This window comes from Thalassophryne amazonica, chromosome 23, assembly GCF_902500255.1.
Source record: "Thalassophryne amazonica chromosome 23, fThaAma1.1, whole genome shotgun sequence".
In the NCBI taxonomy this organism is placed as follows: Eukaryota; Metazoa; Chordata; class Actinopteri; order Batrachoidiformes; family Batrachoididae; genus Thalassophryne; species Thalassophryne amazonica.
Window position 1 is genome coordinate 31,557,617 of NC_047125.1, and position 62,207 is coordinate 31,619,823.

At 41.0% G+C, this 62,207-nt stretch overlaps 1 protein-coding gene across 2 annotated transcripts; it reads left to right on the forward strand.

Moving 5' to 3' along the window:
• The first annotated feature begins 27,638 nt into the window (after positions 1-27,638).
• On the forward strand, positions 27,639-55,416 carry casq1b (calsequestrin 1b). 2 transcript variants are annotated; one of them, XM_034164866.1, is made up of 12 exons: positions 27,639-28,018; positions 41,581-41,613; positions 44,382-44,475; positions 45,607-45,707; positions 45,856-45,967; positions 46,059-46,132; positions 51,252-51,382; positions 51,511-51,556; positions 51,810-51,864; positions 52,050-52,150; positions 53,559-53,633; positions 55,180-55,416. In XM_034164866.1, the coding sequence occupies exons 1-12, from the start codon at positions 27,782-27,784 to the stop codon at positions 55,399-55,401; spliced, it is 1,281 nt and encodes a 426-aa protein (XP_034020757.1). In that variant the 5' UTR covers positions 27,639-27,781; the 3' UTR covers positions 55,402-55,416. The 2 variants fall into 2 exon arrangements, with proteins under 2 accessions (XP_034020757.1, XP_034020758.1); XM_034164867.1 differs by lacking the exon at positions 41,581-41,613 and having other exon boundaries at positions 27,640-28,018.
• Positions 55,417-62,207: the final 6,791 nt, after the last annotated feature.

Consider the following 62,207-nt stretch of genomic DNA (forward strand, 5'->3'; position numbering starts at 1 on the left):
CACGACAAAGTCAGCAAACTTCCGTAACTCCAGAGAATTACATACATAAGCCTCTTGAGTTCCGTTTCTGTGCAAATCTATCCAGTGAGCCCTTTTAGAACTTTTGCTGGAGAGGGAAGAATTGGACTACACTCTGTCCACCTTTTGCGTCCCCCTGTGCCCGGTCTAATCCAGTGTAATGTGGCGGTATACGACCATGGCTGATTGCTTGAAACGCGATGCAAGTCACACATCTGTAACAATGCAAGAATTACAATTTACTTTTGTTTGTGTCTCTGTTGCTTTACAAGAAAATCATCTCCTGATCATATCAGGCTGGAAGCAGCTGAGATGTTGTGAAGGCGTTTGTAGCGTAGGCTGCCGAATTAATCAAATGTAAGAGGTTCCGGGAGTTTGCATAATATTGGCTGGGACAAAATTAGACCTTGGAGCACTTTCTGCTTTCATCAAAAACCGAACACGGTGATGATACTTTTAAACCGGCCTCGCTGACAAAGGAGAGATGTTATTTCAAAGAAGGAACTGAGCAGGCCAGAGGATATTTGTTTTCACAAAGAACAATGTTAATTTATCTCCGTAATGCAGAGCGAACGCTCGGTGCTGCAAAGAAACAAGCAGACGTGGGACCAGGTAGAAGCTGCAGTAGACGAGGCTCGTGGGCTGCGTGCTGCCTTTAATTTCTCCACAGATTCTGTGAATAAATGTTACATAAAAGCGTCTCTGAAAATGCATCGGTGCAGGTTAGGTACACGCGTCAACAGAAGGTTACATAAACAGCTCGCACTGAGCAAGCTGGAAGTCCGCGCATGTAACCCAGTGCACGATCCGCTAGGGAAGGAGACGGAAGCAGCGAGTCCATGAAGTCCACCAAAAAGCTGCTTTTTGTGAAGTCTATCGGGGCAACATTTTGTCTTGTTTGTGTTTAATTTGACAAAAAATAAAAAAACAAAAAAAAACAAAACCGAATCAGCAGCAAACACAACGCATCTCATTGCAGCACCTGTTGCGCGCCGCATACTTTCCACCCACGCCACAAGTGTGTTCTTCACAGATGCTCAGAGCTCCATCACCATCCAAAGATGAAGACTTGTAAACACACCAGAACCCCCCCACAGCGCCACACAAGTACTCGTCTGCCACGCAGCAACAACAAAACCTGCTCCTTCGATTGAACACAAACTCCCATGTTAGATTTCAGGATTCAGTTTTACGTTCACAGAGACGTACATCTTGGAACAAGTAAATAAAGTAAATTTAATCTACCACTGGGTCTGAATCCAAGATTGATTGTTTTTACTTATTGTGTAATATCATCAAATTGGTTTTTGCGTTAATTGTTTGGTGAAACTGTGCCCCCTGGTGGTCAGTGGGTAATTCTCTGGTAACGGAATTACAGAGACAACAAAATCTGGCTTCATTTTCGCTCTGCCCCAGTACAATTCAAGACCGCGGCGGCCGTATGATCTCTGTGTTAAAATGTCAAAGCAAGCATTTCAGTGGGTTCTGGAACAATGATTATAAAAAAAAACAAAAACAACTCACAAACCGCAACATCTGCTCTTGATCTGTTTGACACAAATTCATTTTCTGTGCTTCAGTCACACAATAGTATTTGGTTCTTTGTGACTTTGACATTTGATCAATTTGCCAAAGATTAAACCACTATAACCTTCTGCCACATTTCAGTTTATTTCATTTATATAGCGCCAAATCACAACAAAGGTGCTTCACACAAGTAAGGTCTAACCTTACCAACCCCTAGAACATGCACACAGGCAACAGTGGGAAGAAAAAACTCCCTCTGATGATTTGAGGAAGAAACCTCAAGCAGACCAGACTCAAAGGGGCGACCCTCTGCTTGGGCCATGCTACCAACGCACTTGACAATACAAATATACAGGAAATTCTGGGAGTCCATGTTGGTGTCCAGGATGGGAGGCTTGCAGAAGAAGACACCCGCTCCCACTTCTTTATTAAATCCATATTAGCTCCTTGAGTTTGACCTTTCAGGGTCACCCAGTGTCAAAGAAAGTGTTTGGTATATGAATGTATATAATAACAGTGTATGTAACAGTAACCAAAGGTGGATCTTAAATCAGTTCCTTGGAATGATCATTACGTCCGCAAAGAACATCATAAAATCATCGCCGTTTATTTCTTTGTCTGTCTGTTCGCAGGATTACATCAAAACTACTGCACGGATTTTGACAAAATTTTCAACACAGATATATATTAGGCCATGGAAGCCTCCATTAAATTTTGGAGGTGATCTGGATTCGGATCAGGATCCTGGATCAAGGATTACTTCAAAACTCCTTCACAGATTCTCACCAAATTTGCATCACAGATACATATTAGGGCAGGGAAGACTCCACTAAGTTTTGGCGGTGATCCAGATCCGGATTCTGGATCAAGATTTCCCTTTATATAGGCTTTGAAGGATTACATCAAAACTACTCCATGGATTCTCACCAAATTTGCACCACAGATAGATATTAGGGCATGGAAGACTCTACTGACTTTTGGAGGTGATCTGGATCTGGATGTCAGAAATCTGTTTGCTCTTGTTCTAAATGTGACTGTCCTAAAAGCAATCAACCAAATTTTGACCATTGTCCTCAACCTTCAGTTATGCCACCAGGGTTGATGTAAATGGGATCAAAACAGTTAAAGTCATTTTGTTTGCACACATTGATGGACACACGGGATGGAAAACTGTTATCCTGCATGCACGTGCATGTGCAGATGTAAAAATGTCAAACAGCACTTCCACGGACATGCACCCCCCACCCCCCCACCCCCAAAAGAAAACCCTATTCCAATTTTAAAAACGCATCAGACAAACTCTGCAGAGCAGCCGGTGGCTGCAGCCCGAGTCTGAGGAATATGGAATAAATTGGCATGTAAAAGGAGATAAAGTGCACACAAACTGCATGCCGTGTCACCGTCAGGTAATCAGTGACATCATGCTGCTACTTCATCTGGTGTGACGCGCACTTCCTCTTCCAATGATTATGCAAACAGATTTTGATGGACAACACTGAGTCATGTAAAAACATAGAAATGAAACCATGCAGATTCACACTCTGAAGGCTGGTGGCCAGATTTCAGAACATAAGCTCTCTGGAATTATTGGTGTTGCAGCGAGAAACATGTAACAAGAAATGAAGAAATCTGCATTAAATTCTTTACTGTACAAATGTATGTGTTTATATTAAAACTCTTGAATAATGCAATGTGGTGATTGGTTTGAAGCACACATTCTTTAAAAAATAAAAAGCCAATTTTTTATAAACTGTAAAAGAGAGATTCCGGTTTATGTGTGCGAACACATCCATCAGGAACAATAAGCAAATCCTGATATTTCATCACAGTCTGTTTATTCCGCACATCTCATTTCTTAAAAATATATGGTTTGCGCAATACAAATTCTGCTAAATTCCCCAAATTCTTCATTCATCAGCGCAACTGAGAAGCCTGGAATGACTCAACTGAGACCAGGAGTCATGTGACGCAAGTTCCACTAATTTTGACAAGAAAGACACACGAGCAAGAACGAAAGTAGACCAGAAAAATAAAATACTAGTATATTTATAGCCTGTGGCATCAGCACATTTTTCCCAAATATTTATAACTCATGTGGTCACTTGGAAAAAATTCCATCTTTTTAAAATTTTTTGTAAAGTAACAATAAAAGAAATACAATTTATGTTTTGATTTCAGATATTATAATTGTGTTATATTACACAAGAGACATTTTTGCGTGTTTTTTTTTTTGTTTTTTTTTTGTTCTTTGCGGTGCAGGACTTGCAGGTGGAGTGAAAAATGTGAAGTAAGTTATACGTCACATCAAGCCAGGTTAAAATAACATCTGGATCATCGCTTACATTACATACAGTTTACTTTGAATACAAACTGGTGCACTTGAAGTAATTTTCATATAATCCACACCTTCCTTGGAGGTTGGGATGTAGCTGGAAATGCTGACTTCCCCTTTAAGGCTTCCTGTCCACACAGAGCACAGCTTCATGTTAACACAATGTTTGTTCCTGTCGACATTTTTAAATCAGTGGGGGAGGTAAACTTGGCCCTGGGAGTTGATTTCACTCTCGGCTCAGTCCTCTTCTCGGTTTCACTTCATACGACCTCAGAAATAGACTGAAACATCCAAAGACAGCGTTCTAAGTACTTCTACCTGAAGTACTGGTTATTAACATTCTTACATCAGTTACAACTCATCATGATGCTATTTCAGGTGTTAACGACAGTTAACCTGACAGTTAACCTGAACAGTTCTAAACCGTTCAGGTTAACTTTTAAAATCAGGAGGCGTGGCTGAAACGTCCAAACTACCTCGATTGAGTCAAAGCAAAGAAGCAGCGGTTCTACAGCGCCCTTTACGGTCTGTAAAGACAGCGGCCACTCTGCAGTCCAAACCCTTTAATCACTCTTTCAGTGACTCAACAAAGGGGAAGATGACACATAAATAAATGAACAGCGAACTTACAAGGCTTGCTTCAGATTAAACCTTCTCTTCACCACCACACCATGAATAAACAGTACCCCCGTCCATCAGTTCCCCTAGCGAAGCACAAGGTTCATGCCTAAGCTTTTTCAGTGAATGAATAAATAGCTATCGATTCCACCCCCTCCAGATTCTGAACATGATAACTCAAAAACTATAAATGTTGTCATCTTATAAATCTCCAAATTAAAAGGGCATTTGATGATAATAACCTGATGAAACTTTGATGAACTTTGACACACCAGATCAATCAAAAAAACAAGTTTGTTTTGCTTATGTAACATATCATATACCTGTCTGCCACCTGATGGGCATGGCTGGGATTAGTAAAGGGAATAATATTATACCATATACTAGGTCTTATAATGGTAATCTTTGTCCTTGGACAAGACTCTTGAACTGCATTGTTCCAGTTCACCCAGCTGTATATGGGATCCAGGTTTGGCTGGGGAAGGAACCTACAGTGGACTGGGATCAAAGCCAGGGGGAGATGTCAACCAGCATCTGCTTCACACTACACAATCTGGGAATAAACCCTGGATCCAATGAGCGTATATAGGATTTACTTCATCTTCTGCTATATGCCTGTCTGCCACCTGCTGGACATTTCTGGGATTACCGCAGGGAAAGATATCACACACTTGATGGAAATTAGGAGCAGGCGTGTTTGAAGTCACATGTAGCTTTAAGCGATCTTGTCTGTCATTTTCTTTCATTTCCAAAGCCTTCGTCTGGTGGTCACCCAGGCCACTGCTGCTTATAGGATTAAAATATTCTTGAAATTCTTGTATGTCTGTATGAAAGTCCACTTCTTGACTGAAAAAATGCATTTCCTAATTAGTTTGCATTGAACAGACGTGAGACAAGCCGGCGGCATTGGAGGAAAGTGTAAGCAAGCAGCCGTATCACAGATTACAGGCAGTGATGTAACAGGGCGAATATGACACTGACCCCACTGTAAGGCCGAGCTTCCACACGGCGAAAGTAAGCAAACGCTCAGCGGGGGAGGATTTTGGGCGGGGGGGTGTTTGTATGGGAAACAAAAGGGAGGGATACACAGTGATGGATCTGTTCCTTCAGTGTGACAGGGGGCCAGAGAGCGAGCTGCTCACGACGGTTCTCACCGTATCTGAGCCCTTAATTTGAGCCTGCGGCTGTGATGGGGTTTTAATTACCCACAATGCAGTGAGGACTTTACCTTAACGATCTGTCAAGCAGCAGTAACGGATGCTGTGCCGTCAGTGTTATTGACTACGGACAGATTGAGGTTAATCCAGACCTGGGATGGGGAACTGTGTGGACTGAAGGGTCAGCAGGTGGTTTTACTGATCAGTTCCTCCACACACTTAAAAGCCTGCACACGGCACGTAGAGAATCGTTACTACAATCTGTGTGTGGAACAGACGTTGTGGCCCAAGAATAAATGTTTGTCTCCCATTCAGAATTCCACAACCAAAGGCCAAGTTGTAATTACAGTCCCTGACAACTGGCACCACAGCATTTCTCTTTATTTGCCAAAACTCATCGGAACATGTGGTCTAGCATTTTCAACCAAGACGGGTTTTTTCCCATGTCTAATACCGCACCCCCCCACCCCACCACCAACCCCAACCTCCACTATGGACAGGCAGCATGAACTCTCTCTGTGGGTTGCAGCAGAATAGTTTTTGTTGGGAACTGGAAGACGTAGTCTAAAGCGAATAGTGCATGTGCATCTGGGGCGTGTCCAACCACATTTACATGATGCATAAACAGAGTGCAGGGTAGGATGTACGGTGCAAAGGGCTCGGCAGACTCAGAAGTGAGAGGTTTTTTGGTGAGGACCAGCAGTTGTCTACCAGAACTCCCTGAGGAGAAGCATGTGAGCTCCTTGTTCTCATCCTCCTCAGGCCTTGATGCACCAGGATTCGGTGGTCAGACCCATCTTGTTGTTGTCAAACAACTAAGTGGTAAGAAAGAAAACTACCTTAAAAATATGGTATAAATCAAAGTTGTGAAAGTAGAAGGCTGTAGTCTTATATTGGTATTTACTTTTATTTCCTTGTCAATTTTTCTTTTTGTTCACTTTCTGGGGTGTATGTTGAGCTATTGGGCATCTATGTGTATACAAGCAGAGCGAACGCCTGTCATGAACCCACTAATGACAGGCACATCTGAATATTGCGCTGTGTAAGTAGCAGAAAAACTCTGGACTTGGCTTTATACCGCATTTTTGCCAGTTTATGGTTAATAACACACAAAAGCAATGCAAGAATTTAAGATCAATGCATCCATGGGTGCACAAATGAGAGCAGTTGTACTTTCTGTACCTACACGACATCGGTACTTGACATGGGTACTTGGCTTGAAAATGACAACTGTGTCAGTTGGAAAATAGCAATGACATTGTGCTGCGCTGTGCGCTACTTTGCGCTGGGTGTAAGATAAACAAGCATTAGTAGATATAATACTTTTATTTGCTTGCAGACAAGTTCACACGCACCATTTTTATGCTAGCTAGCGAAATTACCCGTCTTCACAAGCCATTAGATTAAGCAGCATAGTCGAGTTAGCGCTCCAGCTAGGCCCTACCTACTTATAGTTTAGCAAGATGTGGCAAAACAAGAATTTATAAAATTTGGTTGATATAACACAGGTAGCTCAGTCACATAGCGGGTGCCCTTTTGGATGCTGTTTGCCTCAAAGTTCAACTTGATGTGAGCTACTCGCCTGGAATACACAAGTAAAACTAGTGGCTTCTTGGAAAATGTATGGTAATTTATACTAAATTTAAATTTGTACCAAATTTTCACATCCAGAATGTTCCTCTGCCTGTGACTCTACTTTTAGCTTTCTCCATAAACATGAAATTCTTTACTGGGAAACATGAAGAGATGTTCTGAATGAAATTAAAAAAAGGGGTGGGGGGTGAAATGTCGAGATATCCCGTGTATTTGTCTCCTGCTCTGTCTCTCAACCTCCCAACATTTTGGTCTTGTGTTTCATTTCCTCATTCCAGTGGTTCCAGGAGTGAGTCAACAGTTTGTAGTTATTGGTTCCAGATTGCAGTGAAAAAATGAAACCACATTTGAAACAACTTTTTTTTTTAATTGTTCATGTTACATAATGACGTTAATTCTGTTCTGTTATTATTCTCTATCAAAGAGCCAAAACCTCTCAAAACAGTCCTGGTATCCTTTTGTTTTGGTGGTTTCAAGTTCCAGCAGTTTAGCACTGATCTTCCTGAAAACTGTGTTTGACTCGGCGCCTGCAAACACTTGACCACAAACATTCCCCTGGTAGCGGCAACACTGGCGGTGGCGGCGACGGAGGGGACAACGGACACCATTAACAACCAGAAGTGAACTCAAGAGAGGAAGCAAATTTCTGCAGCGCTGCTCAATTTGTTCTCCATCCGAGGAGGAGGGGAAAAAAAATCAATATACATCAGAGAGGAAGAAGAGTGTGCGCCTCCCAAAAAGCTGAGTCAAAGCACAGACACACAGAGACGATGCGTTTGGAACGCTGCCTTGCGGAGATCGGGCCGATCCCGTCACGTGCTGTGACGTGCCAGGATGTGGTGCAAAGCTCTTCCAATAAATACCATCAGCATGTAATAAAAAAGTAATTGCTGCCTGATCTGTACCTCCGCCAAGAAGGTTTGTGGGGGTTTTTGTTGCCTCTTCCGCTAAACCAACAGAGGAGGGCGGAGCCTAGGTATTTCTCATACAGTAGATGAAGTTTGACATTTTTTGAAGTGATGGCCACAGGTTCAAGGAGAGTTTACTACATTCAGATGGACTTGTTCCCCCAAACATGAGCCCACTTGTGTGTCCGTCCAGCCTGAGGTAGATCATAACCGCAGCTCATTCAGTTTCCTTGGTACACTATGCGGTAAGATATATCGAAGATATTAAGACCTATACAGGCCCCAGGGTCCACCGGGTTAGCCCACTTAGTCCCTCTGGACAGGATGCCAGTCCAGCTTTGGTTATTTCCACAGCCAAGGTCGGTACCCATTCATAGCTGGATAGACGGTCTTGCCACAAAGTAGCACAAGCAAGTCTAAGTATCCTTATTTACTGAGCTACCTTCTCTCCATGTATACCCCTCCATGTTTGGTATGGTAGCACCAAACCCTGGCCGAATGTGAGGGAACAATTTGTGTAGGTGACACATCTGTGGTTTTTAATGGCCGTAACACTGAATATTTCAGCAACATCTCAGCAAACATTTTGGTTGATTTCCCGTTAATTTAGTACATTATATTCATACCAATCACAGAAGTGATTTGCATCATAACGCAAACATTTTGAAAATGGGCACACAGCCAATGTACGGCCATAAATTGATCAAATGTAAACATTTACTGCCCCCTACTGGCTGTATGAAGACCATGACAATTAGCCGCCCTTACTGGTCCATCTTATAGTTTAAGCACATGACAAAGTTTTAAGACATCACAATAAAAACAACTCGAAATATGGAGATAAAAATTCAATGACAAATGACCTGAAATGTATTTTCACTGATTCTGGGCATTATTGTTGTGATCAAGCTATTATTTTATATCAGAAAATGTTAATAAATGACAGTTACCTTGTTTTCTTCAACCAGCACCCCCAAAGCAGAGAAAAATATATTTTGAAATAAATAACTTAAACACTGACCTCATTATCAAAGTAGTTTATTTTCTTGAGGAGGGAGGAGTCGGCCCCACCCTGACTGACGCCGGCGAGACGTTTATTCATAAAAGAGGCGCTCAGACGTCCTGACACCGTCGCAAGTGGTTTGTTCTCCTTCCTTCCTCTCTCGTAGTCGCTTAGAGGTGAAATTTGTGTATGTGCAAGAAATTAATCATAGATTTCATGTAATTTTTCTGCATATTTAGAACAGCTGGGAACTTTTAAAGATCATCATATTGTGCAAAACCAGTACGTTAAATGTAAGAATTCATATAAAAAACTTGCTTTGTTTTTATGACCATTCATGCGGAAATCAATCACACTATTATAGAATTAATTTATGCTGAAAACTCCTCGTTTTGGAGTTTATACCTAGACTCCTGGTACCCCAGTGAGACACGCCCACTGAGAGTGGGATAGCTCTCTGAAGGGAAGTGGGCGTGGCCAGCAGCTCATTTCTTTTTAAAACAACAGGTAGAAAATAAGTTTGTCAGAGATGTGACATTTTGGCAACAAATTTTAATATCAGTTTGTTATATAGGCCAGTTTTAAAAAATGTGCATAATATGACCATTTTAACTGGGATATGTGGATATTTGTAAATTTTACCAGATGTTCCTGTCAGAATCCAAACTAGCTAAACTACTATAAAAGTACAATAACAATAATTAATAATAATGATGGTTGGAGTATTTATTGAATTTCTGTTGGAAATAAAGAAAAGGAACACTGGATAAAAATGCCCTGAGCGCCACTAAATACAACCCAATTAGTTTAATCAGTGGTGAGTTAAAAGCCCCCTGAGAGTGGGAAATATAACCGCTCACCACTTAACAGTCGTGTTAATGACAGAGTCCTGTCAGGTCAGTAAGCTCTTGTATATGTTGTAATATAGCAATCATTTTTATATGTGTGCCCTGAAATGCATTTTTTAAAAATGTCCAGAAATGCGTATTTTGGCACACGTTTTTTGGTTTTTACCACTGTAATTTAGATGCCTTGAATATGTGTCGAAAAAGTTATTTTATATTACTGTAGACTGTCTTATTTTTTTTTACATGTTAGTGTCTGGTTGTGAACGCCCCGTTTTATTGTGGTTTTGACGTCGAACTAACAGTGAAAGTGCGTTTTATCGACTGGCAAAGTGGTCTCTCCGTCGTGTGAAGAAATGCGAAGAGCAGCCTCCATATTTATGAATGACCGTGTCCGTGAACTACACATCTTAAAGAAATATGACGGTTCGAAGCGTTCTGCGCTGGGGGTGCACAATAAATGATTACCAATAACTAAATAATAATAAATAGTTTAACTCACCCGCGGCAAGATGAGTCAGCTGGAGGCGGAGAGAGAGAGAGAGAGATGATGTGTGAAGATGATCTCTGGATGTCCCACCAAACAGCTCTGTGGAGGTTCGGTTCGATGGTTCGGTCTAAAAGAGCAGATACAGATGAAAGTCCACTAATTCGAGTTCGGCTCGGGTCACTTTTGCAGCCTGATGTCGATCAGTGATGGATCTGGGTCAGATTCATCAGCGTGGGAAACGTGACACGCGTGGGATGAAGCGCTGGCGACGATCGATAAGAAAGCAAAGAGTCGTGAGTTGTGTCGGGATAAGCCGGTGGTGGAAACGCCTTTTCCTCCCCCCCCCCCCCCCTCTCTCTCTCTCTCTCTCTCTCTCTCTCTCTCTCTCTCTCTCTCTCTCTCAGCACGCTGTGTCTGAGTCCTCCAGGGATCGTCTGTTGGACAGATGGGTCACTCTATCAGTGGCTCAAAAATAAACAAATCACGGATATCGACAAATAAATGATCGAAAAGCTCCAGATCCACAAAACGTGCACGCACACAGTTCACTTTTATCATTCAAGACCAAATTATAGCAGAATATAGCATCATGCACATTATACTGCTGACATTTCAACCATTTTTAAATACATATCTTTCTGCATATTGCAGGAAGGTTCTGGAATTGAACCCAGACATTAATCCTGCTACTGCACGACTTCCAAAAGGGTTCAAAGCCACTACATGCCTACAACAGTATTGTTTAAATTACATTGCCAGGCTTTAAGAGCATTTTAGAGAAACTGAACCCCTGACCCTTATTATATCAACCCAGTTATAGGAAACTACTGTGTTATGAATATAACACTGTGGGGTTTTCCCCTTTTGAAATACATCTGAAAAATGGAGTCATCTTATATTTAGGGCCCTGTCCCACTGGCGTTTAGGAGGATTTGCGGATGGAATGCGCACAAAAGTGGCCCACATCCGCCAAACAACCGCAATAACCGTGTAGCATTCCTGTATGAGTCGGCCGCCATCCGAACACGTCAGTGATCATCCGCAGAGGCACGCATGTACACAGCCAGGATTTTGGAGCGGCTCAAAAATCCTGCTGCGGATGAGATCCGCATCACTGCCTGAACACATACTGAAGACATACGCAGGACATACACAACCAACGTGCCGCATATCCCCTGTCATCCGCTGATATCCGCAACTGACGGGTTGGCGCGGCTTGGCGGCGGACCGGGACAGCGTGCAAAACAGATATGACGCGTGCCCAGCACGGCCACATCACGGTCGCAAATGGTATGTCGCGCATGCAGACAGAGTGGACACGGATGAAGCGAGTGCATCACAGCCGCTGTGCCCCTCATGGGGGCGCCTCCGCTGTCACCTTCGCTTCTGTTCCCTGTTATATCCACTTTTCCTCCTCATGTATTCGCTGATCCACCCCGGGACATTTGTCATTTCCACCCACCTTTGTTGCGGACGCTCAGCTTTTGTCTCCTCATTTCATGCACAAATCCTCCTAAACGCCAGTGGGACAGGGCCCTTAGGGTCTGGACATTTACATGTTAATACATGCACAAAAATAGGTGTCGCCAAATACCCATGAAATGAGTGTGTCCCAGGACTGAAGCAAGCCAATAGTTTAACTGTCTTACACTGCCAGGTGGCACAGCATAGCTCAAATATCGGATACATTTAAAAGCAACTAAGGAGAAGGCTGCAAGCTTTGAACTTATGATGACAAATGCAGCAGAGTCATCAAACAACTCTCAAGCAGCCAATAAATAATGTGTGGCATAGTGTAATGTTAGACGATAGACTTAAAAATCCAGATAAAATGTAAAAAATTAATCAAAGGAAACATGTTTTATTTGAAAGATATTAAAAGCTGCTTTCCACAATGTGCTTTTATTGGCATTAATTTATTATTTTTTTCATACAAAAAAATTTGATCTTTAGTAAGTCTTTTTCCAAAAATATATATTCTTGTACTTAGAACAATACAGTAATTTACAAGGTTGCTAGGTAACCAGGGTATCATCTTAGAGGCTCATTCGTACCTAGTTTCAGGAGTGCAAAATCTCTCACTACACATCTTTCATGATTTCTCAGAGTCATCAGAAAAATGTAGAGTAGGTTTTGTCAGATGAATTGTCTTGCATAAAAGGTCTTCTGTCACACTTAGCACACCATCTTTATTACATTTCTCTTATTTCAGACACGTGTCGTGACGAAGCTTCATCGGATGACCGATGGCTTGCTCACATCAAAGCTAAGGTGGACAATACCACTGAAAACTGGTAAGTTAGAAAAGTGTAACACAAAATGTGACCATAAGGTACTGGTTTGAATCCAGCTGGATTAAGAGTTTTAACCAAAGGTGATCTCAGGTCAACTTGCAAAGTTTGATAAGAGAGTGAAACTTTGATGTTTAGTTTGTTGATGTCCAAGGCTCTTGGTGCATTAATGTCAACTCCTGGGTTGGAGTGTGGGTATGACTTCAACAAAAAATGGAACAAAAGGATCAAACTGAAGAACTGTCCAGTGTGGTTCTACAGTGCTCAAATGGTGGTTCATATGTTTATTTCCTGTTGCTCTTTTCTGAAATTTGATGAGACAGAGGAACAAAGTGGGAGCTCTTTCCATCCTGACCGTCTCAGTTTGTGCTGATTGTGAGACTGAAACACACACACACATACACACACATTTTTCACAGCTGATGTCACTACACTGCCCTGATCCTCAAATCTGTCTTCCTGTTTTTTTCTGTTTATCACAACCAAACAACCCCAAATCTACAGTTTAGAACATTTCACAGCCAACACTGATTTAAGCCTCTTGATCTGTGAAATGAAGTAAAAATAAATAAGTAAAATTAGTTGATCATTTAAAATGTTGCCTTAAACTTTTCAAGTCATGAAATGCTGAGCAAATGCATTTGGTTTATTTTGATATTTTACAACAACATCTGGAGTAGAGCTCTGTCAAAGGTTCTCAGACATCCAAGATGGAGATACCGGATCTAGACGTTAGGCTTCATGTTGGTTTGCAACCATTTCTTCAGTAAAAACTGAAGAAGACCACGTCCTGTAGAATAAATCTCAAGATAACTGAAATAAAAATGACATTTTAAGTTGGAGCTACAGTACATAGAGGTCCAGTGGACTAGACCAAAAATCTTTAGTTTAATTCACTAATAGTCCTTTCATAGGCCCAGAGGCCTGTTGGTGCTGGTCCTTATCTCTGTATTTCATAATGTGAAGTGGATTAGAGTCTACGACCCCCCTGCACAGGACACCAGTTCATCACAGGTTGCTTCTCCAGCCAAGGCCAGTTCCCATTTGCAACCGGTTGGACTGGGATGATGCAGTTGAAGTGTCTTGTCCAAGGACACAAATAGGTGGTGTGTTTGAGGAAGCAAACCCAGATGGGGGTATCCTGGATTTGATATGGGTAGCCCAATGCCCAGTATGGGTAGCCCAATGCCTACTGAGCTCTGCTCTGTACCAGCAGTAAGGAGAGACCTACTAGACTTCATGTGCTCCTAGGTCCAGTGTCTGTCCCCGGATATCTCCACCACCTGGATGGTATGCCAGTCCATCGCATGTTTCTCTCCTGGACGGTGATTCATCAAGAGTTCTGTTAACTCAAGCTGAGATTTCATGTCTTCTTTTTAAAATATCTTTCGCTGTGCTATTCTGCTATGAAGCTGTGTCTCTAACCACAGCCACTGAAGTTTGTAATAACTTCAGAGTTGTTATCGGTGTCTTGGTGGCTTCTCTCACTCATCTCCTTTATCTACTGTTATAATAAGTGCCATCATGGTCATCGTACTTCTTGCATTCCAGTACTGTTTTGGAGATATGCCTGAGGATTTAACTTGGAAGATGATGGTGACTGTAGCTCAGACGGTGGAGGGGGTCATCCTTGGAGGCAAAGGCTGGCAGTTTGATCCCTTAATCCTCAGTGTTGTGTCTACGTGTCTTTCAGCAACACCAAATTACTCCAGGTGAGAATTCCTGATGAAAACCAGGGGTAGTTAGTGTCCGCTGCACCACCTGTATGAACCCTGTCAGGTTTGGAGCTCAGCGCTGCTGTGCCGTGGACAATCTCCCATCACTGCACAGATCACCTCCCTTTGGAAGGTCCAAGTCTTTAAGGTCCTGGTGCTTCCTGTCTTACTGCGTGGTTGCTAACTAGTAACCTAAGATGACACTGAGATGTTTGTAATACCAGGTTCCCTTAGTAGATCCTTGGATACTGCTGGTATCTCTTTATGTTAAACAAAAAGCTACATCTGTGCAAACTCTGACGTGATCCTGACCTCTGATTTTCACCAAGGATGAACATTTCGGAAGGTTTTTTTTTGTAGCGAGCCACTCTGGGCTGCATTTTGTCATCTGGAGATTTTCTGAATGCCATTATGTGTCTCCTGACCTTACATCTTTAAAATTATGACTTGATCCCATGTCTGGAATAAATGTGCCACTTTGTTGTCTTGTCTGTAACTCGTGTTGAGGCTGATCTTCACATCTTTAAACATGAATTAGCCTTTTGTTGGTTTTCACCCCAAAGCCACGGAAAGAGAAGTTCAAGGCCAGTTTTTTTTTTAATGGTAGTGAAGTTGGGGGATTTTTATGTCGTGATTACTTTTTGACCATTTTATGCCCAGTTAATCTACTCTCATTTTGTCAACAAACAGTTCTCGTTTTGTCCTATTGAAAAAAAATCCCATATATTTTAATGGATTGGATATTGACCCCAACGCAGAGAACCACAGCGAAAGGCAAATACAAAGAGGGGTATTGTCCAAAAAAGTGCAAAGCAAAAACAGGTCGCTCCAACAGGTCTCTAACTTATAGCAGCAGACAAACAGGCTTAGTCAAAAACTTTTCAATTGGTCAGGGACATGGGAGATCAGTCCAAATAGCCAACAGTCTTTCTGAGGGAGGTCGCACAGGGTTATTAAAAAACACGCAAAGATCTGAATCAAAGTGCTTATCGGGACAGAAACTCAGGCACAAATCAGCCATCCTAAATGGCAGCAAATGCCTGTAACAAGAAGTCAAACAATACTAAGAAGGACGCTAGAAAGCAGGCCGAACCTAATACAGTTTGTCGACAAGAAACTGCTTTAAATGCAGGTAAATACGCAAGTAAACAACCAAAGCCGGAAGTGCGGAAATACATGAAGCTGTAAGGACCAACAGAAACAGGAAGTTAAGCTACATGAAACAAACTTTCACCAAATCTCAAAGTAAATACGCCAGAGAATATTTCCGACAGGGAAGAATTAGTCAGAGTACGTGGAGAATAACAACTGGAGCAGAATAAGTAGGAGAAAACAGCCAGGGACAGACTAAACAGCATGGAGATCGAAGCAAAACACCAAAATGTGACCCATGACATTTTGTCTACTTTCTAAATTTGTCTTATTCCTTTTCTGGGCAATTTGACTTTATTTCCCCAACTTTAATCTCGTAACACTAAGCCTAAAAGTAGACAGAAAGGGAATAGACCAAATAAGAATGATCTAATGTAAAATCCTGCCTTCCGCGGCATAAAACGCTCCAAAAACAAACCAATATAGTTTACAATAAGTTGTATTTTAAGAAGACACAGTTACAAATACATTCCATTCATGTTGTTGTTGTTGTTGTTGTTAAATTAGCTGCATAAGAACTACTATAGTTTGTAACAGTACGAGCCTAACTCATGCTCTATAACTGTTGTTAATCCTGTTGTATTGGCCCGTAAAGCTTTTATCTTCTGCCTCACACAGACTCCTTTTGGGGCTGAGGCACCAGTTATTGATAGTCATTGTCCACATGCTGCTGGGGATTTTAGTGAGGATGAAAAAAGAAAGGACAGAGTTCCTTTTTAATGATTTTATTTTGTTTGTTTGGGGCCAAAGGCCCCCTAGATGTGTTATTTTCAGGCTATGGGATACGATTCGGATTAGTGTGGCAGCTGCTGCCACCAGGACTTGTTCTTTCTGATCAACTCAAGAACATTGGCTTTTATTTTATTAACCTCAGGTCATTGTCATCCAAGTCACAGCTAAATCACAATCTGGTGAGCATGAGCTTGACGTGATGGGTTTATGTAAGATGTGTCGTAGATGAAGTGAGATGTGTACTTGTCATGAAATGAGGTCTCTCTGGATTTGCTAATAATGTTGGAGTTGCAAGGCCAGGCTGAGGGTGAGCTCTGATTTATTGGCATTGTTGTACTTCCAAACCTAGGTATAATTTCATTTCTGTTGAGTCTTTGGTCCTATGTTCTTCTCACGTAACCCCCCCCCCCCCCCCCCCCCCCAGAGGCTTCATCTTCACTGTAACAAACTCACTTCTTCTTGGCTCATGGTGTTGCACTTTGGACAACACACTGAATTTTTAAAGGAATTTGGTGAACTTATTTTGGAGCTGCTTGTTCATGTGGAAAAGATTTTGATTGTTGGTGAGTTGTGGCAGTTTGGATTTGATTTTTGGTTTTGGGCATTGACATTGACATCGCAAGGATTTACTTGCAAATAACGATAATTGGCTCATAACCCGATTTCGATTACCAAGGCCACTGTTACAGGAGTTGTGCACAGAACTGCGGCTGGCCCATAGCGCAATACAGTGAGGAGCCAGGGGTTGTCTGTGCCGACACAGGTGCTGACCACGCTGGGGTTCCTGGCAACAAGGGCATTCCAGCGGAAATTGGCTGATTAGTCAGGAGTGTGCCAGTCAACCTTGAGTCCAGCCATGCCAGCTGTGTGGGACGCAGTCATCTGAATGTCATCCAGGTACATCACATTCCAACATTAAAACACAATTTGCAGTGAGAGCCAGTTTCCCTAATGTAATTAGAGCTATTGACTGCACACATATTGCTATGAAGGTGCCATAACATAATGAATTTATTTTTGTTTGTAGGAAATTCCACCAATATTCAAATTATATGTGATGCGTAAATGCATTGGGTTGGGTTGGGAACAGGCTAGAGGATGGCATGGTGTGTGACGGGTGGCTGCTTGGTGAGGAAGCAGTTTATTCATGTAACTGCTCTGAATGAAAACCAGCACGGGCATGTTTTGGAATGTGTATATTCAAATATGTTTTTTGTTATTTGTTGACCTTTGATCGTGATCTTTAATCCTTTTATTCACTCATCTTTCATCCTTATCACAGACCCTTGATCCTAATCTTTGATCCTGATTGCGGACCTGTGATTTTGATCTTGACCTCTCCAGTCATTCATGTTTGACCCTGATCAGTGACCTTTGATCCTGATCACCAAGCTTTGATACTAACCTTTTATCTTGGTCACTCATCTTTGATCCTGATTGATGTTCTTACATTTTCATTGTTTTCTGTACATCTCAAGATGAAAGATCAGGTTTATTTTATCTATACTGGCGAACTTTGATCATGATCTTTTTGACCATGGAAGCAGGATCACTAATCGTTAGCATTAATCAATGGCTCAGCTTTTTACTTGAATTTCTATCAGTGTTGTAAAGTGATTGTTCCACTGTTTTACTGAGAGGGCAATGGAGAACTCCAGCACTGCTGCCTGGAAGCAGTTTCCTGTACGTCACAATGGTACACCCTGTGGAATAAAAAAAAAAAAAATTGAAAATATCTTTCGACTTGCTTGAGTGTTGAACTCGATGTTGGTTCATCTTCAATTATTGTAAAATAACAAAAAAAAGTTCCTTTTTGTACTAGGTAAATTTATGTGATGATGCAGGTGAGCAGACCTGTTTGTCTGAAATCAGAGCCAGAGCTTCTTTTTTTATTTAACACCCCAAACAATGTTGTACCTTTCAATTAAGTACATAATTGCTGGTCAAATTAACACTTCAAAATCAGTCAGAACTTGCATCATTATCAACCATCTGTTTCTGCAGGTGACAATGACTCTGCTGTAAGGAGCAGTGTGGTGGTTTCTCTCCCCTCAATGTGTGAATGCAACAGAAAAGTGCAGAATTTGAATGATGGCATTCAGACACAGCTTCTCTGAACCTGCGACTGAATGCCAGGTTCAGAGAAGTGAAGTTCCTGTACTCAAACTGGGTGAAGTTCCTGTCCTCAAATATGATGCCAAACAGAAGCTGTTGGCTTCACAATCTGCACTCTTGGTTTGCTTTTACTTCCCAAAACTGCCATGACCTTTGACCGCGATGTCACACAGGAGAGGTTTCTGTGTTTTCAGCTTAGTGGCGATAAAAAATAAATAAATAAATGCACTTATCTTAAGTGAAGATAAAAATGGTGCCTGTTTTCTGGGTTGAAAGGTGCTTCTGTTATTAAAGAGGCCGAAGCTGCTGACTGGCCTTTAAATATCTGCCGTCCTCTCTCTGTTTTGACAGCCTCCTCTCACCGCGCACGGTTTGCAGATTCCGACAGCTCGCACATACAGAGACGGCACGTAAACCCGTCCTACACACGCCAACTGTTCAGTCTGAAGCCTGATCAGTCAGGCTGTCAGGTTTTCTGTTACTAAGCAACAGCTCATCCTTCAGTCATCAGCCAGCTGTCAAAGAGTCTTTTCTTATTGACACTTCCTGACGGAGAATAAAGCTAATCACATTACTGGCACCGGAACGCAGGCTAGCGTCCGCACTGGAGTCAGACACGAACTGCTCCAGCCCCAGATGCCTTCAAACGTTAACCAAACGCCGGCAGAATGCACAAAAGGCCTAAAAAATGCTCCTGATTAGGTGCACCCTTTATTTACGTTTCACTGCGCTCATGTTTTATTCATTGACTTGCCAAATATTCCCAATGAATGCGGCCGTCTTTCCCTGTGGGCCCGTGTGGGCGATGTGAGATGAGGGATTCTCACCAGTGCATTCTGGGAGACAAAAATGAGGTAGTAGAAAACAAAATGTGCACCCTGAAGCAGTCAGCAATGTTGACTCCACAAAACCAGTCATGAGTAACAGCAAAAATGCACATTTATTTCTTGATTATATTTGTTATTTCTTGTTATGATGTACAAAAATGCTTAATTACTAAAGACGAGTTAGTGTGGTGGGCCACAAAGGAACTCTCTTTGTTTTTCAATTTTGTAATTGCATTTTTAAAATGATCATAAAAATATCTGATTTTTTTTTTTTTTTATGTAATCAGAAGTAATAAAACAAAGCCATGGGGTTTAAATGCTGTTTTATTCTTAATTAATCTGACATAATTAAATATATTTTACATTTGGAAATACTTCATCTTCTCGCGTGTTGATTAAAATTGTGACTAAAGGTTTTGGGTGGGCTCCAATATGAATAAGGTAATTATTTCAGCCTGAGTTTTCCGTTTAATGAGATGGGCACAAATGGTTTGTGTCCTGGAGGTTTGAGCGGCAGGCTTGTGACCAGAACATCCTCAGTTTGATTCCCCGCCAGGCGGGCAGCTCAATAAGGTGCTCTTTAGCAGGGGTCTTCATCCCCAAGTTCCTCCCAGTGGGCAGCTGAGTGACCTGCATGGCAGCGTGCTCACGCTGATGTGTGACTGGGTGAATGTGAGGCATCATTGCAAAGTGCTTTGGGTGCATCAGATGAATTTTATTAAAAAGGTGGAGGTTCAAGGAAGAAGCAATTACATTTCTAGTCAGGTGTAGAACCACGTTTGCGAACATGTGTTTTTGCTGAAACAGTGCCCCTGCTGGCACCTGAGTGTAGACACCTGTGCCAAAAATAATGTGACAGTTGTTTGTATCACTCATGAGTGCAGTGTTGTAGCAGGGTTGTAAAATTGCTGAGTTTCAGCAGTTTTTGAGTCACGATGTGCGACAGCTTATGGCTGCGCCAAATTTTTTTAACTTTATCAAAAATTTGCAATAACCATGAAGCTACTGCAGCTTCATTGCGTTTGGCTACAGTTTGTACACTCCAAATAACTGCAGGCTGTTTGCAGACTTGAAACTCAAACCATATTTGGTGCTCCTTTTTTTTTGCTTTCATTCATGGCACTTTAACTTTTAATGTGCTGGAGCTTCAAGTCTTCTGTCAAGTATCTAAACTGAAAGATGAACAAAGTAAAAAAAAAAACAAAAACTACAGCACTGCGCTCATAGAGTGCAAACCCCCACTAACACTAGTTTCCAATTCCACAAAAAGTTACCTTGGATAAAATTAGATGTGAACAAATGTCAGGTGTATGTATTTAGTTCATACACAGTTTCTGATTTTTTTTTTTTTCCAGATAATTTTCGCAGAACAGGTTATAAAATTGCAGTTTGTACTTTAATTCACAACCATAATGAACCTCAACAGCTGTCGAGTCTGAACTGAAGGAGGGAAACCTTCAATTCGCAGATTCAGCTGACAAAGTTTCTTTTGGAAATTTCGAGGCCTTCACTTCCTCTGTCATATACGTAAAGTCATAAACAGTAATATTTTCAGCCCTCAGCTTCCAGCCCACCAGCAGAGAGGAGCGCCAGTCTGCACAGTGTGCTTTTATTTTTACATTTGAATGTTTTGTTTGTTTTTTTTTAAAGCATCTCCTGTCATTTGCACGTCTCTGTTCTTGTTAAGTTCTCAAAACTTTTGCACACATTGGCTCGTGTGTGTGAGTCTCGGCACTTTCGGGGAGATGCTTAGCAACGCTTCCACCAGCATACGGACCGTGGGTGTGGGACAGAGAGGCACCGGGTCCAGACAGACCGGGCCCAGTGGGAGGTGTTTGTGTGGAGCTCCAGCTCGATTCGGACTTGGCAGCAAACTTTCCCCGTTTGATAAACTTCAAATCTAACACACCCTCATTTAAAGCTTTTAAATCTGCTTTTGAACCCAAACGCTTTATGTGATCTCTTTCTTTCACATTGCAAGACAGGAAGCTTTTAACCAACAACAGAGCCTTATGATGGCACAAAGTCTTATAGTTGTCCTCCTGCTTATCAGACTGTTGGCTGTTACTGGATAGTTAATTAGTTAGTGAGGTTTGGATCAGTGCCGTGTTGCTTTGATATTGAGGCAGATCCACTTTTTAGTTTGTTTTTTGATGTAGGATCGTGGTTACTTCCTGTAACTGAAAGAAGAGGGCAGAGGTCATGTGACTGTGATTACATTGTGTGTTAACAGTGTAACAGCCCGTGTTTACCCTTCAAGCCGTTCGTGCTTCGTGTACTCGTCTTCTGGAGCTTCTCTGAGCCCGATCATCTGTTTGCTCCTCGCATTTTTTGTCCTTTCTCTCTTGGCGTGTCCGTGTCCTCTCTGTCTCTCACTTTGTCTCTCTGTGTGTATGGTGGAGCTTCAGTGTCTCATTAGCACCACAAAATACACGCGTCACATTCTCACCTTCTGCCATAGTGACGGGAGTGACACACACAACGTGTACACCTTCCGTCAGCTTGCAAGAACACGCTGCAGGTCGCGGCACTCGAACCCGCATGAACAAATAGTATGTTCAAAGAATGTCTCATCACAGCAACCTGACATCACTCAAAGTTCCTTTCCTCAATAATAATGTTCTCTAAAAAAGTATGGCCTGCACATTTTCTAAGATAAAAAAATACTAATAAAGACGATATTTTAATATTTGTGGAAACATGCTGGGGATATATCTGCTCATTTATGGTTGATGAGTGGAATTTAATCGCTTTGCTGATCTTCAAGTTCATCAAATCCTAAGACATCTGCATATCTTGTTGTTTGTTACAATCTCTCATCTGTTAAAACAAGCTGTTTGAACAAACCTCCCAGTTACCATAGCAACAACACAGACACCCCAGTGGCACCAAGCCATAAGGGCGCTGTTATTACTCATCATGGGTTTGTTTAAAAATGAACAAGCCCTTTTGTACCAGGCAAAAAAAAAAAAACTCATTAAGCCAGTAATATGAGATACTTTACCAAAATTTTAACTTTTAAGGCAAAAAATACAAAATTGTGACTTAAATTCAAATAAAAGAGAATAAACATAAAATATTTCAATTTCACTGTCATAATTACAAAATATTAAACCAAATCGCGAACCTTTTAATCCTAAATGATAAAAAAGGGCCAAATTTCTAATGTTATAAATCATAATTAGTAGATCCCAAGTCAAAATATTGGTTTTCTAAATCAAACATGGTGATAAAAAAAGATACAATTTAGACTTTTAATGTGAAGTTAACTAGTCAATATGGTTTTGAAATAACACACAATAAGATACTAAGTCAAACGGTCAACATCTGAAGCCAAAGAAAAATGAAAAGGTCAGAGTTTTCACCTTTTAAAGTCATAATTAGGAGCTTCTATTAAAAAGTGTTGGTTTTCTAAATCAAACTTGGTAATTTAAAAACATAGAGTTCAGACTGAATGTGAAATAAACAAATCAATAAAGTCTGGAGATAAGAGTTTCAATGTTTTAAGTCAAATGTGTGATTTAAAAAAGGATGAATCTTAATCCTTCTAAGTGAAAATTAGGTTTAAGTAATTTGTGACATTTAAAGGCAAATATAATGTTTTTGTTCTGACATTCTAGGTAATAAATCATTTTCACAGAAAATTACAAAATTGTCAGAAATTTGTTGTTCCTTCTATAATTTCCTTCTCCCAGAAATTGGCTGTTAGCACAACTGCCGGTAGAGGGTGCTGTTTACCACAGAGGGGCAGTAGTTAGGCCCTTGCAGATGATCAAGAAAGACAATATGAGGATTTTTTTTTTCTTTCAGACAAATAAGTCTGTATTGGTTTAACCTGCAGTCTCAAACTGGTGGCCCGGGGGCTGATGAGACAATAAACCAGATAGAAAATTGTCTCCAATTTTTTTTTCTGTTGTACTCTTTCTTTAACATTGCCATATTTTTATTTTATTTTATCTTTAACATTCCTGCATTATGACATCATAAAGCAAACTATGATATACAAAGTTTCTTGAATCCAGATACTTTAAACAGGGTCATATTATATGCCTTCAGAGCAACAAAACATTGACCACCAGGTGTCTTTAAAAACACCTTAGAAAAGGTGTTTGGTGCAAAAAATTATAACCGGTTTCTCTTTGTTGTTTTAATTCAGAAAGAAGCTGGTGCTTGCCACGCCCTGTGTTTCTTTAGAGGGTGCGTATCCTCGTCCTTCACACTCACAGACAATATGAATGTGTTGCACAAGTGTAGTCTGGCTCAGTGGGTGTGTCTCACTGATCATATTGGGGCTCAGATTGGGGGTTCCGTGACATATCTCACAGAAATCTAAATTAAACCTTCCAAACCCAAATTTTGTGCATAGCACAAAAAGTTTCTTCTGCATGCAAAATCAAACAATTTTGCAACTTTAAGCATATTTAAAATAAAACCCATCGTTGGTTTAAGCCATCTTCAATCTGAAAGCAGTGTATCATCTGCATACAAACATTAAAACCAGTCAAAATTAATTTGTCTCAAATAAAACAAATTTCAGATAGTGGCAAAGATCCCACACGGGCTCAGCAGCACGCACCCGGTGCCACGCTGGCAGGGAGAGCAGGGCGGTCATATTACACAGTGATAATAATAGCCACGCTCTCATCTTTCTCATTGAAAATTAATAGCTGACACGATCTCGCACCGTCTCTGTGCCACTGCTCTTCTTCCCTCTTGACATTTCTCTCTCTCATTTTCATATTTCCATCTCTTTTCTTCACTCACATTTACACGAGGTGTTTCAGATCAGACATAGAAGCAGCTGCAGTGTCACACACATGATCCATTCTGCAGGAAGTTCACGATACACACACAATGTAAATGATGAATCGTCATCATTTATTGATAAGAAGACAGAGATTACGGCACACTGAAAATAACGTCCTATTAGCAGCTTTGCTCCTGCATAGTGTGCAGCGGAGTTTTTGTCTCTTACAAGATTGTCTGTCTGTCTGGCTGTCTGGCTGGCTGGCTGGCTGTCTGTCGACGGGAAAACTCACAGAGCTACTGAGTGACTTTTAATGAAAGTTTTTTGTAGGAGTGCTTTGAGTCTGAAAATGAACCAGAACTGAAATTAATATTGCATGAAGCTGTGACTTCAAAATGCTTTATTCTCAGCAGGAATGAAACACTAAAGCTTCAGTGCAGTTGGAACTGAAATAGATGACAAAATGGATTTTATAGTACTATAGTACTTAATCTGTCAAACCACCTGTGATTAAGCAGAAAGAAGTGTCTGCGTTGAATACAGTCATACAAAATCCTTTCTGTGGGGTTGTGTGGAGTTCTGACTGTTACTTGAGTTTTAGAAAGTAACTGCTGTGGAACAATCAGAAAATAATTTATTTCTCTTTCTGTGCAGAAACGCACTCTCTCTCTCACAGACCCCATTCACTGCACACATGACTCAAAAATTTCAATCACACTCTTTTTTTCGTTTGTGGCTGCATTTATGCAAAATGCTTTCAGCAGGGTTGTGTGTAGGTGGAACATAACAGCTGAAATGTGAAATGCTTATGGTGCGTTTACACATCAGGAAGACACGTTACGAATGTCATATTTGCATCATTCTTGGTACATTCCTGACATTCTTAACGTGACTTAACGCATCTGAATAGGTTTCTTAGTAATGCGTGTTGGTGCGTGATTTTCGTGGAGCACGAATGTCATGCACCACTCTCATTTCACCTCATGTCGTGGAGGTCACAACTGAGCGTGTTGATCCGTCTTGATTAGTGGTGATCCTTAATAGAGCGTGACAGCGTTTTTCTCTGACGTGTACACAATTAAACCCTGCTGCATCGCATTCAGTTTCATTGCTGCAATATGCCGAAGAAGGACAGTGATGCCAAGTCGGCTAAAAGGCTCGTTCCAGTGCTCCTCGGCGTGCTCCTGCAGGTGTTCCACCTGTTGCTGCTGATGTGCCTGATGTTTGCGAAAATGCGCAAGACAAGAGCCGCGTGAAGCCACACATCTGGCTCTCTCAGTCTCCTCCTCCTTTCTGCGCCACTCCATGGCACAGAACCCAACTAAACATGCAATAACAAAGTTCTTCTGCTGTGGATTTTGAGGAACAAACTGGAGCGATCTGAATTGTTCAGCAACTGATGGTAGGATGAATATGGGTGTATGTGTGGAGACAATTTGCCTCATTCACAATGTGACAGAACATAACGATGCGCTGTTACGCACAATAGCGTGCAACAGTGCGGAACATTATTCTTGACTGTGCATAATGGTTCCTGATAATTCTCCAGCAACATGTGCCATTAATTGTAACGCGTGATAACAGGTTGTAGCAGTTCCTGAGGAGCCCTGACGCCTCTGCCTCAAATCATCACATTCGTGATCAGCAGCCAAGAATGTATATTTCATGGCATTAGTGACTTGCTGTCATTATGTGGAAACTGTTGTGTGGGCCGCCAGAAGAGGAGGTACTGCTGGCCCACCACCAGAGGGCGTCCTGCCTGAAGTGCGGGCTTCAGGCACGAGAGGGCGCTGCTGCCACGGACACAACCGGGAGTGACAGCTGTCACACATCAACTCATGACAGCTGTCACCCGTCATTTCATCAATATATAAAAGCCGGATGTCATCTCCACCTCGCTGCCGAGATATCTTCTACCTGTGAAGGTAATTCTCTGCTGTACTGAAAACTGTGTCATAGTCTGACCTCTTTTGCAGCCGCTTTCCTGTTGTGTGCCTTATCTGCTGGATTGGCGTTTGGTGTGAACAGCGGCGGCTTCGCTTCACACCCAAACCAGATAAGTGATTAGACAGACGCTGCACGAGTGTGTGTTAGAGGTGGAGGTGGAATTCCCACCGTTGTTGTTACTGGGTGTGCACACACCCATATCTCACTGTTTGTGCTCTTCGCCAGCAGTACCAGATCCGACAGTCGGGGACGGTGATCACCTGGGAATTCGGGACTTGGCAGGTTCGGTGGCGGCGGAAATCGTGTGGTTCCGGCTCTTCTCAGGACAGACGTCTTCTATCCTCGAGCCTGCCCACACTTCACCTTTGTGGATTGACTGTTATCAGATTCTGAGATTGTCTGTATATTCGTTGTGCACCTTCACAACATTAAATTGTTACCTTTTGGCTCATCTATTGACCGTTCATTTGCGCCCCCTGTTGTGGGTCTGTGTTACTACACTTTCCCCAACAGAAACGCAGCATAAGAAAATAAAACTTCTCTGATATAGTGCATTTCTGAGCATTAAGTTTGTCTTACTGACAACCACACCTGCCCCAAATCCATCACCAGTTCAGCATCCAGACATCATCCAGCAGGTGGCAGACACAGCTATGGGATGTACAATTTTAACTGATGTGGTACATTAAAATTATGCAAACCTTGATGAGCTTGTCCTCAGTATATACCATTTTGGTGGGTTACAAGATGATGGCATGTATTTATTTAGGTAGGTTGTTATTGCTATTAAACTGAAGCATATGGACTTGGTGAACTAAACAACTCCCAAAATTTTACAAGTTACACGCCAAGGCTTTTCCAAAGCCATATGTGTTTGTCGTCCTACCACCTTTGACCATCCCCCCAGGTCCTGGGTTTCCTTTCTGATCTACATTAGTCCAACTACACATTCAGCGTTTAGATGAAAGAAGTTGATGCTCAAGTGTGTAAACGTAGCTAACACCATTAAAACTATTCTCTGACTGAACAGTTGCTCAGTACCACACGTCAGCAGTGGATCCGGGGTGATGGGGGCACCTGTACCTCTCCTCGGCATGGGCCCAGTGGCACCCATCTTGCCTGCACTGTTGTCCCACAGAGGCCTTATTTTTAGCCTGGGTCCAGCCCCTCTGCAAACTTAATATGGGAATGGAATCTTGGAGCTCTTCTCTCCTCACACTGTCATCAGGCGTCCTTCCTTTCCTTCAGCCCCGTAAGACACTAAGCAGGAAACTGACTCTCCAAACACCCAACCTCACCCCACCCTCATCAACACACAGCCGCCGTTTCACCCACTTTGCTCGTCCCCTTCATCTTTACCATTGTGCCTTTTCATAGCTACAAACTAAAACAGGTGGATGAGTGACCTCAGCGTGTTCCGCCCATGTTTGTTAATTGCCTGGAGTCCTCCCATTGCCGTCCCTCTCACTGTCTTCTGATGTTTGTGGCAGCTCCTCTGGCTTGTTCGTGTCTTTTGCACCCATAGGATCAGTGCCCTCTCGCATAGTGATTTGTGTCCTCAAAGAGTCCCGCCCCCTTCTTTGGTGAGTGGCGTCAGCAGACCCACGTGTATGATGTTTTTAAAAGGAGGGTGTCACTGTCAGACCTGCTCTTCTCTAGCCAGTGGGGACAGGAAGTGGACCGTTCCCCCTGCTTGACACCAGCTCTTTTTGGGACAACGTTAAACCTCTTCTGTCCAGGCTCTGAGAAGAGGTGTTGAGAATCATGAAGTGGGGCTGGGCTTTTCTGGTGGTCTTCCTCTCTTTAGTGAACTTTTCTTGTGGGGAAAAGGGCTTAGAAGTCCCAGAGTATGATGGCAAAGACCGCGTCCATTCCCTCAACTCCAAGAACTACAAGTCCATCATGAAGAAATATGATGTGATGGTGATCTACTACCACAAAAATGTGGATGGGAACCGCAGTGCCATGAAGCAGCTTCAGATAGAAGAGCTGGCTTTGGAGGTGGGTCCGTGCCAAAACATGACAATGGATGGACCTTTGGCTTATGTGGAGGAAGGGTTACAGATGGGTGAGAAGGAAATAGGTTGAGATGGAGATTCCTGGATGGAGTCATGGTTTTTGAACATATTTGTGAGAATGCAGATGTATAACAGGCAATGAAGAAGGCAAAGAAAACAGGTGGAGGTAATGAAATCATGTTTGATGAATTTATGGACTCTTCGATGGCATGGTGCCAAGCATGACTGGATAGATGGTGACTTTAAACAGGCCAGCTGGAGGATGTGTGGAAAGGAAGCTTCGCAAACTATAAAGCAGGAAAAACATTACAGATGTTCAGACAATAGCATATTTCTGTTTTCATTTAACCTTATTGAATACCTTGGAACATTAACTGCATCATGCATTATGAGCAATATAATTACTCCTTGGCCCATGTGGACACCAAATGTTGTTTCTCTATTCACATATCAGTGGAGCGATTGATAAGTGATGTAATTCACAGCTGCCCAGACCCCGCCCCCAGCCTTCAGAATCATCTCACCAATTGGCATCACTCATACAGACTGTTCACACATGAATTTCTCTGGGACCCCAGTCTAAATTTTACTGTTTTGGATTAATTCGTTACCCTTCTATTGCACAGATTGAGCTACATTTGGTTGCTTTAGTTTACATATTGTTGTTTTGTGCCTTCTGTAAAAGATAGAATGTCCAAAGCAGATGTTCGTCAAACTGATTCTGGTCAGCTGAAGGATTCTTCCTGTTAAAAGGTGGTTTTCCTCGCCACTATTCCCTGTGTCCTTAACTTGTAGGGTAGGTAAAGTACGAGGTCTGTTAGAAAACTATCCGACCTTTTAATTTTTTTAAAAACTATATGGATTTGAATCATGTGCGCTTGCATCAGCCAAGCTTGAACCTCCGTGCGCATGCATGAGTTTTTTCACGCCTGTCGGTTGCGTCATTCGCCTGTGGGCAGGTTTTGAGTGAGCACTGGTCCACCCCCCTCGTCAGATTTTCATTGTCAGGAAAATGGCTGAGCGATTGGAGCAGCGCTGAATCAAATTTTTCCAGAAACTGTGAGAGACAGCCAGGTGGAAACCATTCGGAAGATTCAGACGGCTTTCGGTGAAGATACTCTGGGCGTCACACAGATTAAGGATCATTACAACCTGATTAAAGACGGCCCACAGCGGCGCAGGGCGCACCGCGCTCCGGGTGGCCATCGACAGGCTGAAACGACCAGATCATTTCCAAAGTGAAGGCTGTGTTGATCCGGGACATCGTCTGACTACCAGAGAAATTGTGGAAGAGGTGGACATCAGCACTTTTGCGGCACATTCCACTGTTACAGGAGATTTTGTAATGGAAGACGTGCAGAGGAATTCGCACGTCGGGACGGAACCGCTCATGGCGCACAACAAAAAGCACGTCCGTGTTGGAAGTCTCACAGGGCAAGTTGTGACATGCCCAGCTGTTACACAATTTCTCGGATACTCACTTGACTGAAAAGCCACTGAAAGCCATCTGAATCTTCCGAATGGTTTCCAACATGGACGTGCTTTTTGTTGTGTGCCATGAGCGGCTCCGTCCCAATGCGCGAATTCCTCCGCATGTCTTTCATTACAAAATCTCCTGTAACAGTGGAATGTGCCAAAAAAGTGCTGATGTACACCTCTTCCACAATTTCTCTGGTAGTCAGACGACGTCCCGGATCAACACAGCCTTCACTTTGGAAATGATCTGGTCGTTTCTGCCTGTCGATGGCCGCTCGGAGCGCGGCGCGCCCTGCTCCGCTGTGGGCCATCTTTAATCCGGTTGTAATGATCCTTAATCTGTGTGACGCCCAGAGTATCTTCACCGAAAGCCGTCTGAATCTTCCGAATGGTTTCCACCTGGCTGTCTCTCACAGTTTCTGGAAAAATTTGATTCAGCGCTGCTCCAATCGCTCAGCCATTTTCCTGACAATGAAAATCTGACGAGGGGGGTGGACCAGTGCTCACTCAAAGCCTGCCCACAGGCGAATGACGCAACCGACAGGCATGAAAAAACTCACGCATGCGCACGAAGGTTCAAGCTTGGCTGATGCAAGCGCACGTGATTCAAATCCATATAGTTTTTTTAAAAAATAATAAAGTTGGATAGTTTTCTAACAGACCTCGTATAGTTGCGTGTATTACTTTGTAGATGACCATTGATGTAATTTGGTTCTACATGTATTTAAAAATCGAACTGAATGTTGAAGGTGTCACTATGTCTACACCTTAACCTGAGACTATGTGGGGACACCAACTGTGCAAATGGAGATCAATTTCTCTGTATGTTTTCCAACACTGTTGGCTCCATCCACTACTAATTAACTAAGTCAGGTGTGCTCAGCCAGTCAGGGGCTAGGAAACACCAGATTTGACTCATCAGCTGTGGTTGCAGCAGGTAGATATAGAAAACATGCAGGTGATCACCAGGAACAGGCTGGTGACACCTGCCAGGTAGCACGCAAAAATGACAGCTGACAGCTACAGTACAAGAGCATGAGCTCAAAAATGGGCCAATAATAGAATTCTGCAGAACAAACAAAAATTTTCAGGATGCATCACAAAAAAATATGTACAACGCATAATAACGGCCCAGAAAATCCTAATGGCTTCCCGAAATGGCTGCCATGTCAAGATTTTTTTTTCTTCATTTTTGTTTTAAATATCTTTCCTTGTGGAAAGGTTAGGAAACTGATTTTGTTTAGTTTTTTTTCCTCCACTCATCCATGCTTCTTCAATCTAAATTGAACTGAAACCCAGGTTTTCCCGAGTTGTTGAGGATTATTAGGTTCCTGAACTCGTTAACTTTGGGCTAAGAAATACGAAACATGCACTGCGTGAAGCAGCCTAACCATAAACATAATGCTGTTAAAAAACAACAACAAAACAATATGTTGAAACCAGAGTTTCTGCACAAAGGATATTTGCTTCAACAGTACAGAAGTGGATGTAAAACCTGAAGAAAAAGTACAAATTGATTCAATCTCCAGATATCTTCCAAGGCATGAGTGAGAATCTTAATCGTCTTTATACCCGATAGTTATTTTAATGGGTCTGCCCGCCACTTAACGTTATAAAAAGAGCGGGCACATTCTGGAAACGCTCAGGACCTATATACATCTCATTCCCACTGTTACCTAGTGAATCCACGGCAGAGCAGCAGTGTCGTCTTACAGGGCCACAGTCTGCATCATAAGTCACCTCTGTAAATAGCGCGGGATGGCGCTGCACACTTAGCAAGAGGCCAGAGGCCCTCCGAGAAGATGCAACCAATAGCTAAACTCAAGTGCTGCTCTTGGTGATCTCTTAGTGAAAACTCTGTCAGGACACAACACCACTGCATCCTTTGTGTTTAGAAACAAGTCCATAACTTTTGAACCCTACCAGGATGGGCTCAGTTGGTATTAGTGTGGAAAATTCAGCAAGAAGATTTCATTTGACTGCAGTCATTCAAGGCAAATAATTTTGATTGTATTTGGAAAACAAAAAGCCATGTTGGGAAAAGCAAATCATCCTTTGCTACAACTACTCTAATGTTTGCATGATTGAGTGAGTGAATTCATATCGTCCCATGCAAATATGCACCAGTACACAAATAAAAAATTTGCAGTATCAACAATTGCAATATGAGTGGTAACACAGAACAATTACAGTATTACTAGTCAGAAGCCCATTCATATATCTTATACGTAGCGGTGGCAATGCACAGTATTATAATCAGTATCGTGTGTTTGTGTGTCTGTCTGTGAAAAATGTAAAAAAAACTAAAACAAAAAAAAGCGGGATGGCTTTTCACCAAACTGTGAATATTACTTGGGCAGATGTCTCAAGATGATTAACTTTGGGAGAAGGTCGAACAAAAATTGGGTATCCAAAGATAAATATCTTTAATTTATTTTTGGCTGAAGTTTGTTCATATGTATACAGTTGTATTTAGTGTACTGTGTATTCAATCAATCAATCAATCAATCAATTTTTTATATAGTGCCAAATCACAACAAACAGTTGCCCCAAGGCGCTTTATATTGTAAGGCAAGGCCATACAATAATTATGTAAACCCCAACGGTCAAAACGACCCCCTGTGAGCAAGCACTTGGCGACAGTGGGAAGGAAAACTCCCTTTTAACAGGAAGAACCTCCAGCAGAACCAGGCTCAGGGAGGGGCAGTCTTCTGCTGGGACTGGTTGGGGCTGAGGGAGAGAACCAGGAAAAAGACATGCTGTGGAGGGGAGCAGAGATCGATCACTAATGATTAAATGCAGAGTGGTGCATATAGAGCAAAAAGAGAAAGAAACAGTGCATCATGGGAACCCCCCAGCAGTCTACGTCTATAGCAGCATAACTAAGGGATGGTTCAGGGTCACCTGATCCAGCCCTAACTATAAGCTTTAGCAAAAAGGAAAGTTTTAAGCCTAATCTTAAAAGTAGAGAGGGTGTCTGTCTCCCTGATCTGAATTGGGAGCTGGTTCCACAGGAGAGGAGCCTGAAAGCTGAAGGCTCTGCCTCCCATTCTACTCTTAAAAAACCTAGGAACTACAAGTAAGCCTGCAGTCTGAGAGCGAAGCGCTCTATTGGGGTGATATGGTACTAAGAGGTCCCTAAGATAAGATGGGACCTGATTATTTAAACCTTATAAGTAAGAAGAAGAATTTTAAATTCTATTCTAGAATTAACAGGAAGCCAATGAAGAGAGGCCAATATGGGTGAAATATGCTCTGTCCTTCTAGTCCCCGTCAGTACTCTAGCTGCAGCATTTTGAATTAACTGAAGGCTTTTTAGGGAACTTTTAGGACAACCTGATAATAATGAATTACAATAGTCCAGCCTAGAGGAAATAAATGCATGAATTAGTTTTTCAGCATCACTCTGAGACAAGACCTTTCTGATTTTAGAGATATTGCGTAAATGCAAAAAAGCAGTCCTACATATTTGTTTAATATGCGCTTTGAATGACATATCCTGATCAAAAATGACTCCAAGATTTCTCACAGTATTACTAGAGGTCAGGGTAATGCCATCCAGAGTAAGGATCTGGTTAGACACCATGTTTCTAAGATTTGTGGGGCCAAGTACAATAACTTCAGTTTTATCTGAGTTTAAAAGCAGGAAATTAGAAAACAGATTCAAAAACAGATTTCAATATCTCTAATTGTAGTTGTGAGAAGTGATGATTTAGACCCAACAATTTTTGGAAATTACTCAAAAAAACAAGACTGCAGACACAAGTTTGTAAAAGTAAGTGTGGTCTGACCATCGTCTTGTGAAAACGTAGTTTTGGAGCTTTTCTTGGTTCGACGACTGGGAAGAGACTGATGGAAGGGTGTGAAAAATACTCGAGGGATTATATATCCCTCTGGGATATCCGGAGATGTATATCCTGGGATCATGTTGAGTACGTGGCTCCATGTCTAGACAACCCACTTAACCTGCTGACAACTTGCACGACATGGACAATTTAAACGTTTTTCTTCCACTTTACATCTGCCACTGATGGCACTGCATCCCGTGTAATTTATTAAAATAAAAAATATATTTGTGCAAAAGAAAAAGGACTTCAGGCAGTAGAATCTTGTGTCAATCTAGAACTTTTGTGGAAGAACGGCGGCCAACATTCACCCGTCTATTAGCAGGATTACGCAATACATTTTCACATGAAGACAAAGAAACCATAACATTTTGCCACTGAGCACAACCTGAATGTGTGTGTGTGTTTTAAAGTAATTCTTTAAAACACATTTTGATTAAACCTGTTGGTTATACTTCTCTAAAGACTGAGAACTTCTGATATTTTTTTGCAGATCCACATAAGGATGTAAAAATTAGAATATTAAAAAGTTGCAATATTTGCCTTAATAAGCCTTTAGATCATCAGGTTATTTATTCCCTTTCAGGTGTGTCTGCATTGTCACTCACTCACTCACTGACTGACTGCTCTTTCTGCCTTTGAACTTTGACCTTTGATATAGTGTAAATGCACATTCTCATCCGTGTCAGCGCTGCACACAGCTCGGGTTGCAGCAATCTTTTACTTGCTACCCTGTTTACTCTCATACCAGCCCCCCACCCCCCCCCCCAATAGGCACACATGCACACTCATGGTTGCCATGGTACCCTGTGGTGAGTGGACAGGCAGCAGTAACACCCCGAGACATTCAAAAAGGAAATTATCAAGCAAAATTATCATGCAAATGTGACACGTGGTCAAAACCGTTCACCTGCTGCATGAAGTGATGATGGCTTTTTTTAATAAAAGCCGTGTGCACAACACGTACACTGCATGACGCACACTGGAGAATTTACCCAAAACATGACGATCTTATTGTTGCATAGAATTTTCTTTGTTTAAAAATTGTTTCACTGACTTTTCTGGGAGGAATTTAGGTTTTAAAACATTATTCTGCTGCAACAATCTGCTGAAATATTTTATGATTTCATGCTTTATATTTGCAATAAGAGCCAGGCATTAAAATTACCTTTCATTTGTAAATCAGTGGTGTAGAAATAAGATTTGATTTTAAAATAAAGTTGTGCATTTTTTTTTTTATTAATTTATTTCAGGTTTAAAGAAATGTTGTTCCGTAATGTGATGAGAACCTTCATGGATTAAAGGAGGTTCTCTGTTGTCATCTCCAGCCTTGTTCAATCTACTGAGACACCTGAAAAGGTCAGACTGTCGCCATGGTAACCATTATCCAAACCTACTGCTCAACCTCTCCTCCTTTCACCAGCAACCTCATTTACATGCTTATATTTCTTTTTAAATATCCTCTTCTCCACCCCCTTTTTAAATTCACGTGCAGGAAAAAAAAAGCTGTTTCTTTACCACCATCATAAAGAAAACCTTTACTGCACTCTGGTTTAATGTTAATCGACCTTTGCTAAAGTGAATGTTTTGTAACGTCAATTTCATAGTCAGCCATCATCCTGGGAGGAAGTAGGCCAACAAACAGAGAGGTACATGACCTTGACCTCAGTGATTGACCTTTGACACCGTTGACCTTACCTGGTCATTTCCGGGCCCCACCTCCATATATGTGCCACATTTGGTGCAAATCAATCTAAAAAAAAACTTAAATGTTGACCTTTGACACAAATGACCTTGACCTTTTTTCCTTTAGCTGGCTCCAAAATGGAGCACTTTCCTGTAGGACTTAATGTTAAAATGACCTACTTTAGAGCAGAAATAAACACGTTCACACCCCTTTCCATAGTTTCTGGCTCCATGACAACTGTATGGAGCAATTTTTTTTAACATCTTAGTTAAAGATGTTTTACGAGTAGTTCTGTAAATTTGGGGGCCTAGTCCACTTTGAGTGACAGCTGCTGAACGGAGTGTCTCCTCCACTTGTCGTTTAACTCCGAGTCCGCTCAATGTGGCTGGTCATGAAGAATACTGCTTGTTTGGAGTATTGTATTACAAACACCCGGAATATCTGGCTTGTTGTTCAGTAAAACATCCTAACAGATCAGACGTCTCTGTTGCAGTAGACACACTGAGTGAACTCTTGTCGGATTTAGTGTTGTATGCTAACAGTGTTCGCACTTTTAGCCTCTGTGGTAGCTTCACTCCTTAGGTCCACTTATGTTTGATTACTGAAAAAATACACGGCTCATAACTCTTAATGACCACAACAAAGTAAACCGTTACGAGAACCACCCGCGTAGTCCCCGAAAATATGACTTAATAAACACCCAAATGAAGGTTAAGTGGCTCGGACTCGGTGTTCAGGTGTCTTTTGAATATATATATATATGATATAATATATAAACACCTCAGTGTTGATAACCATTTGTAGAATCCAGGCGGCTTTTGGTGGCTTTCAGTTGAGGTGAGTATCTAAGAAATTGTTTAACAGCAGGGGATGTTCCAGCTTGTCCTTAAGGGCTTCCAACGGAGGTGTTTTTCCTGTGGCGGGTGCGAGGCGCCGGCTGCGAGCCGACGCGCCAATCCGTCCGCACGTCTTTCATTAAAATAATCTCTTTTAACAGTGAAATGTCCGGATAAACTGCTGATTCCGACCTCTTCTGAAAGTTCTCTGTTTCTCTCATGACGTCCTGGGTCAATAGAGGCTTAAATTTGGAGGTTTTCAGCTTGAAACAGGATGACGACGTCGCCTCGGAGCACTGCGCAACGTCCCGCTCCGTGGGAGGTCCTTACAGCGATAGAAACAATCCAAAATCTCTCATCAACCGTTAAAATTTTCACCGAAAACCAGCTGAATTTCTCGAATGGTGTCCACTCAGATGTGCCTCACAGTTTTTGAAAAAATTTTGATCAAGCACAGCGCCAGTCTCTCAGCAACTTCTCAGACAAAGGAATTCCGATGAGGGGGCTGGACCACTCCTTCCACAAGGCGTGCTCACAGGCGAATGACGTCACCGACAGGCGTGAAAAAACTCTCGAATGCCCATGAGGGTTCAAGCTTGGCTGATGTAATCACACGTGTTTCAAATCCATATGGTTTTTTAAAAAAATAATAAGGTCGGATACTTTTCTCACAGACCTCGTATACAGCCTGTGGTTTCCACAAGAAAAAAAAATTGTCAACAAACAAACCATGCTTGATAAGTAGCAGGAAGCAGTATACATTAATAAATTCCTACCTGTTTCCCACCAGTCATCTGTTAAATTCAATGACAGTGTAATTACATCACCACCTAAAGATGTTCAGTTAATGCAGCGAGTTACTGCATGATAGCGTTTATTGTCTTTGAGTTACTGGCTGGGAAAGATGAACTCACTCTGTTAACCCACTTATCTGCATTTTTGCTGTGCAAGATATGAAATAACCTCTTTGGCATAATAAAATAGTTTCTTTTCTCTCCGTTCTTTGCTAACATAAAAACAAGTTGTGTTTTTGAAACGATCTGAAGAATTGCAGCACTGATTATCTGACATTGATATGTTTTTATCATATGGCTGACTCTTATCACACTGACTCGTTTTGCATTTGTGTGTCTGTGCGATGGCCAAAAATTGATTTATGCAAACTCCTCCTTGGCGAGAGTGAGGTTTGCTGGCTGGCGGAGGCTCAGCGTGATACACGGTTCAGCCTGAATCCTTCGTGACAGTCGATGTGCAGCGTTGTGCAGCGTTATGCGGCGGTGGTCATTACTGATTTACTGCAGGGAGCTTCTGACTTTGCACCCATCCCAGGACACTTTAAGGCCATGCTGCTCCTTCATCATAGATTCAGCAGGTTTTGATAGTTTGTGAAAAGATGATCGTGCTGAATTTACTCACTTTAATCTGCAGCACATTTTCACTTTTCCAGTGGAACTTTATGACATGATGTTCTGCAGAAGGACAGTTATGCAGCATATTTGGGGGGAAAATAAGTGAAAGTCATGTTAGCATTAAAACAAACACAGCATATTTCATGTTTAAGCCTATTTATTTAATTAAGTATAGTTTGTCATTTTCCTCTCAGTTTTTCGGTTTTAGTTTGAGCGTAGAGGATGAACAGGAGCGTTCATCTTCCGCTTGCAGAGCGTACGCACATTATGAACCCGCTTATGTCAGGGGTAGCTGGAGAATGCACTTTATACATCGTTTTCTGCTGTCTGACAGCAGCGATGCACCACACCAGCCTCATTGCTGAACACGCAGGGAGGCGTCTGTGTAAGCCCCGCCCACAGAGCAGGTACAGGCTGCTGTGGCTGTGATTGGAGGAACTTTGTTATGTGTCGGACGCAGCTCGGAGAACCGACCAGCGTTTGAAGGACCCAGTATGAATAAGCAGAGCACGGTACAAAGGCTAACTGAATTTAATACATAACAGCGATAATACAAAAAGGTGCGTCTGGCGTGGTGCGCTCCCAGCAGCGCTAACGGTCCGGAGCCAGAAGCTGTTTCGGACCCAGGGACCCCGCCGACACCCCCCAGGTGGCCGCACAACCGAGTCTGTGAAAGAAGGAACCATTATGTGAGTCCACACTCTACACACAGACACTTAAAGGTGTACAACAGCAAACACTTCCTGGCTTGATTGCTGATCAGCTTCCAACCTGCAGGCATGGAACATCCAGTCACAAAACTCCACCGCAGTGGAAGCTGATACATGACTAACAAACAGCTCAATACAATAAGGTGTGAGGGACACCACATTTACTGACTGGTATAACTGTTAGTCACAAAATCCAACGTACCTCAGGAAGTGTGCTGACGAGCGTGAGACCTCACCCCCCTCCTCTTTCACAGACCGTGCATCAAACCTGGACGTTTCTCAGCATCCGCTGCTGATGAGATGGCTCCCGAGACGACGATCTCACCCGTCTGGTCACAAGGTCGAGTCTCTGGCAAATACACACTGTGCACTCCAGTCTTAAATGCCAACATGCTCCAATCCATCCAGATGCACCTCAGCTGGTGAGTCCTGACGAGTCGCAGGTGTATCAGGGTGAGGTCCTGACAGCCTCAGCAACACAGCCACTCAGTCCCAAATGCACGCCACCTGGGAGGAAAACAAACAGACAAACAAACCGGCAGCCAGGCCCCCCCCCAGCCATATAACAAACTTTGCAGAGTGTAACTTTTGTCTGTTGTATCACCAGTGACGGGATCATGGCGGAGTTTAATGGAGAATAATATTCTGAATCTGCATGAAATTCACATGTGGATGATCCTTCATGAACTATCTTTAAAAAAAATCAATCCACATCGACTGATTGATCAGTGAATCAACTTTCATGGAGTTTGAAACCTTTGCTTTAACAACAGACACACAGTTATTAACTCAGGGTGCAGGAACAGTTGATTCTACACCCATCTGAGAAATTTGTTGTTTTAAAAAAGTAAAATTGTTTATCCTGTGAAGATTTAACAATCATATGAACAGTTTTCTGTATCTGTGCAGTCTGTGTTTGTCATTTGATTTGCACAAAAACACGTGACTCATTGGGAACAAACAAACAAAAGATGGTGTTAGTCAGAGGCTGAGATCAGCGTGACGATGAAACACACAGAAAGTCATTTTACATGAGAGTGCAGGGCGAAGAGCGACAGCTGCTGAGCAGAATGATGGTTTGATGAAGTGCCATATTCTCGAGGAACCTTTCAACGCACTCACGCGGTGGAGCATGTGAGGGTATTGTTTTTGGTCTCTGTCTGAGTGTGGATGAAATAATGCAAAGAGTTGTGGTCCCATCTAGACCAAACTTGGTGGAATAACTGAGGTCATCCAAGGACAAAATGATTTGATTTTTAGCAAAATCTGTGAAACGTCAGTGTTGCAGTTTGTTGTCAGAATTTGGGTCCAGTACTTTATATGAGGAATTCTGCTCTATCTTGGCCCTTGTTCCTCACTCCAGGTCTTATTGAGCGTGACTCAAAAAGTTCTTCAACCAAGGATCATACTGGTTTATTAAAGTGTTTTTAAAAACAGGGATCAGCCTGTAATGGGGACATCACTGTCCTAATGTCCATGACAAGGCTTTGAATCAGAATGTTTTTGTTTTTTTTCCCCCAACTGGTTCGTTCTGAACAGAAACTGTATATTAATGTTTCCGGCTTCAGGTTCCATTCCAAAATTGGCATTCCCAAAACAGTTAGAACAAAAAAATGTAATGTTACTGTTAATTATTGTTAATAATGTTCCATGTCAGTTGTGGGACACTGAAAACAATGTATATGCCAGAGCTGTATGTAGCGCTGTAATACTCTTATGAAAAATGAAGACATTAGAGTATTCTGTAGCAGGCAGCAGAAACGGGACACTGAGTAAAATAAAGGCTTTTAAGAGAAAGAGTGTCTGCACTCATCACCTGAAATAGACTTACTGTGTATTTAAAGTGAAGCAGTGTGTTTGTGTATTTTTAAAAGACACGACATTGTGTTGCCCCCAGCTTTGTAGAGAAGCCTGAGGTACCAAAATATTGGACCAAGCGTTAATCCACTGCTGCCCAATGATTGGCTCAGCAGCAAAAGCTACAGTCTTCACACGACCATAACAATAACAATAACCCCTAACCATAACAAGAATACGTAGGAATAGCCACTTCTTAAAACGAGTCACACACTGAGTAAATATAAAGTCTTAGTCTGACCTGTTACATCGTTTCAGTCAGATTCATCATCACAGCCTGAGAAAAGACGCTCTTGTTTTGGAAGACTACATCTGGGATATACTTTAATTCTGTATCATGGAAGTTACTGAAGAAACTCAGCGTTTTTAAAGACATCCCTCAGTGTTTGTCTGCTCTGGGTGAGTTTCTCAGCCTGAACTAAAGAACTTGACAGCAAGAAAAATGTTATTTTAAAAGTTGAAATATATTCTTGCCCGGGTTCAGCCATTTGACGTATCTTCAGTGTTCTGCTCGTGATGAAAATAAATCCCATTTGATCCACCAAGACATAAAAAGAAGTATAATAATGACCTGACTAAATGCAGTGTTTTTAAAGAAGTCCCTCGATGTTTGTCTGCTCCGGGTGCGTTTCTCAGTGTGAAACATGGGATGGCAACACTTTGTCCCGCCAGCAACAAACAAAATATACAACAGGAACTGAAGATCACCGAATTGTCTTCATCTTCTTCTTCTTCTGTCGAGTATATTGGCGGTTTACAAATTGACACAGTGCATTACCGCCACCAACTGTTTGGGTGTGGAGCGTTAATGGAGTCTGGTGTCCTCACCGTGTCATTGCAAACGGAAATCTTTTCAAGTACAACAACAACAACAGAAAGTTTTAGATAAACGGTTCTGTTCCAGAACATAAAAACATATAAAGTTTCTGGTTTCGTTTTTGTTCCACAAACTGGTTCAAAGCCTTGGTCCACGATCTGCATGAAATCAACCACATTCAGTGATTTATTCCACATTTCCAAAGGTTGCACAGATTAAGATCTTTTGACTTTGGAAGCTGAGTTCAAACTGTCTCCTTAGTACAACAGCAGTTGATAAATCTGCACAGATCTGCATGTGGATGATTTATGTTGCCAGAAATGTGACCCTTGCTTCAGCGCGAACCCACCACCATCTTCCAGCTCATCATTTGGTACCACAGCCAAGTGCACCAGACACCCAGAGCACGCTTATGACAGGTCCCCATGGCACGAGTCCCTCGGCCTGCGTCACCTGACCAGCTGAAGGTGACTGGGCATTAGGAGAGGGAGCCAAGACGTGAGAGGTCTGACCTCGCACTTGGCTTTGGATGCTCTGCCTCGGGGACACGAGCGAGATAAACAGAGGCTTAAATAAGATTTTAAAAAGAGAGAGATCCTTGAGTCAGGCCCTGAACTCAAATTATCATGATTTGAAGAGATGATTTATGAAAAGGACTTAAAAAAAAAGAAGTAATTTATTACTTTAAAATAACCTGATCTTAACTTTCTGCAACACTACGAAGATTAACAGTTTAAACAGTTTGGTAGCCATAACAAATAATTAATTGTTTCACTGATTCATATCCGTCGTAGTTTTTGTAATTTGTGTTGGATTTTTTTAGCCCACACCTTGTTTGTTTCTTTATGTTTCCACACCTGCAGCTGTGAGTGTTGTTCCGTGCCCTAAAACATGACCTCTTCTTGCAGTTACTCATACGTGAAGTAGCAGTTATCTTTCAGGTACGTTAAAGCCTGTTTTTTGTTTCAGTGAAGCTCAAGAGTCCTCTGCTGCTGCTGCAGCGTCTGCTGGCTTTTGTTTTCTTCTTCTTCTTGACTGCACTCCAGGTTAAAATGTAGAAATCATGCAAACCAACAAGACATCAGCATCAATTATTTGACCATTCAGGCAACTGGGGAGTGACGTCCAGCAGCAGCAGGAGCTCTGGCTGTGTTATTTGGATTTTATATTTCAATGGCAGTTGGTCTCTGTGCTCCGTTTTCTTATATGACAAAAACTTGTAGAAAAATTGTATGAAAAGCTCATTCATTCACCGTCCTTGATATAAAAAGGCCAGTTCACCCGTATCACAAAAAAGAATGTTATCAAAAAACCAGAACAATCCCAATACTTGAATCTCAATTGTGGATGCATGAGAACGGAGGTTCACGCCAGGAGTGTTAGCTCGCCAAAGCCACCTAATCCAGATTCATAAAAGACGCCGCTCTGCTGGAGTTTAATGCTATTCTGTTCTGAAAATGAGATGTGCATAATAATCTGTGTCCTGAAACAGGATCACAACCATAAATCCATTTCATTACAAGCTAATTTACCCAGTTATCACTGAAATGAACAGCTGGTAAACCCACAAATACTACATTAAAGGTGGCAACACTGTTTCATTGTAATGTCATAGCAATAAAAGTAAATATTTCCCTTTTGACTGGAAGTCATGTGATTCACTAACCGCTAGCTTCAAAAAAGAAAACATTCAACATTCAGGGAGGTGCTCTTCCAATGACCTTCCTATCATCCAGAAAAGAAAACCTAACCAGGCCAAATATATACAAACATGAACCTGCAGCCATTCCAGATTTTCTCTCATGCACCCCCTAGTGGCAGTCCTTGTGCCGTCAGAGGTGCACAAGTCCCAGTGTGGGAAACCCGGCTCGACAACATCCTTCACATGGTCGTATCACATCAGTGTCCGACCTGAATACAGTTTCATTTTGGTTATACTCTCCTACACAAAGAAAATCTTGTGTAGGGATTATTTTTTTCTATGATCAGCACAGTATTTCTCAATTTTTTTTTCAATACAGCAATCATGGACATTTTTGCAATGTGGACATCAGAGTTTTCATCATTGAAGGATTTTATTCAAACAATAAGAACACACAAGACATCCAGCTGGCACTGGCAAGTGATATTATATTACATGCTGTGCAGCTCCCAGTGAGTGGCACTGCTGCACTGCATGGCAAATACATTTTCTAAATTTATTATATCCTTATCTAAAATCTTTTCATATATTACACTAGTTTTGTGACCGAAAGACTTGAGTAAACCCATTTTTAACACCAAAACAGTTCATTCACATGAGCAAAGGTGACTGGATGTCAAACTTAAGTTTCATCCAACAACATTTAGAAATATCCATCTGTCAAACAGTCATCATTAACCAAGTGTAAACTGATAGTGCGTTCTTAGTATTTACCGTTCACCCTCTATTTCCACATTATTGCATAAATATTGAAATCAAATCCTGAAATTTCTTGCTTCCTGAGAGAGAGAGAGAGAGAGAGAGAGAGAGAGAGAGAGAGAGAGAGAGAGAGAGAGAGAGAGAGAATACAAAATTTTTAGATCTGACTATGAGTGACATAAAAACTTTTTTATGATACTGGTGATCTGAACTCTTTCCAAACCTGTATAGAATTGTTGTGTATATTGTTTATTGCATCATAATGAGCTTGAGGTAGCGCTGTACTTTAAACCAAATATTTCCAAACCTTTTAATAGAAAACTGGAGCTGGGTCCAAAGAAGAGGTGATGTTTTTTGATGGCACTGAATGTTGCCAGTGAATAACCGTATAGCACATTTTATACAAAACTATACGCGTTATTTGTGTTGCTTGTTTGGGGGATCTGACAGCTCATGAATGTTTTTATTTTGCTTTGCACCTTTGTACATGCACAGAACTTATAATAATTCAACATTTGTTTAAGTTGTTGAATTATTGTTTCATATTGAAAATATATTAAAACTATGTCAAAACTAACACAAATATGAAAAATAGTATATTAAAATATTACAATAGCCAATATATTTTGTCTCCTATAAAATTTGTGTATGTACAGTTCATATGAAGAATACTTTTCCAACATGGGACATGCTTTCTGGAAAACATGATCTGAGATTTCATGTGTGATATTTCATACAGCTGTGGATGCAAAAGGCAGTATTTGTTGTAAGCCCATTGTCTCTGAGCTCCTTCAAATTTGCCTTTGTATTTTGGTAGCTTCCGTCACTTGTGTTTTTCATGCATGGTCACTCGGTTTTTCAGTATAGCCTGCTCTCAATAGATTTAATACATCGTAATAATCTCTTTACATTTGTTAAACTGAACTCTTTGAGCTTCTGTGACTTGTAAATGTTCTTGTCGGCATCTCGCCTGATTTGTGCTTTTCAGTAATTTTTTCACTGAGGGTGAGTATATTTGCAAAGCTTGACTTTGCTGAAGCATGAGCTCATCTTAATTCCAGCCACACCTCAGAATTAATTCTGTTCTCCAAGCACCCTCACGCTGTCCATGAGGGCTGACAATTATTGGCTTCTGTTCCACCCGTATTTATAATGTAACAATGCAAAGCATTTTGGCCCCTTAAAGCCTGGAGATTGAGTTGTCCAAAATTAAACTGAAAGTATAGCTTTAATGGAACTTTGAGATGAGCAGGTTACTTGAGCTCTCCTTTGTTAATACTAAATATAACTTTCCATCTCTTTCTCCAGCTTGCAGCTCAGGTTCTGGACGATTTTGATGATGAAGACATTGGATTTGGCTTGTTGGATGAAAAGAAGGACGCCGCTTTGGCCAAAAAGCTGGGTATGTTTGACAGATGTGCATTCATGTATGCAGGAGGCTGTCCTTGTTCTTCAAATTTGACATTGTCTTTTCCAACCGCACCATTCCCACCTCTCAAAAGTAACCATGTATCTGCGGCAGCTTGGTGAAATGTGAGCATGTCCTTTGGCTTCTTTAGTTGCTCAAGTTCTCAGTGTTGAGGCACCTGGATGCCACATTATTGAATGAACTGAAGACTGTATTAGCCAAGTAGTAATAATAATATTAGTAGTAATCATTTGTAACATGCAGCCGTGACCACAAACCCAGTCCACCTCTGCAAGTCCGGCCAGAGTTGTACCAGTGGGCCGTCCACAGCCATGGCCCAGAATGCAAAGCTTCACCAGGGATGCATTTGCAATAGTGGGTGGTGCCTTGGTGGGTTGTTGCATTCTATTGAGTGCTATTCAAGTTTTATCTGTTCAATTTTTTTCTTTATTCAATCATGTGCTTTTATCTATAATTTTAACCTGTTGTAAATTGTTCAGACAACAATCAATCTTTTCATTTACAGTTCATTAGCTTTAACTTAATGATCACTCACTCACTCATGAATGAAAAAATGAAGTGACGACAAAAAACAAAAAACCAAAACACTTGAAACAACTTATATCAGGATAAAAAGAACTGAATGTGTCATTGATCATGTGCTTTTCAAAATAAGGTATTTGTGTGAGTGGAATATATACAAAAATACTGAAATCAAGTGTCAAAAAAAGATATGACAGTCACTTAGTAATGATGTGAGTAAACACCAGTATCAAACATTTAAGGAAATTACATTGTGTGATGACGCATTTCCTGTTTGCTTAGTACAAACCGCAGTATGATTATAACAATAATGCTGCGTAACTGAAATATTTCAATTAGTCTTCTTGTTTAGTGTTTCAGTAAAAGTCCTTCCGGAAAGGAAAAAGAAAATAAACATTTTCAACATGCAAAAATACAAGCTGGAGCTTTTACAGCATCATGAGCTGTACCTGTGGAGTTCACTTTAAAAGTGGCTACCAAATAAAAAAAAACAAAAACTTTTTAAACTCCTGCAGCTTCATGAACAAGTAATATGTGAAAATTTTATCAGTGTGTTGTGTGAAACCCTTCCTCTGCTCCCAGGTCTGGATGAAGTGGAGAGCATCTACATCTTTGCCAATGATGAGATCATTGAGTATGATGGAGAGCTGGCTGCAGACACCCTGGTTGAGTTCCTCTACGATGTAAGTTATTTCTAAAATAAAAATAAAAAGGAAAAATGACTGTCCATTCAAGAAGAAATGAACACAGTTTTCAGATGGGATATTACTGCGTTCTCTTTTATTTAGTCACACACTCTCAGAGTCATACTGTGGCTCTTTCTGTTGACAGGTGATTGAGGATCCCGTGGAAATCATCGACAACGAGCGCGAGCTGAAAGGTTTTTACAACATGGATGACGTCATCAAGCTTGTTGGATACTTCAAGAGCGAGAAATCTCCTCGTACGTTGACCTTTTAAAAAAGACCTTAGTGTTTTATTAAAAGTTGTAAAAGTCTTGTCAAATTAGATTTTTTCTGTTGATTCTTTTTCAGATTATGCTGTTTATGTTGACGCTGCAGAGGAGTTCCACCCATTTGTCAAATTCTTCACCACATTTGACCCCAAGGTCAGACTGTTTGCAAGTGTACATAATATACTGTATGTATTTTTTAATTTAGAACAAATATTATTATAAGAAGTGAGCAAAGCCATTTTTTTATTGCTTATATCAGTATAAGCAATAAAAGTTATATAAGTTTCATTACACTAGAAGTCTTTCAGAAAGCGCTGTAACTAGGTTTAAGGATATGATTCCTTCTTTATGTTCTCTAATGTCATATACCAACACAGAGCAGAGTAGCTACCTAAACTCTGTAAGTGAGTTAGAGTATCTCGTCAATAGTTTTACATCCTCATTGAAGACAACTTTGGATGCTGTAGCTCCTCTGAAAAAGAGAGCTTTAAATCAGAAGTGTCTGACTCCGTGGTATAACTCACAAACTCGTAGCTTAAAGCAGATAACCCGTAAGTTGGAGAGGAAATGGCGTCTCACTAATTTAGAAGATCTTCACTTAGCCTGGAAAAAGAGTTTGTTGCTCTATAAAAAAGCCCTCCGTAAAGCTAGGACATCTTTCTACTCATCACTAATTGAAGAAAATAAGAACAACCCCAGGTTTCTTTTCAGCACTGTAGCCAGGCTGACAAAGAGTCAGAGCTCTATTGAGCTGAGTATTCCATTAACTTTAACTAGTAATGACTTCATGACTTTCTTTGCTAACAAAATTTTGACTATTAGAGAAAAAATTACTCATAACCATCCCAAAGATGTATCGTTATCTTTGGCTGCTTTCGGTGATGCCGGTATTTGGTTAGACTCTTTCTCTCCGATTGTTCTGTCTGAGTTATTTTCATTAGTTACTTCATCCAAACCATCAACATGTTTATTAGACCCCATTCCTGCCAGGCTGCTCAAGGAAGTCCTACCATTATTTAATGCTTCAATCTTAAATATGATCAATCTATCTTTGTTAGTTGGTTATGTACCACAGGCTTTTAAGGTGGCAGTAATTAAACCATTACTTAAAAAGCCATCACTTGACCCAGCTATCTTAGCTAATTATAGGCCAATCTCCAACCTTCCTTTTCTCTCAAAGATTCTTGAGAGGGTAGTTGTAAAACAGCTAACTGATCACCTGCAGAGGAATGGTCTATTTGAAGAGTTTCAGTCAGGTTTTAGAATTCATCATAGTACAGAAACAGCATTAGTGAAGGTTACAAATGATCTTCTTATGGCTTCGGACAGTGGACTTATCTCTGTGCTTGTTCTGTTGGACCTCAGTGCTGCTTTTGATACTGTTGACCATAAAATTTTATTACAGAGATTAGAGCATGTCATAGGTATTAAAGGCACTGCGCTGCGGTGGTTTGAATCATATTTGTCTAATAGATTACAGTTTGTTCATGTAAATGGGGAATCTTCTTCACAGACTAAAGTTAATTATGGAGTTCCACAAGGTTCTGTGCTAGGACCAATTTTATTCACTTTATACATGCTTCCCTTAGGCAGTATTATTAGACGGTATTGCTTAAATTTTCATTGTTACGCAGATGATACCCAGCTTTATCTATCCATGAAGCCAGAGGATACACACCAATTAGCTAAACTGCAGGATTGTCTTACAGACATAAAGACATGGATGACCTCTAATTTCCTGCTTTTAAACTCAGATAAAACTGAGGTTATTGTACTTGGCCCCACAAATCTTAGAAGCATGGTGTCTAACCAGATCTTTACTCTGGATGGCATTTCCCTGACCTCTAGTAATACTGTGAGAAATCTTGGAGTCATTTTTGATCAGGATATGTCATTCAAAGCGCATATTAAACAAATATGTAGGACTGCCTTTTTGCATTTACGCAATATCTCTAAAATCAGAAAGGTCTTGTCTCAGAGTGATGCTGAAAAACTAATTCATGCATTTATTTCCTCTAGGCTGGACTATTGTAATTCATTATTATCAGGTTGTCCTAAAAGTTCCCTAAAAAGCCTTCAGTTGGTTCAGAATGCTGCAGCTAGAGTACTGACGGGGACTAGCAGGAGAGAGCATATCTCACCCGTGTTGGCCTCTCTTCATTGGCTTCCTGTTAATTCTAGAATAGAATTTAAAATTCTTCTTCTTACTTACAAGGTTTTGAATAATCAGGTCCCATCTTATCTTAGGGACCTCGTAGTACCATATTACCCCATTAGAGCGCTTCGCTCTCAGACTGCAGGCTTACTTGTAGTTCCTAGGGTTTGTAAGAGTAGAATGGGAGGCAGAGCCTTCAGCTTTCAGGCTCCTCTCCTGTGGAACCAGCTCCCAATTCAGATCAGGGAGACAGATACCCTCTCTACTTTTAAGATTAGGCTTAAAACTTTCCTTTTCGCTAAGGCTTATAGTTAGGGCTGGATCAGGTGACCCTGGACCATCCCTTGGTTATGCTGCTTTAGACGTAGACTGTGGGGGGGTTCCCATGATGCACTGTTTCTTTCTCTTTTTGCTCCGTATGCATCACTCTGCATTTAATCATTAGTGATCGATCTCTGCCCCCCTCCACAGCATGTCCTTTTCCTGGTTCTTTCCCTCAGCCCCAACCAGTCTCAGCAGAAGACTGCCCCTCCCTGAGCCTGGTTCTGTTGGAGGTTTCTTCCTGTTAAAAGGGAGTTTTTCCTTCCCACTGTAGCCAAGTGCTTGCTCATAGGGGGTCGTTTTGACCGTTGGGGTTTTTCATAATTATTGTATGGCCTTGCCTTGCAATATAGAGCGCCTTGGGGCAACTGTTTGTTGTGATTTGGCGCTATATAAAAAAAAGTTGATTGATTGGTTGATTGATATCAATTGAGAGCAATGTGTAAATGATTTAGGCACCGTAAGATTTTATTAAAAATGTGAGATTTGTAGTTCTTATTCCAACAAAATCACTGAAAAATGTATTTTTATATTTTTTGGTGAGGGAGGGGGAGGTACGTGTTCTTACTGGTACAGTGTGACTTAATAACAGAATTATTGTAAAAGCCTAATTTAATTAAATATAACCTCATTTTCTTCTAAATTGTAGGAGATCTTATACACACACACACACACACACACACACACACACACACACACACACACACACACACACATAATATATATAAAATTTCACAGTCTTTAAGTTTATGCCGCATTAAGTGCATCTGAGAGTTTTGCACAGTGCAATAATTTTATATATATATATATATATATATATATATATATATATATATATATATATATATATATATATATACACTCAACAAAAATTTAAACGCAACACTTTTGGTTTTGCTCCCGTTTTGTATGAGATGAATTCAAAGATCTAAAACTTTTTCCACATACACAATATCACCATTTCCCTCAAATATTGTTCACAAACCAGTCTAAATCTGTGATAGTGAGCACTTCTCCTTTGCTGAGATAATCCATCCCACCTCACAGGTGTGCCATATCAAGATGCTGATTAGACACCATGATTAGTGCACAGGTGTGCCTTAGACTGCCCACAATAAAAGTCCACTCTGAAAGGTGCAGTTTTGTTTTATTGGGGGGGGATACCAGTCAGTATCTGGTGTGACCACCATTTGCCTCATGCAGTGCAACACATCTCCTTCGCATAGAGTTGATCAGGTTGTCAATTGTGGCCTGTGGAATGTTGGTCCACTCCTCTTCAATGGCTGTGCGAAATTGCTGGATATTGACAGGAACTGGTACACGCTGTCGTATATGCCGGTCCAGAGCATCCCAAACATGCTCAATGGGTGACATGTCCGGTGAGTATGCCGGCCATGCAAGAACTGGGACATTTTCAGCTTCCAAGAATTGTACCATAACCCCACCGCCACCATGGGCCACTCGATCCACAACATTGACATCAGAAAACCGCTCACCCACACGACGCCACACACGCTGTCTGCCATCGGCCCTGAACAGTGTGAACCGGGATTCATCCATGAAGAGAACACCTCTCCAACGTGCCAAACGCCAGCGAATGTGAGCATTTGCCCACTGAAGTCGGTTATGACGATGAACTGGAGTCAGGTCGAGACCCCGATGAGGACGACGAGCATGCAGATGAGCTTCACTGAGACGGATTCTGACAGTTTGTGCAGAATGTGGAGGTCCTGGGCTGGTGTGGTTACACGTGGTCTGCGGTTGTGAGGCTGGTTGGATGTACTGCCAAATTCTCTGAAACACCTTTGGAGACGGCTTATGGTAGAGAAATGAACATTCAATACACGAGCAACAGCTCTGGTTGACATTCCTGCTGTGATTCCTTCCTCTGATATGGCACACCTGTGAGGTGGGATGGATTATCTCAGCAAAGGAGAAGTGCTCACTATCACAGATTTAGACTGGTTTGTGAACAATATTTGAGGGAAATGGTGATATTGTGTATGTGGAAAAAGTTTTAGATCTTTGAGTTCATCTCATACAAAATGGGAGCAAAACCAAAAGTGTTGCGTTTATATTTTTGTTGTATATATATATATATATATATATATATATATATATATATATATATATATATATATATATATATATATATATATATATATATTAGGGTTTCTTGTGTTAATACTCAATTTCACAATAATTAAATCACTGTTCTCACTAATTTTGTAGAAAGTAATCTGTAATCAAGACTTTAATTTTCAAGAAACAGATTTTTCTGTAGTATATATTCTCATCCTTGATGTTAATTGTTTGCCGTTTGTATATTTTATAAATCATTTGTGATTTTTCTGCAGCAGGTTCACTTCTCATGGAATCACAATCCAAATAAAAAAATATTTCATACAGGCTTCACGATATGATTATCGCAGATCACAATGCATCATGTCACCCCTGATGTTAATCAATATGTTTCGTGTGTGCCAATATCTCACACAAAATGTCACACTTTTAGTTGATTTTCATTGAATCTGGCCTCATGATCAGTCAAAAAGTGTTAATCAAGTGCTGTATTTTGCATAATTTATGTAACTGTTTCCTTAAAATTCTAAAATAATAAAATAAAATAAAATAAAATTCTGTGGTCTTGATGAAATCTGTCAGTCACACATCTCCTGTATCAGAGTGAAATGTTGATCATTTTGTTTTGAAATTATAAATCCCTATGCAAAATTCCAGTTGTGTTCAGCCTTGGTGTGATTGTTCTTCACCTTTCTTTGTCCTAACTTGACTCAGATTAGCAAAAAGCTTAAGATGAAGTTGAATGAAGTTGATTTTTACGAGCCGTTTATGGAGGAACCTGTCACCATACCAGGAAATCCTTACACCGAGGATGAGATTGTTGAATATATTGAACAGCATGACCGGTAAGACTCTGGGGGATTCCGCACAAATGTTGCCTGAAACACCCCGGAATCCCTCTTTGAAACCACAGAGCCTCATGTTAAAAGTCACGGCGGCTCAGTGATTATTTTCTTCATGTTTTGCTGTTCAGGCCAACCCTGAGGAAGCTGGAACCTCACAGCATGTATGAGATCTGGGTAAGAACTGCTTTTAAAGTCTTTTTTTTTTTATGTTCATTAAAACAGGGGCGGTTCTAGCTCATTTTAGCTGGGGGCCCTTTCCTACCTGCACTGAAAGACACGCTTCCTATTGTAGGATGTAACTCTATAGAAGGTGACATTGAAGTAGTGTATTAATCTCTTCTCTCCATAAACTCTACATTTCCACGTAAGATTATGAGACTCTCTTGTTTATAATGTTTTGTTTTTTTGTGGGGTTTTTTGTCCACAGGAGGATGACATTGATGGAGAACACATTGTTGTGTTTGCTGAGGAAGACGACCCCGGTAAATAATGGCTTTTGGGACGTTAGCTCTTATTCACGCAAATATTGTAGTACGGTGAAACTCCTGATGTTGATGTGTGGGTGACCATGATTGTGGATGTTTTAAATAAACGTACAAATGCGCTGTAACATTCATGCACTCAGCATATTGTGGCTGCACCACCTGACCTTTAACGTATTTCTTAGATGGTTTTGAGTTCCTGGAAATCCTGAAGGAGGTGGCGCGTGAGAACACAGATAATCCGAACCTCAGCATCATCTGGATCAACCCCGACAGTTTTCCGCTGGTAAGTGTCATCAGCTAACTCGTATACTTTAATTTTCCGCTTTTGGGTTAAAGTCTTTGTGATATATATATATATATATATATATATATATATATATATATATATATATATATATATATATATATATATATATATATATATATATATAAAATATAAACGCAACACTTTTGGTTTTGCTCCCATTTTGTATGAGATGAACTCAAAGATCTAAATCTTTTTCCACATACACAATATCACTATTTCTCTCAAATATTGTTCACAAACCAGTCTAAATCTGTGATAGTGAGCACTTCTCCTTTGCTGAGATAATCCATCCCACCTCACAGGTGTGCCATACCAAGATGCTGATTAGACACCATGATTTGTGCACAGGTGTGCCTTAGACTGCCCACAATAAAAGGCCACTCTGAAAGGTGCAGTTTTATCACACAGCACAATGCCGCAGATGTCACAAGATTTGAGGGAGCGTGCAGTTGGCATGCTGACAGCAGGAATGTCAACCAGAGCTGTTGCTCGTGTATTGAATGTTCATGTCTCTACCATAAGCCGTCTCCAAAGTCGTTTCAGAGAATTTGGCAGTACATCCAACCAGCCTCACAACCGCAGACCACGTGTAACCACACCAGCCCAGGACCTCCACATTCAGCATGTTCACCTCCAAGATCGTCTGAGACCAACCACTCGGACAGCTGCTGAAACAGTCAGTTTGCATAACCAAAGAATTTCTGCACAAACTGTCAGAAACCGTCTCAGGGAAGCTCATCTGCATGCTCGTCATCCTCATCGGGGTCTCGACCTGACTCCAGTTCCTCGTCGTAACCGACTTGAGTGGGCAAATGCTCATATTCGCTGGCGTTTGACACGTTGGAGAGGTGTTCTCTTCACGGATGATGCGAAGGAGATGTGTTGCACTGCATGAGGCAAATGGTGGTCACACCAGATACTGACTGGTATCCCCCCCAATAAAACAAAACTGCACCTTTCAGAGTGGCCTTTTATTGTGGGCAGTCTAAGGCACACCTGTGCACAAATCATGGTGTCTAATCAGCATCTTGGTATGGCACACCTGTGAGGTGGGATGGATTATCTCAGCAAAGGAGAAGTGCTCACTATCACAGATTTCGACTGGTTTGTGAACAATATTTGAGGGAAATGGTGATATTGTGTATATGGAAAAAGTTTTAGATCTTTGAGTTCATCTCATACAAAATGGGAGCAAAACCAAAAGTGTTGCGTTTATATTTTTGTTGAGTATATATAGTGATGATGGGTCTTGCTTTGGGAAAACCACTTTGTTGAAAATTTGATTAATTTCAGTATCTTAAAATTTGTGTAATTGTGATTAAATTATAAGTGATTATTTACAGTCAGCCTAACCTCATCCCTTGTGGTTGTATCTTACTTTTAGCTGGTTCCTTACTGGGAGAAGACCTTTGGAATCGACCTCTCATCTCCTCAGATTGGTGTTGTTGATGTAGAAGATGTATGTAACCTTTATTACTGAGGCCCGATTTCACTCACAGCAGTAATATTGACCTTTGTGCAAGTATCTGTGAATGATGATGTGCTGCTTGTGCAACATTTCACCAGAACTGTAGTAATATGCTCAAGATGTTTGCAGCAACATCTAAAGCCAAAGAAGTAGGTGAGACCAGAATAACTGTAAGACATTCTCTCCATCAGTGCCTGTAGCTTTTTGACTTTTTGTTCAGTCATAAATTACTTACATTCCTCTACTACGAACAGCAGGTATTTAAAGTTGCATCATAATATCACTTATTTAATAAATGAATGTCTAACACAAGGATTATTACAAGCCATACTAATGCTGGGGTAGGATGAAACGGTTGCTGGGGAAAGTTGTAACAACAAAAAGAAACTCGTAAAAATGTCCATTGATTAACCTTATTAAATTTATGACCAAAAATGTGTTTTATTGAGAATGACTTTAATGACAATTAACAACAACAAGACGATACTAATTGCTGTATATTCCGGAGTATAAATTGCACCTGTCACCTGATTTTTCTGCATTGTTGGAGAGTATTTTTTTATTACTGGCATTAATTATTTTATTACTGAAGTTTATTTTGTTTAGTGCTTTGATTCTTGGGAAAGTTCTACATAAATAGTCATTATAATTACTGTTATTAAGAACAAATGTCATTTTTCAGTATATAAGTCACACCAGAGTATAAGTCGCAGTGCCTCCCAAACTACTAAAAACAACAACAAAACCCCCCCTGTGACTTATACTTCGGAAAATATGGTATTTGATGCAAAGCGTTAGTAGGGATAAACAAGTATTGCATGCAGTTGATGGTTAGTTATTTTCATAATCAAATGTTCTACTCTATGATGGAATCGAGCAGTATCCAAAGGGGTGGTGCTGGCAGATTAGCTATATGTACTGTATCAAGAAATACAATTTCTGCTCTATCAAAATATAAACTGTTCCATAAACATATCAATATAATCTTTAATCAGTGATAGAAAGTTAATTGCTTCTACAATTCACATAAATATTAGTTTGTAATGTGGTTAGCAACATAAGTACAGTAGCTCACTCAGTAAGCTAGCTCAGTGGCGCCATGATGGTTCTTCATGTATCACAAGAAGAACCTTTATGGCCATTGTACATTCAACACACTTTATCCTCTGCATTTAACCTGTCCTAGTTACAGCTAAACAAAACCCATGACCCTACCCGGCCCCTGATTGGACAAACAAGGTCTGTTACAATGAACCCACCATTAGAACAGTTCTCATCCTCCCCTACATCATAACGTTTTGACATTTTAACAAACTGGACAGTAGGAAACAAACAAAAAACAAACAAGAAAAAAAAATTCAGATTTCGCTTCTGTCTTCACCCTTTTGGCCACGTGGGTTCACTGTTACATTGTTCTTTTTATGAGGTTTTTGTTATTGTCTTTGTTATTGTTCATCTGTGCATCAAATAAATAAATTAATTCATTCAAAAAAAAAAAAAAAAACTGTCTTCACATTAAATATTTGTGCCCCGTCAGGCTGACAGCGTGTGGATGGAAATGGACGACCAGGATGAAATGCCCACAGCTGACGAGCTGGAGCAGTGGATCGAAGATGTGCTGTCTGGAAAGATCGATCCTGATGATGATGACGATGACGACGACGATGATGATGACGATGATGATGGTGATGATGATGATGACGACGATGATGAAGATGATGATGATGTTGACGATGACGATGATGATGATGAAGATTAAACTTTGACAGCAGTCTTTCAGCTGTTTCCTGTACGGTTTCCATTAAGGAACTGATGGTCTGAATGACTCTGGGGAGAGTTTTTTTCCCCCTGTCAGTTAGGAAGATATTTAAAGCAGCAGATTTGCGTCTCTGCAGGTGAACATGTTGTACGATCTCTGTTACAATGTTAAAAATCTGCTAGTTTCTTATGTTCGCTGAAGGTCAGTCAGTAAAACAAATCACGCTTTCCTGACATTTTTTACCCAATTTCCGACAAGAGTTAACTCTCGACTCAGCTGTCTTCTGGTCTACAAAGTACAGAAACATGTACCGTTTACGAATGAATAAAAATTCACTGGACAGTCTTATGAGTATTATACCATAATCTTTGAAATATCTTACGATCCTGGAGCAGAGAGAGACATGGTTTATTTCTGCTATCACATTAAAAATGTCAGATGATTTTAAAACAAGCAGCTGTCTTTGCTGTTGTTACAAGAAAGACTGCACTCTGTGTGTGTGTGCGTGCGTAAGTTCATACTGAATGGTATTGTCTTTGTTATATTTTATCAAATAGAATACATATTTGCTCAGAAACACCACTTATCGACCAACCAGGAAAAGGTGTTTTAACAACTGTAAGTTGTGCTTGTCGAGAATAATTGCTTCCTTCTGTCCATCTGTATGGCAAAAATCTTCAGTGTCCTAAAACTCAAGGAGTGTGAAACTCTCAAAATTGATTTTTATACATTAAAACTGAGAGGTTCAAGTGCCATTTGACCGTTTCTTGAATTTCTGACATTTATAAATGCCTCTTTTCTTTTTTTTTCTTTTTATTTGGGTGTTGAGTAGGAAATGCACCAGAAACCCTGAAATGCTCACATCACCCACTAGATGGCAACAATGCTGCTCAAATGTTCGCCAAGGTCTCGACTGCTTATTCATTTGAGAAGTTAGATTTTGCCAAAAATAAGATGGGCTGACAGCCAAAAATCAACTTCCAGTTGTGTCTCTTGTCCTTACGATCAATTTACTTATGTTCGTTGTCATCGTTTCTTGTTTTTATCTGAGCAGTAAGGACGATTCAATCAAAAACAATCCCTCACTTTTGACAAAATGGAACAAAATACCAAACAAGCCAAAATGTGAAATTATTTCTTGACAAATTTTTTAACTGTCAATATAGCTGATTGTTTTACTAATCAGTATAGCTGTACATTTTAAAGATCTATTTCAACTCTTAAAGATACTCAAAAAATTTTGTATTTCATTTTTTTAAATGGTGGCATGAGTCCATATAAAAGTAGTTACTTCTTGAATTATTACAAGTTTTTATGTTATGAATTGTAAGTCATTATTTTAATTATTATTGTCTATTATTTTATTGTACAACAATACTGGTTGAATTTGCTGTGAATTTGTGATGGCTGATTTAATTATTTTTTTTAACCTTTTTACCTAAATTGGAGCAACTTTAGCTTTTGACCCCTGTCAAAACTGAAACTGACCTTTGTCACCATTTTTGCCGTTTTTACCCCATAACTCCAGAACATTCAGTCATAGATAGTCCAAACTATACCTTGTTGGAATCGTTATGATCAGACAAATAATGTGGTATAGTTTTCAACATGATTGGAAGCACTTTTAAATTTTGACCCCTGTAGCTCTTTATGGGTCAGCTCCAGCATGGCTCCATATCTGAAAGTAAACATTAGTTAATTTAGAAAACGTGTGCCAAATTCAATGCTTTTATCACAAAATGAACAATTTTTTGCTATGCCGCCCCACTAAAACAAAGGCGTGCGATCCAGATCAAAGTCACACATGGTCCTGTGATTGACGATCCATTGGTGCACTTCGGTCCAGATGTAAATACGACGTTGAATCTGTTGGATCAAAATTCATTTTCCGACAAGGGTGGATCACTAGATTCAATGAAGGATCTGAATTTGGTTTGGGATTTAAATTAAAGAAAATTGTCAGACGTATGTGCCCTTATCACATGCCCGTCTGTTAGCAATAATAAACTTTATTGTGGTCAGCAGAATGGGGTGTGCAGCCAGTACATTCTGAGTGCCGGTCCCAAGCCCAGATAAATGAGGAGGGTTGCGTCAGGAAGGGCATCCGGCGTAAAACAAGCCAATCGAACTATGAAGACTCAGAATCGAATTCCCATACCGGATCGGTCGCGGCCCGGGTTAACAACGTCCGCCACCGGTGCTATTGCCCAACAGGGTGCCGGTGGAAATTGGGCTACTGCTGGGTGAAGACGACGAAGCAGAGGAGGAAAACGTTGCCATGAACAGCGGGAGAAGAAGAAAACTAGAAGGGTGGAAATGAGAGTGGGGACTTTGAATGTTGGTAGTATGACTGGTAAAGGGAGAGAGCTGGCTGATATGATGGAGAGGAGAAAGGTAGACATATTGTGTGTGCAAGAGACCAAGTGGAAGGGAAGTAAGAGCAGGAGCATTGGCGGTGGGTACAAGTTGTTGTACCATGATGAGGACAGGAAGAGAAATGGTGTTGGGGTCATTTTAAAGGAAGAGTATGTTAAAAGTGTGTTGGAGGTTAAGCGAGTGTCTGACAGGGTGATGAGTGTGAAGTTGGAAATTGAAGGGGTGATGATGAATATCATCAGTGCATATGCCCCACAGGTTGGTTGTGACATGAAGGAGAAAGAAGAGTTCTGGAGTGTGTTAGATGAGGTGGTGGAGAGTGTGCCCAAGCATGAAAGAGTGGTGATAGGAGCAGACTTCAATGGGCATGTTGGTGAAGGGAACAGAGGTGATGAGGAAGTAATGGGTAGATATGGTATCAAGGATAGGAATGCGGAAAGACAGATGGTAGTTGATTTTGCAAAAAGGATGGAAATGGCTGTGGTGAATACGTACTTTAAGAAATGGGAGGAGCACAGGGTAACATATAAGAGTGGAGGAAGGTGCACACAGGTGGACTACATTCTTTATAGGAGATGCAAGCTAAAAGAAATCACAGACTGTAAGGTGGTAGCAGGAGAGAGTGTCACTTGTTTGTAGGATGACTTTAGAGGTAAAGAAGAAGAAGAGAGTGAGAGCTCAACAAAGGATCAGATGGTGGAAGCTGAAGGAGGAAGACTGTTGTGTGAAATTTAGCGAGCAGGTGAGAGAAGCACTGGTTGGAGGGGAAGCAATTTTGGACAACTGGAAAAGTACTGCAGATGTGGTGAGGGAGACAGCTAGGACAGTACTGGGTATGACATCTGGACAGTGGAAGGAAGACAAGGAGACTTGGTGGTGGAATGAAGAGGTCCAGGAAAGCATAAGGAGAAAGAGGTTGGCGAAAAAGTTTTGGGATAGTCGGAGAGATGAAGAAAGTAGACAGGAGTACAAGGAGATACGGCGTAAGGCGAAAAGAGAAGTGGCAAAAGCAAAGGAAAAGGCATATTGCGAGCTGTACAAGAAGTTGAATAGTAAGGAAGGAGAAAAGGACTTGTACCGATTGGCCAGACAAAGGGACAGAGCTAGAAAGGATGTGCAGCAGGTTAGGGTGGTAAAAGATGCACATGGTAATGTGCTGACAAGTGAGGAGTGTGTGCTGAGAAGGTGGAGGGAATATTTTGAAGAGTTGATGAATAAAGAAAATGAGCGAGAGAAAAGGCTGGATGATGTAGTGAGAGTAAATCAGGAAGTACAAGAGATTAGCAAGGAAGAAGTGAGGGCTGCTATGAAGAGGATGAAGAGTGGAAAGGCAGTCGGTCCAGATGACATTCCAGTGGAGGCATGGGAATGTCTAGGAGAGATGGCAGTAGAGTTTCTAACCAGATTGTTTAATAAAATCTTGGAAAGTGAGAGCATGCCTGAGGAGTGGAGACGAAGTGTGCTGGTTCCTATTTTCAAGAACAAGGGTGATGTGCAGAGCTGCAGTAACTACAGAGGCATAAATCTGATCAGCCACAGCATGAAGTTATGGGAAAGAGTAGTAGAAGCTAGGCTTAGAAAACAGGTGAAGATCTGTGAGCAGCAATATGGTTTCATGCCGAGAAAGAGCACTACAGATGCAATGTTTGCTCTGAGAATACTGTTGGAAAAGTACAGAGAAGGACAGAAAGAGTTACATTGTGTGTTTGTGGACTTAGAAAAAGCTTATGATAGGGTGCCAAGAGAAGAGTTGTGGTATTGTATGAGGAAGTCTGGAGTGGCAGAGAAGTATGTTAGGGTAGTGCAGGACATGTACAAGAATAGTGTGACAGCGGTGAGATGTGCAGTCAGACAGACTCATTCAAGGTGGAGGTGGGATTACACCAAGGATCAGCTGTGAGTCCTTTCTTGTTTGCAGTGGTGATGGACAGGTTGACGGATGAGATCAGACAGGAGTCCCCATGGACTATGATGTTTGCAGATGACATTGTGATCTGTAGTGAGAGTAGAGAGCAAGTTGAGTCTAGTCTGGAGAAGTGGAGATAAGCTTTGGAGAGAAGGGGAATGAAAGTCAGTAGAAGCAAGACTGAGTACATGTGTGTGAATGAGAGGGAGCCCAGTGGAATAGTGCAGTTACAAGGAGTAGAAGTGGTGAAAGTAGATGAGTTTAAATATTTGGGGTCAACTGTTCAAAGTAATGGAGAGTGTGGTAGAGAGGTGAAGAAGAGAGTGCAGGCAGGGTGGAGTGGGTGGAGAAAGGTGGCAGGAGTGATTTGTGACCGAAGAATATCAGCAAGGGTGAAGGGGAAAGTTTACAGAACAGTAGTGAGACCAGCTATGTTGTATGGTTTAGAGACAGTGGCACTAACAAAAAGACAGGAGGCAGAGCTGGAGGTGGCAGAGCTGAAGATGTTGAGGTTCTCTTTGGGACTGACAAGAATGGACAAGATTAGGAATGAACATATCAGAGGGACAGCTCAGGTGGGACGGTTTGGAGACAAAGTCAGAGAGGCGAGATTGAGATGGTTTGGACATGTACAGAGGAGGGACCCAGGGTATATAGGGAGAAGGATGCTGAGGATGGAGCCACCAGGCAGGAGGAGAAGAGGGAGACCAAAGAGGAGGTTCATGGATGTGCTGAGAGAGGACATGCAGGTGGTTGGTGTGACAGAGGAAGATACAGAGGACAGGGTGAGATGGAAACGATTGATTTGCTGTGGCGACCCCTAACGGGAACAGCCGAAAGACAAAGAAGAAAGAAGAAGAAATTTGGATTTCATGTGTGTGTTTCAATATTTTAATTACGTCGATAAAAATTTAATTTGTGAATGTGAAATGTCTTCCTAGTTTGTGACAGTTTCTTTCTCAACTTTGGGTTATTTCGAAACCTCCTCATCAGCACATCTCCGCTGTGTTCCTGCAGAAAAAAAAAAATTCCCACAGTACGCTATTGCCTGCTGCACGTTGTTTTTCAATATTGTTAAAACATGTGAAACAACGCCACCTAGCGTCACCTTTTCAGATCTCCACCCGTTTTCATCTCCCGCTTTCATCAGACGATTATCCAATTAGTTGATGTTGCTATCGGGTTCGTTAACTGCGAAGCTGTGATTGGTCATCGTAGCCGGCATCGCATCCAATCAGATTTGAGCAAGGTATAGGGTCGTTCGGTGAAGCGATTTGAAAAATAGTCTTGGAAAAATTTAAAAAGTAACAAGTTTAATTTAGTTTCACTACAACAAAGACTGCCCAAGTACAAAAGTTTGAGCGTCACCTCGATTAGGGGGATGAAAAAAGACGAGAGTACAAGGCGACGAAGCAGCTAGCTCAAAGCTAGCCGTTAGCTCCAAACTTTACTGGACATTCAATTATTTTCTTCATTTGGACAAGTTTTCACTCAGTAGCTGGACCGCGTCAAACAAACTGGCTGGACAATAAATGGGTGAGTAAAGTATTCCATATCAACTATTTGCGGTGGAATTTCGTTTCTAAATATTGAAGTGGTGATTTTTCTGCTGCGTCAGGTGTTCTGTCGGATTCTACACCCCTTCGTAAAAGAGGTAAAAATCCCGCCCTTTTTCGCGTGAACGCGCATTCTGAATTTGTCCACTAATCAGTATGATTCTCATTCTGTTTACGCTATATGCAATGGTTTGTTAAATGCTTATTTCTTAATTTAAAAATTCAAAGGAAAAACTCATTAAAAAAAAAAAAAGATTAAGTTCAAACTTTTTTAACTTAAATTTTTTTAAATTAATATTATTTCTACCTAGAAGAATTTAAAGCGGAAATCCTGACTTATGGCCTGAATTGTGACATAGCGTGCGATTTGTGTACGTTTAAGTCGTGGTGAACTATATATGTACACTTGCCGTGAAAGGGGTGCTTTTCACTGGAGGGGTTCTGAATCGGTCTGACAGCGTTGTTGGATATCCGGTTCGGAGCTCAGATACATATTTTTCTCATTTAAAAACAATTATATTCTCCTCTGATCTTTCTGTCTTTTTTTAATTAAGTGCAATTGAATTCCTTTTTCCGTCACCCAAAAATCGTCCTTGAGTCAAACAACCCAGTCCAGTCGAAGATTCAAGCTTCTCTACTATGTCACCCAAAAATCTTAATCTATGTAGAAAATGTGTCCCAGCATCAGCTCTGGTCAATGTTGGAATCTTTAAAATATAAGTAACCATTGCAGAAACATTCATCAGCATACATATTGTACACACACGCACGAAATATTTGTAATAATATTACACAATGCACTTAACCAGAATGACTGACTGAGGAGAAAATGATCTCAAGAAGCCATTTATTAGAAGTTGTTTTATGTTGAAAGTGGTGTGGACTTGTGAAAGTATGAAGTAAAGGTAAATGTGTTTATGTAAAATATATTTATACATTTAAAAATGTATAAATATTTGTCATGAAAA

Coding starts and splice junctions, on each gene's coding strand:
- casq1b (XM_034164866.1), top strand. CDS start 27,782: ATGAAGTGGGGCTGGGCTTTTCTGGTGGTCTTCCTCTCTTTAGTGAAC. Junction 44,476..45,606: donor CGCTTTGGCCAAAAAGCTGG/GTATGTTTGACA, acceptor CTCTGCTCCCAG/GTCTGGATGAAGTGGAGAGC. Junction 45,968..46,058: donor CAAGAGCGAGAAATCTCCTC/GTACGTTGACCT, acceptor ATTCTTTTTCAG/ATTATGCTGTTTATGTTGAC.